Consider the following 72,089-nt stretch of genomic DNA (forward strand, 5'->3'; position numbering starts at 1 on the left):
ATCAGTATGTTGAATAGGTATCGATTAATACACTTCACATTCAAAGCAACAGAAATTTTATGTGAGTTTTCAATAGCTGCAATTAGAGTAACCTTTTCTGGAAAATGTCAGACACCACATCATAACACTGATGTCTGCTTCTGCCTTTGTCCTTCACTGTCTTCTTAACAGAGTGCAAGATCAACTAATACTCACAGTTCAGTGTTAAGACAGCCTTCCTCACCTCTCACTTGTGGGAACTAGAAAGAGAAAAAGAAACAAGACACAGCTAGAGTGAAATAAGCCTTTGTCATATGCAACTTTTATCTTTGTCACCTGGACTATTAGCAGTGTGAATCTCTTACAGTGTACTGTTATCTATCTTCCTCTGTTTCCATTTGTAAGGATTTGTTCCATTTTCCGCTGTTTCCATTTTTCCATTTCCGCTGTAGATTTGAAGTGATTGTGATACCAACTGCATTGTTTCATATCTTAACTTCCCATAGCCATTAAAATTCTGCTTAGCAATGTTCCCAGGACAGACCTCGACTTGCCTTCACCCTGAGCACAAGTTTCCCTTTCCCCACCATAAGCTATGTCATGCTACAGATGTAGATCTTTCTCCATGCTCCAATATTAAGAGCTTTTAGACATCCTGCTTCATATTATACCCACACTGACTTAAATTCTGCTCTGTCTCTCCAGCACTCCTACTCATCTCATTCCTTTGCCTTGGGTACGCCGACCTCTGTGATACCATCCCTGGAAGAGCAGCAAATATTCTTCTCTTCTGTGTGTCTGCCTTTTATATGCCAGTTCCTTCTGATATCAGGGAAATTCTTGTGACTGTCAATTGCTAATGCCCCTCCACCTTTCCAAGCTAACTCCACAACTGAGCAGAGACCCATAAAAAGGAATCTGAGATGTGACTTACCCTTAAGAAACACCCTAAAACAAAGCAGATCATGACTGGGCTGTGCATCCCTGTAGGGTGGTTCTGTGGCCTCTTGCTGTCTCAAGCTGCCTGATGTCTTCTTGTCCTTTCTAGTTTCAGTTCATCCTCACCAGTCCACTGACCAGGAGAAGGAGCAGATTCCTTGTTGTGTGTTGAATCCAGTCTCTTCTTCCTGCTCTACCTCTTTCTGTCCTCCTCCGGGTCTGTCCTTCTCCTCTGCCTTTCAAGTTTTTGCTTTGTCTCTTTCCCTCTTTGTCACTGACAACAACTGTTTGTTTCTGCCTGTCTCGTTTTGTTATTCTCTTGGCCTGCTTCTCTCCCTCATTTGAAGGGATCTCTAAAGCCTTCCAGTCAGATCAGGAGAAAAGCGGTGGCTACGAGTTCTTACTTTGGATGTTGAGCTAGTTCAGTAAAGGGCATCATGAGATCTCTGCAGACCTGACCCTTCCCTTCTGTGAGCAGAAAGGGTCTCTGAGTTTGTTCATTCCCAATTATTCCTCTCCCCGCCCCTACCCTGAGGGGATCGGGTTGAAGGTCATGGTATTGACCTGTTTAAATGGAGTTTAGATTCCTCTCCCTCCTCCAGTACCTTTTCTGTTCCTGCAGTCACGTTGTCCTACCTCTGTGGATCCAATCTATTGACTTTAGCTATATAATCAACATCCAGAGTATACGTTACAAGCGAGATGTTCCTGCTGAAGTGAAAGCGTTTGCAATATAATAATTATACACAGCATTTTATATATATAATTATATGTATGTCTGTTTGTGGATATGTATATGAATGCAACATATATATACACTTATATGCATGCATACACATGCAGATGCAACACCTATTGTAGCTCCCATTTTAAGGCTCTGCCACCATCCCTCTTACCTGGTAGTCTCCTGCTATGTCAGTCCCACAACTTACGGTCTGCTCACTCACAAGTCCCACTCTTGAACTTCTTGCATGACCAGCCAAGTCCCCCAGATACTTTGCATCACAGGAATACATGTTGATTCTCCTATCCTGGATACTATTTGTCCTGCAGCTGGTAAAGTTAGTAGGTTCCATTCAACAACCCATTAATTTTGTCTCTTTTGTAGAACTGCTTTAGATTTCTGTTACTGCTCTTGGCTATTCAGTGTGTTATTACATGCGTATAATTGTGTTCACCTTCTCTTTCTCTTTTGAATAGCTGAGAGAGAAAAAAATGCTTGGCAATAATGTGTTACTATTTGTGTTTGGGAACCACCTGGGACTGGTGCATAAATATATGTTAAGGGCAGGACAGCAACTAGAGAAACTTGTTGCCCCATGTTGCAATCACAATGCATTCACATTAAACTAGTGAATCATTAACCTTGGTGATGCATATTAGAGTTGCAGAGCAGAACCAATGGATTCATGAACATAATGTATTCTCCCAAAGCAGGCTAAAACCAATTTACCATTCTCTAATTATAAAAATAGGGTGCAGTATAAGCATGCCTTAGCATGCACTTCTTTATCAATCGATTGATCGATTGATCTGTCTATCTAACCAGTCTGCTACTGGAAGGTTTCTGAGTCATGGTGGACAAATAAGAAACATAGAAACATGAGCTATTGGCTTGGTATTTACATGGGAATTGCCCAATATTCTTTTTGTCTCTTTCTCCTTAAATTCTTTTGTGTATTATAGGAGTTTTAGAAGAAAAGACCTAGCAGAACTGTGAAATAGCCTTTCTTGTTTAAAACTGTCGGGATTCAATGTGGAAAAGAAGTGCAAATTACCAATGTTTTTCAGGGGTGTTTCCTTATCAGTGTGATAATTCAATAGATTATCACTTGATTTTTAACTGAAATTCAGTCTCATGACAATTTCAAATTCTAGAAGGATCAAACTGGAGAAATATCAGATGAAGTGATAAAAAATTTCTCTACAGAAAAAAACATCAATGTGACTCGAAACAGTGACCCCTTCAAAGGCATATCATAAGTCATTCTTGCTGAAACTTAGTAATCATTCTATTTCTATGGCATTGCCGACAATATTGTGCATCCAGTAATCCACCTATGGCCCTGCTGCAGTAAGCTATCATTCAATAATGATATAAATTTCTCCACATTCTCCTGGTATTTTGCCTCAGTTATCTCAATATTTGATTTTTCTTTGTTTTATGTTATATTTAAGTGACTTTTCTCTTCCATATTTCCCCCTTGTCACCTTTCAAAATGTTTTAAAAATGTGATCAGATTCTTACAGAACTGCTAAAACAAAGATATTCCATCATTGACTTTTTGCTGTTCTCTGCCATTGTTTAAAATCTAAGGGTCCGTTCCATAGTAAGCTATGTGATTTGAACATACCCTTCCTTGGGTGCCAGAGAAAGCAGACTGTGGTATGGACAGAAAATACTTCTGTCCTCTCTGCTTCCCTTTTCTGGTTGTATCAAGGGATGCATCTCAAGCCTGTTCTAACTTTTATTTCCTAGGTAGCATGATCTTACCTGGGAGTAAAGATTCTTAATGAGATGAAAAAATGCTGTTGTACAACTTAGAAGTTGCTGAGAAATTGCTGCTTGTTCCCTGCTACTCTTCAAAGGAGTATTCCACTAGAGCCAGCTTGATTAGTCATACTAATACAATACTTCCCCATGGGCATTTAGAAATGTAAAATATGGGAACACATTTGGGGCTCACAAGGACCCCTGATACTTTTACAGGTGTAGTAAGACATTATCAAAACTTTCATTTTTACATTTTACATTACATTCATTTACACTGAATGATGATAATCCAAAAGGGCTCCATTGCTTGTAAAACAAAACCAGATCATTTTTAACAAACCGCGCATAAAGCAGCGGGACACTTCCCTCCCATATTTCATGCTCTTTCCACTGAGGACATAAGGGCTGTTACTTCCCCTTGACAGAAAATGTGACAGGGGGTTCAAAAGCAGCAGCTCATCAGAAGCAGAGTAAGGCACTCCTGGAAATTAACATTTATTTGTCTATATGTTTCTGCCCAGATGCTGGTGTCTAAGTCACTGCGCTCAACCTTTCCGCGGTAAGACAGAAGTCTGGGAATGCCTCCTGCCCTCTACCCAGGGAGATTTGACCTCCAGCAGCCTGGGGTTGGCAAAGCCCCCGGTGAGACACGGTGCTGGGGGGGTCGTGTTCTGTGCTACCTGGTGCTCGTCCTTGTTCCTGAGTTAACAACTGGCGAGACCAGTAACTCCTGGGCTGCATGCCGCAGAGCCATAGGGAATAAAATGGAAAATTCGGATCTCATTCCTGTCGTTTTGCCAGCAGACCTTGAAACACCAAGGAATGTAGGACCAGTTAAGTTTCTCCACCTTATTCCTAGTGCTCAAAGTTTGAGAGAGCATGGCGCAGGTGCTCAGGCTGACAGGTGACCCCTCCTTGGATGCAGCCCTCCCCTTCCTTTTCCTTTTTTTCTACAGAAAGGATGTACCCCTAAATTGGATAACTCTATGCATCTGTTGCAGGAACTGAGAGATTTCTGTGCCCCCCATTGTATTTCTGCATACAAAGAAGATTTAAATACTATTCTGGGACTCTGCTGCATGTAAACAACCCCCAGTATCACTGTGTCATGAAATCCTTTAGTATGAGCCAAAAAACCCTTCTGACTTTTGCATGAATCACTCTGTTAGCTCCCCATGACACTGACCGTTCATTTGATCCCAGCCAAAACCTTATCCCTGTTTCTCCTGTGGCATCAACTACACTTTTTAATTCTCCTGTAACCTTGCCAGAAATGACAGGTGAAGAAGTGACATATGCAGACCTGAGATTCATGACACTGGAAAAATCCCAGGACCAGGAGCTCCAGACTGCCAGAGCAAAAGGTAGTGGTTGTGTTGGGGGGCTGTTCTCTCCAAGGCAAACTCTCACCTTGGAGAACATTTTTTATGCGGCACTCAGAGGAGGATGTCACCTACCAAAATGCATCTGGCTTCTGGGAGCCCTTTGGACTCAAATCTTCTAAGAAATTGTTGGGAGAAAAGAAAAAAGGCAGGAGATTAAAAAGAATGGAAGGGTGGAGAATGTGGAAAAACTATTGCAATTTGAGAGGAGAGATATAATAAAGATTGTGGGATGCAGTTAAGTAAAAATAAACATGTTCCAGTTAGACATTAAGTGTCAGCTCCTGGAAGTTAGTGAAGTAATCTGCCTAAGGAACCTTGCAAAAGTCTTTCAGCTTTACTTATTTAAATATGACTAAGTGAAGGAAGTAAATGTACTTAAAAATCATAAAAAATATGTTACATAGCTTCACAGAGGAAGGGAAGAATGTGACTGACCCCAAATCTATATTCTTTATGCTATGCATTAATGCTTTAGAATCACTCTGTATGAAAGGTAGTAACAAAGCAAAGAGTTGTTATGTTCCAGCCTGAGTAAAGATCTGGAGATGAATTTGATAAATTTGATAATAATCTAGTAGATTAAAGAGCTCTTTCTGAAGGAAATTGGCTAGTCAGTGATTATCTCATTCTCACTTTTTGAGGGGTCCTTGAGTTTTATACTTGGGAACTGAACTCCCAGTAATCTAGTAGGGTTCTTCTCAACTGTTCGGTTAAAGGGTTAGGGAACACAGGGAATAAAAGGCACAAATACCACAGGTTGTTATGCCAGTTATTTCTGTTGGTGACTCCAACATAGTATTAATATTCCCACTGGAATTTCATACTGGAGTCTACTAAAAGAACACAAAAGCTGTAAATTGGAAACGATCCTTTCCTCTGTGTTTTGGGACTGTGTAAATTCACAGGGATGTTTGTACTTGCCCACATTGCACGAATGGGTGTGTGCATTTCCAGTTGTGAGGCTGTTTCTGTGCAACTGCAGGTATGTGGGCTTGTTCACATCCGTACGCCCTAATTTCAGATTATTTTGCAGGGGCCTGGCGTTCATTGGTGTCTGTTTCTGAGGTTATTTTCTGAAAAGGTGAATTCATTCCCTATTTGGCAGGTTAGGTGCTCAAAAGTAAAAATATCCCAACACATATGAAAATTTCAGCCACGTTGTTAGCACAAATACTTCCTTGGTGTTCTTTCCCCCCATGTGAAATTCTGTGCTGTTCAGCTCTATTTGTCCAATTACTTTTCTCTTAAAAGTCCCTGGCTAAGCTAGTCTTCATGGCTTGCTTACTTCCCAGCCCCCAACTCCTAAGGAGGACTGGCCACGGCCAAACAACGGGACAGTTTTCATAATGTAATACCACACACTGGTCTGAAACTCAACAATTCACTGGGCAGACTACCGGTCATGTTGTCTTGTGCAATGTAGGAGCTGCAGATATGAAGATGAGCGATTCCTGTTCTTGCTGCTTTCCTTCTTTTTGTCTGTCCCAGATTCCCCCAGCCCATCTTCCTGTTGGCGACTGGCTACAGTGGCACTTGGCATCTTCTGCCTGAGTTCAGTGGCAGCTGCAGGAGTCTTGGCTGCCAGGTGTAAGTATGGTCACAGAAGGGGTGCTCAGAGTTCAGTATGAACAACTAAAAGTCTAGGAAGTTAGTTAAGAAAAAGGATTAGCCGAGGGGATTCATGTTGCAAAAAAATGTCCCTTGCTGGAAGAGTTTACCCACTCAAGAGGTCTCCCAGTCTTTGAAATTGAGACGTATTACGCCTTGCTCACAGGTGTGAACAAACGTATGTAGGTCAAGTACATTCAGTCACAGGGAGGTACGTGTGTCTTTGGTAAGTTTATTCAGGTTGCACTGAGCGGTTTAGTTTTAACATTAATGGAACAATTTCATTTTTGTTTCACTGTGATTCAAGTCATCCTGGTCTGCCACCTTGTGCATGAAAGGGATGAAAACTTCACCCTGCAAAAGGCAATTATGGAAAGACTCAACCAGCAGCTGGAGCTCCTCCAGGCTCAGAATTTGAACTTGACAGAGACTGTAAAGCAACTTGCCACCTCCAGAGGTACATAGTGGTGGGAAGATGGTGGTTCCATCGCATTATGGTAGCCACAGATTGATTTTTTTCTATCAAGCATATTGGAAAGAAAAATAAACCCCCCTCAATTATTTCATTTAAAAAACAACTTCAACTGAGTCAATCAAAAGGCTGCCATTCCATTTTGATAATTTTTTAAGTATCAGTCTTTTTGAAGTATGTCTATTGAATTTTTGTAATGGAGCTATTTTATAACCTAAACCAAACACTTTAATTCAGAAAATACCATGATGATGACGACACCTTTTTTTTTTTTAAAAAAAAGTGTTTCTAATACGTAAATTAATTGATGCTACCATTCCCTCTTTCACAGTTCCAGTGAATTATAGTAAAAAAATTTGTATGGAAAATTCCTACTGGCTTTAATTGTCTGGAATGCTTTGACTTGTCAACACAGCTTCATTCTGTTATGCAGTAGTGGATGCAGCAGTGGAAAAAATGCTGCTCTCTACCAAATGGGATTGTAATCATTGGTTTTCACAGTTGACAAACTATATGCTGAGGCATTTTTTTTCTTGTGTGAAATAGTGGTGTGAAACTTTAATGATAGGTGAGCTGAATGTGCTAGATTATCATAGAGCAAAGGGAAGAAAATCATAATAAATTAATGTCATGTGAGAGAGGGGCAAGTTTACTATCTTTGTAAATGTCTACATTTGAATTTAGCACAAACCAGAAGCTACTTCTAAAAGTCAAGTGCACTGTGCTGAGCTATCTATTGCCATCCAGCATCAAGTCCTGGCATTCCCAGCTGGCACTGGTTTGTTACAATATAGAATCATAGAATCATTAAGGTTGGAAAAGACCTTTAAGATCATCAAGTCCAACCGTCATATAAAATGGTCATGTGAACTATAGAGCAATTAATATGATTTGACCAATAGTTAGGATGCAGTTCCCAGAAATATCTAAAATATTTTCTGTCAGGTCTTTTTGCTGCTTGTGGTTGTTTCAGTTTACAGCTAGAAATGGAGTTCCCCAAATGGTGCAAAAATGAAAGAAAAATCCAACATTTTGGGTTCTTTCTGGCTTCAGTATTACCCAGGGTCCCAACAGGCAGCTAACAGAATAACGTGGCAGACAAGAGTCAAAGTGCAGCTGTCAGCAAGGTGATTTCTTTAACAGCAATGGGGTCATTATCTTTCACTTTGGCTGGCCATCACTATCTGACATCTGTGCACTGAATTCACAGCAAGTATGAAATGCTACCAGAAAAGTTGAAGTATAAATTGTGTTGTAAACCATATAGCGGGGAAGAGCTAGCCCTGATGTTAACAAGAAGTTGAAACGAAGTTCACAGGAATAGAGATGTGCCCATATGACTGAAAGTCCAGGTTTCCTTTCAGGTCCACCTAGATGCATGTCTCTGTGAACATGGCTCAACCTTCCAAAATTTCCTCTCTTTGTGTTTTACTAGCGCCTGCCAGGTTTGCTGGTCAGATTAAAAAAACACTCTATTATTTGTTTTTCTGATTTTCATGTACAAATGTTTTTTTGGATCTTCTGTTAACTGTGTTTATTAAGCCTCCAATGAAGACATGAAGGAGGAATTGTTGCTCCTCTGGGTGGCTGTGCACTGCTGTAGTGATCCTGCAGGGATCCACTGGACCACTAGAGACTGCCATCACTGACAAATCTGATCAGGTGCTGTTTTGTTTTCAAGGACGTAAATGTATTCCTTGTCCTGAGAACTGGCTACAGTATGGGGAGAACTGCTACCACTTTTCAAAGGAATGGAAAACTTGGCAAGAAAGCAAGGCTCAGTGCTCTTCTCTGGAGTCCAGACTTCTTAAGATAGAGAGTAAGGACGAGCTGGTAAAGAATATTTTTTTTTCTCTCTCTCTAAATTAGAGACTCTGCATTTTACTGTGGGCTGAACAACCACTCCGTCCTTCCACTGGTGCAGTATGCTATGGCATGCGTGTGCTGGACCAAGTGGCAAAAACTGTCCATGCCCCTTTGGATCCCCTCTACCCGGACTGTGGCTGTACCATCCCTGCCGCACCTCTGCTGACCTCAGGGGAGTTAACTGAGACACATCAGCTTGGGTCTGCATCTAGATCCTCATCCCACCTCAGGGCAAATATAACTGACCTACTACTGATTGGCAGCTCTTTTGTTGTCTTGCTGGAGCAAATTATTTAGCAATCATCAGAAGACTGGCCTTCAGCTTCTTGCTGTCCAAAACTAGAAATCTTGCTGTCCTGGCTTGCTCCCTGGCCTCTTCTCTCACATGAGCAGAAGAGGGTCCATATCTTTTCCTGACTCCTAAGTTGTAGATGTAGCAGCAGATAAAGCACAGACAGAAGAGCTCTTCCCCTGTGAAGGAATTTCTACCCAGACCCTTAATGGCAGTGGGATTATATCTTGAACACTGTGGTTTTATTGTCCGTATTTTGCATTTCCTGTGTACAATGATAGCAAATGATGCAAAGCCTTTTCCTGCCTGACTTATGCAACCAGAGTGTTGGAAGGAGGTCATTATCCAGTACCCTTTACCCAGCTAACATGTAGGCTTCGGTTATCTCAATTGTCATTTTAGCTGAGAGCTTCTCAGCAGGTTCATTTTCCTTATCTCCAAAAGAGCACTGACTGCCCGGAGTAGGAGGCACTGCCCAGATTCACTTGCGAAGCGAAGCCTGTTATGCACAGGCGTGAGCAGCACTTTCGTTTGCCTGTCTCCTTTTCCAAGCCATAGGCTGTTATGAGTGAAGCAGGGATGTGATTCACAGGCTTTGCATTTATTTCCGTACAGGACTTTGTAACGCGATCAGCGGAGTCTTACAGTTCTTACTCTTTCTGGATTGGGCTGTCTCGCAATGGAGCTGAGGGGCCCTGGCTGTGGGAGGATGGATCAGCTTTTTCCCCTGATCTGTAAGTCACTGCACAGGTAGGAGCAGACCACATCCATGCACGTTTGTTATAAGCCAGAAGCAGCAGCCTTTAACCGCCGCTTAGTAATTGCCTGTCCTGCTGCCTGTTTGCCAGAAGACAGTTCACCCATCACTCACTTGCTTATCAACCTAGGCAAGACCCCATCAGAGACCTCGTATGCTACTGTGCGTCAAATGGGTAGCGGTGGTTGGGAATTATTGTATCAGCCTGTGACTTTTTCCATGGGATGATGACTATCTCTGCTATTTTTTCACAGGTTTCAGATCCAGCGAGCCAGCTCAAGCCCTTTCCTAGATTGTGTGTGGCTTCAAGGTGCAAACATAGACACTGCACAGTGTGGCGAGTACAAATTTTACATTTGTGAGAAGGCGGTGGATCCTGCCGTGGCCAAGCAAGGGATCTATTTGGACGGGCACTAGTGTGCAGAGCTCTGCAGAGAGCCCTGTCCTGGCATACGCCATTGTGGGGGTGAGTTCTGCCCCAGGATTTGTGATAGAGAAAATGAGTCTGAGCTCAGGTCAATATAACATCAGGGATAATCTAAGCTTAATTTGCCCTCTGGTGATACACATCAGCCAGACTCCTTCTTGGGCTTTTTTAAAAACAACGTAATTCCTTCTTTCTTCTTTCAGCCCTTGTATTCTTGTGCAACCACTTCTATCCACTTCTCATACATTCCTTGATAAATGAAACATGATTAACCATATGATTCCAGAACTCTATTTTAAAGATTCATACCGATCTCACAGAAACAGGAATCAATGACCGTTTGTAAGAGCAACACATCATGTTTTCAAAATCTATCCATTGGGTATTCATAGATGTGGGCTCCCAGTTTACTATAAATTTCCAAATATTTGATTTAATTTCACTCCCCACCTGCTGATAACTAGACAGTGCAACAGAATCAGAGCCTGCATTAAAAGACAAATAAAAATATTTCTAGTTTTCCTGGTTAGAGGGAAAAGCTTTCAAATGGGATTGCATGCCCTATGGGCTCAAAAAACAGAAGACAAATACACAACACATCTTAATTGAGCAAAGTCAGCAATATTTAACGCCCAGGAATACTCAGGAATGCCAGTCCAGCTGCTAGTGGATTGCAGCAGGCATTGGGCATTAAGGGGGAAAGTGCATTCTTCTAAGACATCTGTCTTGATAATTATTCATGCCACATCTGATCCAGTTCTTTGATTTCTCAAATCCATTTTCCATTCTATCGCAGAATTTCAGAACTGGAATAAAATTGCTGCTACTGACCTTTTTGGTAGTGTGTCTTTTTAGGAAGTCACTGTGCACAGTAGGCTCAACAACCATCAAATATAGGGCCTTTAATGATGCAAAGCCTCCTGCCTCTTTGCTGCTGTTTAGGAGGCTGTTCATAGATAAGACTGTATCAGAGAGAGCATCTCTCTTCTATGGCACTAGCAAAGAATAGAGGACTTTAAAATCGGTGAGGAGCAGTCAAGTTTATGGTTGGGACTTTGGTTCCTGTGTGTATTTTGTACTAATTTGAGCTATTCAGTGAAAATTGAACTGTAAGTCAGGGAAGGTGAAGGTATTTAGGCAAGCCTCTAATTATATTTATTACAGACGTAAAGCTATGCATCAGAAGTGTGTGGTAGCAACAGCCAACAAGTGTGCTGCACCCCTCACTGAATGAGTGTTTAGCAATATGGCGATTATCTTAATTATGGATATGAAGACGTAATTTAGAAGAGCAGGGACAACAGAGAGTGCCTTGCTACACAGCTATCTCATAGTCTGAAAATGCTGCATTTTCTAAGTCTAAGCACGGGGCCTCAACAGCTGTGGAGATACTAGCTGGGATCCCAGCGCTGACTGGTCTACAGGGGATGCAGGTACAACGTGAATGATGGGAGGAGTGACCCACACAGGGCTGTTGTTCTAATGCATGCAGGGCATGGTGGGAGACCCCATCTTATAACCCTCGATAATGCAAGAGGGTGTTAAAGATCATATCACAAGGAAGCAGGAGAGCCCTCACTGAGGGGACTGGGGCTGGTATGAGGGGCAGGAGCCAGTGAAGGGCTGATGTAGTAAGAGAAACTGATGTAAGGGAACTGGTGTGATGGGCTTGAGGTCTGCGGACCAGTGAGGTGAGCAGCGGTTGGTTGTAGGGGCTATGGTATCATGGTTTTATTGTATATTTATGGTTGTATGATTGTATTACGGACTATTGCTGGGAGCAAAATGGTGCATAAAATGAAGGAAGGTAATGTTGAATGAAAGTCTACCATTCTGTACTGTGCTTGGGAGGAGAATCTATTAGCCTGTCTTCTCTCCCTGTCCGAGGCACGAAGCACTGGTCCCTGTGTCTGGCTGTTGAATAGTCACAGTCTCAGGAACTTATAAAACAAGGGATAAACTCTTGGTCCTCATTCCTGTCCGGACTTTTTAATTTTATACCACATCTTCATGCCTCAGAGACTCGTAATTAGAACCGCTACATGATGAACCAAGTTGCACGAGGCATCCAGTAACTGCCCTGAGGTGTGCAGTGTACAACCTGTTACTGTGTGTGAGTAATACCTAACCCTGAGTTTCCTTGATATGTAGCGTAAATCAGTTCTTGAATTTTTGCTTAAACCAGGAGAGAAAAATCTACCCTTATACGCAAGATGATCACTAAGTCACAGTACAATAATTATTTTGTACAGATGCCAAATCTTTCGTTATCTAAGGTTATAATGTTCAGAACTTTAAATAAATTCAGAACTAAGCAATTTCATGCACATTTCTTCTGCACTTTTCCCTTTCCCATAGCCACCTGCACCCATCGGACCACCTTCTAAATCACTCTGTGCATTCTTCATGCAATTCTTCTTAACTCCCTTTGAAATGTCCTCTTCAGAAATATTTCTCAGACTGCCCAGGGTCCATTAAACTAGTTGGCTCACAGGAGTCTGTTTTGTGCTGCTGAGTGAAGGGAATATTCTCAGTAAGCAATGAGTTAGATCAGTCTTTCCACTGTTAAAATAGTCTTTCCACTTAGATCTGCAAGTCATGCTAACCACTGCATTTTGCACAGCTACCTGTGAAGTCTGGTCCTTCAAAATTACTGGAACTTCAATTTAATTTGGCTTAAGCGTGATTTCAACTCTGCTTTCATTCAGCTGCAGCAAGAACTTAAAACTGACAAAGTTCAAAAGTCAGCATGCAATCATACCTTTAATTTAATGAACTGAATCATTTCAAGTCATACAATGCACAAGTCATACATAGGCAAATCTTTAGGTTTTGTTTCACACTGAAAAAAACAAAGGGTGAAAAATGGTTTTTGATAGCCACCACTAAAATAGTAATTACTTGCTGTCTGTTGTTGCCTTAAGGTTTTGTTAGCACAACCAGGGCCTCTAATTGTTCTGTATTCTTGATGTTATGTTGTTCATAGTGATAAAAAAACCTCTTAAGTCTATAATTAGCCTTTTCTGTTCAATACAACGTCTGCTCAAATCAGGATATAAGCATTGTACCCATGCCACGTTATTACAAAATGAATCTTCAGATCACAAGCCACCGTGAGTTCTTTTTGGCAAATAATTTCCTTACTGTCCCCAACATGAACATTTGTCTCAATAGATCTACCAACTCATGAGCGTTTTTCTTCATAGTACCTATGTGTTCTAAAGACAAATTGTTCTGTCAGTTTTCTTACATTGCTTTCAGTTGCTTCATGTTGACATACAGCTGCACAAGTATCTAATTTCTTGGCAAAGCTCAGAGATGCTACCTTAAATGGGGTGTCACAGCTTTACTTTTTAATGAGTTTTCTTCTCTGTGTTGTCATGCTCTTTACCCTTGGTGGCAGACAGTCAGTAAGCCACCTGCGTCATAAAAACTTAAACAAATCCAAGTGGGGAAAAATGTTCTTGCAGCAAGATCCCAGTACTCATAATTAGCAGAGAAAATAGAAGTGTCTCTGGTTTCATGTAGAGACAGAAGCTGCTGTCTTTAAACAACAGCCTTGCAAAATACACTGTTGTTTTTCAAGTTGCACAGTCAGATGATATATGGAAAATGCTGCTAAATCACCTCTGCTAAGGACTGCTGAGAGAACAAGGAAGCAAGGAGAGAAGCACAGTAATTTGTTGAATATATCACAGTAAACATAGCTATGTATTGGTTAAGTGAAATGTTTAGTTTTTCTCAGATTTTCAGTTCTGTTTAAAATGAGTGTTCATATCCTAGACCTAAAATCAAAGTCAGAGCCATGAGAGATGGTCAAGAGAGTTTTTTTCTGTGCATTTGGAATTCTGCACACAGAGTCATGATTTTGGGAATATCCATTTGAACATATACATTCGATCTTGTTTAGTCTAATCTTTTGCCCTCTCTCTAATCTTTGATTCTCTTTCCACCACCATCTCATTCCTAACCCTCTTGGATAAAAGAACTACTTTTAATGCTAAAAAAAGAAGTAAAAAAGGAAACATTACTCATCCTTCAGCTCTCTGGTTAGAGTCATGTGGGGATTTCTCCTATTGCAAAATTGAAATTCCCATCCTATAAATTTAGCAAAAAGAAGCTTGTGATTTTACATTTGAAAACCAAAATGCAGAGCTTGTCTAAATGCTTCCAGAGAAGTCTATTTCTATTTCCATTTCAGAAATTCAGAGTCAGTAGTTTGCAATCACACATATGTCTGCTATCCTCCCTGCTCCCCACCATTCTGGAGGCCTACCAGGAAACTGAGCAGGAAGAATGCTCATGCCTTCTGTAGAAGGGTTGTCCTTTTGTTCTGATTTGAAACAAAAATATTCAGAGTTGTGAAATATTCTTTGGCAGACAAAGACCACATAAATATGATGAAGCCATCAGCAGCAAAGCCAGTATTTTCTCCCTCTTCAGTGTTTCCTATATTTTATTCCTTTCTCATTCTTTAGCTTCATTGGGCTTTTTTCAGAAGAACATAGCTAATAACAGTGGGCATTTGAAACAAACAAACAGACTCAAGTGACATATGGAGTTGGAGCACTCAGTTGGAAAACACTTAAATGCACAGGTGGCCTTTGTGGGTAAAACATTTCCTGGAGATGGACAGTCAAATAACAATGCTGAAGTCATATTTGCTGCTATTTATAATGTCAAACTAAGTTGAAAGCTTGTCATAGCAGAAATTATGGTGGAGATATTTAACAAGAACTGTGTAGCTGGAAAGCAGTATTTTGTAGCAGCAAGTGAATAAATAATTAACATCGACTTGCCCATGTAATAATGGCAAAAGTCTTATGCACTTAAAAAATCTGCATTTTGAAGCATAGTGTTACAACCCAAGGAAAGGGAGCAGTTCCTTCTGCTGTATAGGTAAGACTGTATTATGAATATCACACATTTATAGACAAAGATATGTCATTGTTAAATGTGGTGCTTCCAGTCGCATCCCTATGCAAAATGCATATAGGAATAAGCATCAAATTTCTAGTGGACATAATGTATTAAGTGTCACAAAAGTACATCAACATACCTTTTCAAATTTGCCCACTCAACTCAATTTTCCAACATAAAGTGAAGATCTCGGAGTCACTTTCAAACTTGGAACAATAACAAACTGATTTTTGTAATCAGTGTTCCTACTAAAAAATGGCAAGCACTATTAAACTGAGCACCTCATTTGAACATGGCCAGGTTGGTATCACACAGAGATTTTATGAGACTATGTTCAGTAGTGTCTGTAAAATTTGAGCTCTTGAAAAAACACAGAATCACAGAATGGGTGAGGTTGGAAGGGACCTCGGATCAGAGGGCTGGAACAACTCTCCTATGAAGAAAGGCTGAGAGAGCTGGAACAACTCTCCTATGAAGAAAGGCTGAGAGAGCTGGGATTGTTCAATCCACCTCACTGTCTTCTCATCCAGCCTGTACATCTATGTAGAGATCCTTCTCTATGAGGAGACAGTGTTGAAAGCCTTTCTGAAATAGGTGTAGACAATATCCACTGCTCTCCCCCCGTCTACCAAGCCAATCATCTGGTCAAGCATGACTTCCCTTTGGTGAATCCATGCTGGCTACTCCCAATCACCTTCTTGTCCTTCATGTGCCTGGAAATGGTTTCCAGAATTAGTTGCTCCATCAACTTCCCAGGGATTGAGGTGAGGCTGATCGACCTGTAGTTCCCTGTTTGCATAAGTATTCCCTGATTTGATCTTATTGCACCATGGATACATCTCCCCTACTCCAGACTTTTCTGTGGCCTCTGGGACCTGGGATTCCTGAAGGCAGGTCTTGCTGGTAAAGACTGAGTCAAAGAAGGCATTCAGTACCTCAGCTTTTTCCATGTCCTATGTCACCAGGTCCCTGGTCTCATTCAGCAGTAAGCCCACATTTTGCCTAGTCTTCCTTTTGTTACCCATGTACTTGTAGAAGCCCTCCTTTGTTGCCTTTGACACCCCTCACCAGATTCAATTCCTTTTCGGCTTTGACTTTCCTAACCTCACTCTGCATGATCAGACAGTGTCTCTGTGTTCCTTCCAGGTTACCTGTCCCTGCTTCCACCCTCTGTATGCTTCCTATTTGTGTTTGAGTTTTGCCAAGATCAGCTTGTTCATCCATGTAGGCCTCCTGGCATTCTTGCCTGGCTTCTTACTCATTGGGATGGACTGGTCTGGAGCTTGGAGGAGGTAATCCTTGAATATTAACCAGCTTTCTTTGATCCCTCTTCCCTCCAGGGCCTTATCCCATGGGACTCTTCTGAGCAGATCTTTGAAAACGCCAAAGTCATCTCTCCCAAAGCCCAGGGCTGTGAGCTTGCTTTTTACCTGCCTCCCTTCCCTCAGGATCCTGAACAAGATACACCAGATACAGTTACTTAGATTTAGAAAATCATCCATTCCAAAATACGATTATATAACAATATAATACATGATACAATACAATACCAAAAATATGTACGGTTTCCCATACATTGGAAAATTCCGTTCCCCATTCAGCAATTAATAGTTTTCTGAATACCGTCACAGCATTCCAGCTATCAGTGCAGCCATTCATGCCACATATCCATCCTTTCATATTATGAGATGCATTAGGATGGACATATTCTATGTTGGCTGAAGACTAATGGCTCTCAGATGGCATTCTTGGAAAAATACAATCATTATTCCATTCTCCCTGCATAACTGCAATGGTGATTATGATAATAGCATACTGTTTATTAAAACTTATTTAACACTGACTTCTGGGCATTCTTGGAAGATCATATTATCGCATGTAAAGGAAGAACATTATTATCTGGAAGTAAAATTTGAACATATCCAAAATTCATATACTATATCCAGTCAAGAAGAGAACAAGGATGCCGAGTGATGCTTCACTGCTAAGCAGTGCACAAGGGAGCCACATGTCTTTGAGGAGTAAAGGAGAGGAGGGCTTGCCTTGGAGTTTTAGAGGAATATAGAATAACTGAAAGTGAGTGTGCTGAAGAGAGGGCTGGAAATAGTTAAGCGTTATTGGAGGTTAGCATATCTTTACAAATAGAAGTGAAAGAAGACTCATCATCTGAGCAAGGTCAAAAGGACTAACAAGAGAGCCTTGGTAGAAATGGATATACATGACATTCTAATCAGAGCTACGAGAAGTGGTCCCACAGGCCCTTACACTTCTGGTTTCTTTGGCTGTAAGTAATGCTTAAGATTGTCAGCATCACTAAGGTGGAGGTTTCTGAACTAGAACAATGAGACTAATATCTTGTCTCTGATTTGAAGGTATTTGTTAATGCTGGTTCTTTTTATCTGCAAAGGCTTTCTGTCTCTTTTCCATTTTTGCGTTTGTGTGAACACACTAGAAAGAAAGGATGGACTCGGCTCTGAGTTTGTAGTAAACATTATTTTATAGCCCTTCTTTGAACAATCTGAATATAAAAACCGTCTTCATACTCTTCCAGTTCTTTTTCTGATGATAACCTTTTTAGATCAGCTGGACTGCTGCCTTCTCACAGATCCAGGGATATTTCTCGTAACAATTCTCACTGTAAACTCTTGACTTACGATAAAACAGGTATGCACAGTTTTGCTTAGAGGACAAATCAATCCTAGGAAAAAAAGCACACCACCATCTTGTTAAAAACTGTCATGTACAAACTTAACAAAAAACCGTAAAGACCTTTCAGACAATCATACATTATTTCAGAAGTTTCTTAGTCATTTTAAGATTTATAAAGTTTTATATAAAATATTGAAGAACATGACAGCTCATATAATTCAAATCTGAATGACCATTCTCCCATCTGCCTTCAGTTCAAACATGTAAAAAAGAAAGCTTATATATGGAGCATTATCAAGGCAGAAAATAACACTAGTTCCTCACCACCTCCAACCATTGCTTTATGTAGTGATAATTTGGGTCTGGAAACTGAAAGGATCTGTCTGCCCAAACAGATCATTCTGCCTGATGTCTACTAGCGATGGGAAGTGTAAGAGTTTGCAAGACAAAATGAGCACGTGCTTCCAAGGAGGCTCTGGAGAATCTTCACTTGAAGAAGGTTCTCCAGATCCTGAAAAGGACACTCATATTACTGCATACAGTGACCACTTCACACAGAACAGAATGGGAATTTGATTTTTTTCCCCACGGTTAGTAAAGGAGAAATACACCAAGTAAGCAGATCACATTTTACAATAAAAAGCAAACAGGTTGTCTCCACATAATTTTGACTAATTTTGTGAAATAAAGTTTTCAAAATGTTTATGGAAGAGAGAAGTGAATTTGGGATAATTGTGGCTGAGTAGAAGAGGCAGGTGCAGGAAGGCTTTGCAGGAGGTAGGTTGAAGGAAGTGTGGGTTTCTTGGTATAGAGTTGTGGTATGTTTCATAAAGTAAATGGGTTTAAATAGTAAGAGCAGTCACTGATTGCTCTGGTTTATTGATTCCTTCTCCTGCTCACACTTCTCACTTTTCTGAGACTATTTATTTCAAGAACTCCACACCTAAAAGAGTATTTTAACTCCAAATACCTCTGTGGCTATATTCTGCCTTGAAGCTTTGCCATTGTCCTGATTTCATCTGGGATACAGTTAACTTTCGTCCTAGTAGCTGGTATAGTGCTGTGTTTTGGATTTAGTATGAGAATAATGTTGATAACACACTGTTTTGGTTGTTGCTAAGTAGTGCTTATATGAAATCAAGGACTTTTCAGCTTCCCATGCCCTGCCAGTGAGGAGGTGCACAAGAAGCTGGGAGGGAGCACGGCCAGGACAGCTGACCCGGGCTGGCCAAAAGGATGTTCCCTACCATATAACATCATGCTCTGTATATAAACTGGGGTGAGTTGGCTGAGGAGGGGTGGTGACTGTGGCTTAGTAACTGGCTGGGCATCGGTCAATGGGTGGTGAGCAATTGTATTGTGCATCACTTGTTTTGTATATTGTGTTATTATTATTGTTGTTGTTATTATTACTCCCTTCCTTTTCTGTCCTATTAAACTGTCTTTATCTCAACCCATAAGTTTTACCTTTTTTTGCTCAATTTCTCTCCCCTATCCTCCTTGGGGAGGGGGGGTGGGGGGCAGGGGGCAGTGAGCAAGTGGCTGTGTGGTGCTTAGTTGCCAGCTGGGATTTTGGTTTCCTCCTAATTTAATGCAGAGAGAGGATATTGTACAAGAAGAGCTTAAAAACCACCAACTCTTTGAGTACAGAAAACTTACCACTCCATTCTCTTTGTAGAAAGTTTTGTATCATCTATCCAAGACCAGCCATCAACTCCATATGATAATCCAATCCAATAAGATCTTTTTTGTGATATTTGAGATATGCTAATCTATAAAAAAAGCAAAACTTTCATCACCAAGGAGCTTGTGGGTATTTTTTTTGCTGTACCTAAAGAGCTACTGCTGAGATAGGAGGTGATCAAGAAAGAACCAAAGGAGGTAATTTAACAATGACTCTCTGAACTCCTCATCAGGCCCTCATAACATTTTCCAAGAGAAAATTTGTCTATCTCTATTTGTCATGCAAACAGGAATATTTTGTGTCTGGAATCTCTACTAAATGTAAGACCAGGGTAACAATTCTCTTCAAAGCCCTAGCTCTCAGGGTATTCAAAGAGATTTCCTGAATGAAAGACTCTCTGCTTATAACTTTCAAGGGATCCATGACACTCATGCCCACTGTTAGGCTGAATAATATCCTGTGTTGCTAGCTACCTCATCATTACACATTTGTGGTTAAATGCTCTGCCGTCTGCATTGCCTCAGACCTTGAGAACAGTACGTCTATTACTCTGTAACATGAAGAGGTACTTGCTGACCGGTGAGGAGTTTTGAACAGTTGATACCAATGCAAAGAAATACCAGTATGATTGGAACCATACCAACTTGCTTTTCCTTTTCAGTATAAGAAGGGTGGCGTTCTGTGAGACGCAAAAGTCTTCACTTTCCTGCCATGTGGCCTCCTCTTCTGAAAAGTAGAAACAAGTGTCCCCTCCAACCCATTTCCAGTTTACAGGGCAGAGTGAACATGAGGGTCCTAGAACAGAAAGAAACCATCAGTCTCTTATAAACAGCCAAAGGGAGTGTAGAGGAGTCTAAAATGACAGACCTGGAAAGTCAAAGTTATGCAGAGCTGAAATGCATATGGCACTCTTTGGGGTCACATCTATACTATTTTATTTTTTTTTAAATATAAATTAATTATGTAATCTAATATAGCATATAATACCCTTGTTTAATCTAATATAAGGCCTAACACATAGACTTCAGGCTATGTGAACAGTAGTTCTACTTACTATCATTCTTACTGTCCATGTCACCCATCAGGCACAATTTCTCTTTTAGTCCTTGCAAGCTTTCATTATGTTCCGCAGGTGCCTTAGAACCTCTGAGACCTGGAGTTTATAAAGATATTATTCAGTGAGACAAAAAGGTTGTGACGATGCTACTGCATGATAATGTGCTTCATCATATGTTGCAAATTCAGGTTTTGCAACAGCGTGCTAACATGTAAGTCTGATGCTACAGTGTCACATACTGTGAGGAAATTAGCAGATGAGAAAATGATGACTAGAAAGATTTCCAAATTTTAAGTGCAGTTTAATCACAGTACCATTTCAGGCCACTTGTTAACCTAATAAAACAGTAAAATAATGCAAAAGAATATGTTTAGGAAGGACTATCTTGAACTAATTGTGTTGATCTTAAAGGAAGTTTTATAAGCCTTTGAAAAAAGATAAAATTCTAAACATATTTCAGGTTGAAACAACCATTTATTCTTAAGGGCTGGTAAAACTTCCCTGAAGAAAGTGGGGACGGATGTTTTATGTATCTTCCTCAACAGTATTTAGATACTGGCTTTTGGCAGCAATGGCTCAGAATGACTATGTCCAGGCACTGTGATAGAAAGTACAGGTACAGTCATGTCACACGTGATAAAAGCTAATAAAAATATAAGAGTCTTCAGTTCCCTTGCACGTTTCAGCTAAACTGGAATGACTGAGTGCAACAGACAGAAAAAATGAGATTTCCTCATGAATCTGAGTGCTAGAAGTATGTCCACTTTTAACATATTAGTATGAACAAATTTAAGACAACAGTCTACGAACATGAAACGTTTATCAAAGGAATGAGACAAGAACTGTTATTCCAGTAGAGAGACTTGAACAACAAGGAGAAGAGTAGAAGGGAAACAACAAACTGATTTATGAAAGTCAACATTAGACTTTTATAATTGAATTTTAATTAACAAATAAACGAGGAATAGATGGATGAGGATATAATCCATTTCTCCCAGTCTTTCCAAAATGTATCATCTTGACTTCTATATCTTTGCTCTGGGCACAGGTCCAGACTTAAAAAAATTGCTTGCCCCAAAGCTTTCCGTGCACCAAGCTGCAGAGTGTTCATCACAGGCAATTAGGAGGAGAGGGAAGGAGAGCATGTGTGGGGAGGATGAGCTATGACCGTCCTTCTTGCAGTCAGTCTGCCACCTTTCTTCAATGCAGCTATTCCCACGGTGTTAATATGAATAAAGGAACACAGTGTATTTCAGCACTTACCTAGGACTATCGTTCCTATGGTGAGGGCCAGGCACAGTGCAAACAAAGTGAAGATAGCTGGCCACCATACAGCAAAGGGAAGAGAGTGCCCTGGGAGAAACCAACCACTTATCTGAGAGCAGGCACATGGTTCAGCAGCACTCCCAACCCTCCACGCCCCCATGAAGAGCCATCTGGTGACTCCATAAAGAGTTCTTCTTCCCATCTGCATTATATTTTAAGGATGAACCAAAATGCGAGTTGAGAAGATGTGGTGCCTCTGTTAAAGGGGTCTGTTTGAAAGGAGTCACTGGACATGGTTTGAATGGAACAGGTAGAGGATTCCTTGCCTTTGACACATGATGAAACTACAAAACACTGTAGTGATCCTTTGACTTAGAAGTAGGTGATCCTCCCGCTCCCCTTTGGCAGTACTGTAGTACTCTGCTCCGCCAGAACAGACTAAGGAAGTGCTTGCATACCATCCTACCCTTCGCACAAATCCTTCCCGCTCTCAGGGCACACAGTGCTCAGGCTGCGTGCCAGCTCCAGGCTGAAGCCCAGCTCAGGAAAATTCTGGAGTCCAAAATGCAGTTTCCCTGGATTCAAAAGTTCCTGAGAGTTACCATCACCAAACGGTCATGGCAAGGCAGTATGATGGACCTTTCAGATGAGAAATATTTAACTTAAGATTGGAAGCCCTCTTGAAGTACATGGTTTAGCCCAACCCGAGCTATGGGACTTGACAAGGGAAATAACATGACATATGCACTCAGGCCTGGTGCTGCCTCATCCCTTCTGGCCTTAAATGCCATGCATCTTAAGCATTTTCTGAAAAATTGGGTTCCAGAGGGGAAAACATGAAAGGTTTTTTCCTATTAAAGTCATTTTTTCCTGTCTCTATAGCTGTTTCCTGTAATAATAAATAAACAATAAATAAAACTAATCACATTAAGGCTGATTCCTACATTACAGAGTTTGATCCTGAAGTCTTTTCCTACAGAAGTTTAGGGCAAGTAATGATACAGTTCCGCTCTATGCGTTTTCACATTTATGCATGCTGGTTTTTGTCAGACAAAACAATACATATAGTGCATAGAAATAAACATTAAACATGTAAGTACATATTTTTCTTATTTACTGAGCTGAACAAGAGATACTGTTCCTATTGCTATAACGCAGAAAGTTCAAAGAGCAAGTGTCAGTCGTACCTTGGTTGATGTTCAGGGACATGTAGTGTCTGGCTGGGTGCTGTGGCAGGTGATTTAAATTAGAGTATCCATCCTCTTCCTCTGTATTTGTATGCATTATCTGAGAACTCATTCGTGGTTCATTAATGATCCTCTTAAAAGACAGACTGAACGCTTTGTAAAGGAGAAGCAAAAAGAAGGGCAGAAGGAGGGAGGGGGTAGGAGGATGACTCACACTTCAAATGCCCTAAGGCAAGATATTCGTATTCAAGTATTATGTGCAACTCCTCCTTTTCCTCCCTCAGGGGAAGAACTCCTCTCTTCCCACCCATCACATCTCAGCTTGGGTCTGAGATGCATAGGGATGACATGAGTCTCAGTAAGTGGGTGGCCTGGTAGTTCCCCTCTTTTCCATTTAACCTTCCTATGACCTTCATCTTCTTTGAACTTTCCACATTTTAAAATAGAACAAACACCTTTGATTCATCTCAGAGGCAGACTAACTTCAGCTCTGTGCCTTTTTCATTATTCAGTTTTAAGGGCTAAAAATCTAGGTGTCTGTATTCAACTGAGAGAAAAGCTGACAGCTGCAAATAGCTAAATATTAAAAAATATTTAATCACACAGAGGAGGCAGAAGTGCTGTCCAGAGTCTAATGTCATCTTCTCAGAGGGAGAAGTGGGAAATCAGAGCATGGGTGTTCTGGTTTCATCTGGGATAGAGTTAATTTTCTTCCTAGTGGCTGGTATAGTGCTGTGTTTTAGATTTAGTATGAGCATAACGCTGATAACACACTGGTGTTTTAGTTGTTGATAAGTAGTGCTTATACGAACTCAAGGACTTGTCAGCTTCCTGAAAAACTTCTACTTCCTTCTACTTTCATGCCCTGCCAGTGAGGAGGTGCACAAGAAGCTGGGAGGGAGCACGGCCAGGACAGCTGATCCAGGCTGGCCAAAGTCATATTCCATACCATATAATGTTATGCTCAGTATATAAACTGGGGGGAGTGGGATGAGGGGTGGTGACTGTGGCTTGGGAACTGGCTGGGCATCGGTCAGTGGGTGGTGAGCAATTGTATTGTGCATCACTTGTTTTGTATATTATATTTTTATTATGTTTTTATTATTATTATTCTATTCCTTTTCTGTCCTATTAATCTGTCTTTATCTCAACCCATGAGTTTTACCTTTTTTTTTTTTTTTCAATTCTCCCCATCTCACTGAGGAGGTGAGTGAGTGGCTGCATGGTGCTCAGTTGCCAGCTGGGGTTAAACCACTACAGTGGGAAAAAAGGCACAGACAGGATTTAACAAATAAGAGAAGTGAGCCTTTGTGGCAAAGGCTGACTGCATACCAGATTGACCTAGCAAGAGTGTATTTAATAGGGTGAAGGAGGTGATGATTGTCTTCTCTCCATCACTTCTGAGTATGCAGCTGGAGTACTGTGTCCAGCTTTGGGCTCCCCAGTAAAAACAATACAGAAAACAAAAACCCCATAAACCACATAAATACTAAAACTGGTCAAGGGGAGAGCCACCAAGATGCTTAGGAGATGGAGCACTTGATTTACAGGGACAGACTCTGACAACTAGGTTTGTTCAGACTGGAGAAGAGAAAGCTAAGGAGAATTCATCTGCAGTCTCTCACTGCATGAAGGGTCTTTGGAGAAGGTGGAGTCAGACTCTCAGAGGTACACAGTGAAAGGACAAGAAGCAATAGTCATAAGTTACAAGTAGGGTGGTCAAATATTGGAAGAGGAGCCCAGAGAGGGTGTGTCATCTCCATCCATGGAGATTTTCTGAATTTGACTTGACAGGGACCAGACTGATCTGATCTAGCTTTGAAATTAGACCTGCTGAGCAGGAGTTTGGACCAGATGTTCTCAGAGGTCCATTCCAAACCAAATCTTCCTACGACTCTGTAATCTATGAGTATGAAGGGAAGACTGACTACAATTTTTAGGGGAGAATGCCCAAGGGAACAATAGTAGAACACCTGACATAGCATCATCTGTTTTCCTTTTTTGTAACTTGGAGAGAAAAATTCAGAAAGTGAGAAACAGACTGGATACTACTTTCTTTAGTAACTGGAATTCTCTGCACCACCCAAGTACAGTAGTAGCCCCTTTTTGTTTTTGCAAAGCCTGGCTCACGGGTCGCTGGGCCTTCTGCACAGTGCTGTGCACTGCTGCTTTTTTTCTCTGGAAGTTCCCAAACAGGAGGACATAGGATGTATTAAAGTCATGATGTTAAGAGAGAAGGTTCTGAAAGGTTGACACCTCACGTGCTGCCTCAGATGTTTCAGATGAGTAGAGGTTTATTTAATTTATCACAAAACAAATTAAAAAACTGACCAAGTGAAGGCAGGGACAGAGTGAAGGACCATGTTCCATGAACAAAATTATACCAGTTGAATCACAGAATCATGGAATGGTTTGGGTTGGAAGGGACCTAAAAGATCATTTAGTTCCAACCCCCCTGCCATAGGCAGGGACACCTTCCACTAGACCAGGTTGCTCAAAGCCCCTCCAGCCTGGCCTTGAACACTTTCAGGATGGGTCATCTACAATTTCTCTGGGCAACCTTTTCCACTGTCTCACCACCCTCATAGTGAAGAATTCCTTCCTTATATCGAATCTAAATTTGCCCTCTTTTAGTTTAAAACCATTACCCCTTGTCCTATCACTACATGCCCTTGTAAAAAGTCCCTCTCCAGCTTCCTTGTAGCCCCCTTTCAGGTACTGGAAGGCTGCTATAAGGTCTTCCTGGAGCCTCCTCTTCTCCAGGCTGAGCAGCCCCAACTCTCTCAGCCTGTCCTCATAGAAGAGGTGATCCAGCCCTTTGATCATCTTTGTGGTCCTCCTCTGGACTCGCTCCAACAGGTCCATGTCCTTCGTATGTTGGGCTCCCCAGAGCTGAGCACAGTACTCCAGGTGGGGTCTCACGAGAGCAGAGTAGAGGGGGAGAATCACCTCCCTTGTGTCTAACTGTGATTTCCTTTCCTACAGTTTCTGTTAGTTGCCTCTAGTAATGCTCTAATCAGCCCCGGCAGAGCGTAAGTATGAATATGGGGACAAGATAGAGGCCTCCGAGGGAGCACTGGCTGATAAAGAGATGGCTCCATGTCTGCTGTTGTAGCTGTGGTCCTAGGCACCTTCCTGTAGTCTTTTAGTCACCTTTCACTGATTTAAAAGCGTATCAGTGAAAGATGTTATAATTGCTAAATGTTTTAAGATTCTGACTTGAAATAGAAAGAACAGAGATGGAAGATCTGGGGACAGATAAGCATAAAATTCCTTAGTAAATTGGCTGACCTTCACAGGGAAGGAGAATTTTTCTTTGTTGCTTTCTACAGACAGTGTCTGTGAACACAGATAGGCACCATATTATTTAGCATCTTGCTGACAGTGTGTTTCAGCCTATGAGCACTGGCACCTACTGGTAAGCCTGAACACCCTCCAGGGCAACAGGTGTGCTCATAACGATGATGATGGAGGCCATTGGGAATGAGAGAGGATGCCCAACAGTGCAGGGCCTGGAGCAGAGAGTGTAGTGGAGGATGTGAAGAGGCATTATACAGCCAGGGTGTTTGGTTCAACTCTTTCATTTCTGAACCAGCCTTCCTGACACCCATGAACTCTGCTTTTTCCTACCCAGAAGCTGATATTTAGACTGCTCCCATTTCACTGTCTTGGTTATCTCATTGTAGATGGGCAAATGTGAAGCTCCTTCCACTTCAGAATGGCACTGCAGGGCTCATTCCCCCAGTGCACCCCTTCACTCACTTCACCCCTGTCTTCTTCACTGTCCATGTCCTGTTTGAAGGGATGTTGAAGCCATCGACTTCTCTTTATTTCCCAAACCTTTCAAGATTTATGATGTCACAGGCTGTACCAATGGCTTTACTCTCACTCTTAGTATACTATACTAGGTTTTATTTTTGATACAAAATGTGCTTCAAATGAGTTGCTTCTCTGAACTTGCTAGTGCCATGGAAAGACTGGACCTCCCTGAGTAGCTTGTGTCTTGGGCTCCATGCATGTGTAGTCAGGAGAAATTTGACAGCCTCTGAGATAGAAGGCAGACTGGATGAAATAATGGATTTGCTTGAATTTAAAATACTAGATACTATAAATTCTTCCCTCTGAAATACACCACTGTTAACAAGGGAAGAGCTCTTTCCAAGCTGTTGGGGCCAAGATTTGGGCTGAGACCAAATAGAGTTTACTACATGAAGATATGGAAATAGTTTATAAAGATCATCCAGCCATAGAAATGAAAGAAATATACTGGGCAAGTTATCACCATTGATCCGGTCTTCCTGCAGTGAATGCTCCCTAAAAAGTCCACTGGACAGTCAGTAGGAAACCCAGCTACCAAACAAAGGTGTATAGCAGATTGCTAGAAAAAAATAGTTTATGGGGAGAAAAAGGGGTAAAAAGTGGCAGCTTCAATGCCTGCTGTGAATTATTTTTTTCAAGTTGAATGGGTTGAAACAGATGAAACATTGTACCTTACTTGCATTGTATCTTACACTTCCTACTGCAATAGTAAGGAATTCTAGATAGTTCAACTGGCACTTGTGCCCATAAATTAGGACTTGGTTCTAGCGACTATAGTGAATTTATTCAGTTCACAAACATCTTTCAGCACATTAGGAAAAGGGGTTCATTTTTTTACCAAGGAACTCCTTCAGTCTTTGATACTATTTTCCAAGGAAATATCAAATATTAATAAACATATATTATTTTTTTTCATTTATTTTAAGGAAAGTCTCCAAATACTAAGGCATATACACATAGGTACAAGGTATATATATATAAGGAATATTTGCATATGTAATACAAAACAGATTTTGACATACAAAACTTCAAAGAACTCATGCAGTGAAACTCCACCCAGAAAAGTGGAGGCATAATTTTCTTTCAAGAAGTATGACAAGTGCTTTAATAACATATGATACATGGTGTGTACCTTGGGCTCCAGAGATCCCAAACAATGTGGATATAATACAAGAGATCAAGTAAGATTTGTGGTAATGGATTCTGCATCAGTTTGAGTACTGAGTGTGTGTAGCTGTGAATGGAGCACGTAATTTTCATCCTTCCTGTTATTTGCATAGCAGTTAATGTTATGGTAGCACTGAAGTTATTCAGGTAATGTTTTAATCCAACCATGACTTTTGACTCTACATTTCACAGAGATTGCTTCCAGGGCTTCCCTGTAGACTTCTAAAAAAATGTCCTTTTGTTTCTATAAATATTAATGCATATGTGAAAATAATTTTATGGATGAATAGAGCCCTGTGTTCTTTCTGCATCTCTATACCTCAAACAGGGGAACAGCTGGAAGAACAGATTTAAGGAAAGAAGGCATGCCTAGGCAGACTGGTCTAGAAGAGGATTATGGATGGACAGTAGTTAGCATGTACAGTAAATAATTCAGTGAATGAAATAATCAAGGATGTAGATGGACTGGTTTATGACTGACAGGTGTTAGTGCAAAATGCTGACTAAAGCTCAGGAAATATAGAGATCTGTGAGAATGTGTGGTTGTCAAACTAGAGTCACACAAGAATCATTGCTTGACTATAGCAGTTATTTCAAGTTGCTTCCTATGCCTGTAGATTTTAGCTTTGTATTTTTTTTTCCTCTCTCTCATTTGTGAGTCTGGAAGAGAAAATGCACGCAAAGAGGAAGATTTAGTCTCTAATGACCTGTCCATTTGAATCACATCATGATAAACAAACAAACAAACAAACCAAAAAATATTTTTAAAACTTCCAGTTCCTAAAGTTGGTATCTCACAGTGGCAGATCCTACATACCTTCTTGCAGTGCTTCTTCAGGTGACATGAACAGCCACTTTCTCACAGATCCAGAATTGCTTTGTTGAACAAGGCTGGCTGGCATAAATATTATGTCCATATAAGGAGGCACAGAAGATGTTGTCATATAACACAACCCTAGGAAATGAAAAGATATGGCTTAATGATATCCTGGTGAAATCATGTGATCTTTATTTGGACCATTTGTAATCATACTGACTTGTCACTGGAATGTAGAGTTTTTTTGCCCTTGGAGCTATTTAATTTGTGCTAGGTGGTCCTTTTGAGTCTGGTGCATGTGATCGAGCTATATTTTACCGCCTTGTTCCTTATACAGGACACAAATTCGAAGCTCCATAGCAGATAGATACTATGATCTCCATGCTCCTTCATCATTGCACATGTGACAAACATGGGAAAGTAAGAGGAAGCACAAGTTTCATATAATTTACTGGGGCCCATTGGATAGAACCACACTGGTCCTAAGTTATGGAAGCTTACCAGTTTGTCGCTTCTTTTGAAAAAGCTGTTCCATCCTCCCAGTACCAGCTGTTCCTTTCAGATACGTATGATAATCCAACCCAGTAAAACTGTGGATCCTGGGGCAGATAAACCTGTAGGTATGGGAAATTCATAAGAACAATACTTCAAAACTAAGACCCAAGTTCCTCTGTCTTCCAGCTGCAGTTCTGCAAGCAAAGGAGATAGCTCATACTCAGTAGGAGAGTAACATGTTGTCCATGCTTGTTTTCCATGAAGTGGTGCTGACTGCTCTGATTATAGGATCATTCAAATACTGTTGTTTATTGAATTACCACAAGACAAAGGCACCCTGGATCTGTAAAAAAAACTGCTTTAAAAAAAGTTTCCTTTTAAAAGTTTTATGTAGGAAAAAGAAAAAAAGGATATTTGGGCTTTGTCCAAGATTGATAGCTGTTGAATAAGAAGTTCCCAGTTATGTGTGTACAAAAAGGGAAAATATGGTCTTGACAGCAAATTACAGATTTTTCATTAGTCAGCAAAAAAATCTTGAATTAGTAAGACTACTTAAAATTATTAATTCCCTAGACCTTTTTCAGTCATCTTAATATAACCCTCTGCCGTCTCACCTTTGTGCCATCATTAACATCACTCTGTGAGGGTATAACACAAGGTCAGAAAACCACCTTTTATAGCCACTTTGCACTGCAGTTTGCAGATGGCAGTACCATGGTGAATCGGCCACTCTCTACATTTCGCGTAGATGTGAGTTTGATGCTGGGACCCATCAGTAATACAACTTGTGGAAAGAGATAATGAAAACATGTTCTGTGTGCTGGGTCCCTCCTCCATGCTGATAATATGCAATTTGTTTTCTCTATGAAAACCTAAGTATTAACTAAGTAAGGTATTTTATACAACGGTTTATTCTATTTCTCATAATACACAATTTCACTATTTCTCACAACACACAATTTAAAAAGTGTTGCAATTTGTGACAATCTTGTGACGTGACCCAGAGAAAATTAAAAACATGCATTGTAAAGGACCAAACTATTTTCTGCCTCCAAGATTGCTGGACATTAAAAAACTTGACATAAAGGAATGCACGAGGTTAAGACTGTACCATCTTTGCTTTGTCTTTTAGCACAAGGAGAGTGGAGTTTCTCGAGGAACAGAACTCTTGGCTTTGCTTCCATGTTTTCTTTTGCTTTGAAATGTAGAAGCAGTTGTCAGTTCCACCGTTTTGCCAGCTTGCTGGACAGAGAGCACAATCTGTTTCTGGAAATCAGAGAGAGAATTATGCAGACCTGTGAGGAATAGAGGGACTTTAGCTACTGGCTTGACTGAGAAAAAAAGATTAAGGGTAGCCATGAATGATCTGAGCTCTTGAGGGGTGAGTGACAAGTTGTTTTGCATGTTAGTGTACACATATCCACATCTCAAATACTACCACAGTTAAAAACAGACACTAACCAATCAGATCTTTTTCCTGTGATTTTATAGTCTCTCAGTCAAAAGGGGTAATTTATATTTATTTACATAATAACCACATTTACCATTGTTCTCCTTCCCTTCAAAACACAGTGCTTCCTTAATTTCCTGCAGCTTCTTTCCTTCCTCTGGATTCTTGGAAACCTGAAAAACTTGAAGGGCATGAAAGTGTTTATCAAAAATTGTTTTTAAAATGTGTGGCTTTACTTTGTAGCTTTTGGCATTCTTTTATTTTTTGTCTACTTCATTTTTATGCCCACCATTGTGTGTATATCGTCTGCATTTTCTTCACCAGGAGGGTTGTGCAGCACTGGAAAAGGTCACCTGGGAAGGTGGGGGCATCTCCGCCTTTGAAGATTTGCAACAGTCATTGGACAAAGCTACAGATGCATTTATCTGGGGTTGGTGATAGTCCAGCTTTGAATGGTGGGGAGGAAAGGGTGGGTGTCAGACTAGAAACCTGAAGAATTGCCTCCAAGCTAGCATCTCTGTGATGCTGCGGACCACCCTGAGTGTTCATCCTGGGCACTTGCAACTGCTTCCCTCCTGCCAAAAAGAAACTGGGGACTCTCTGTCTCTGCTAACAGATGTAATGTGTCATCACCTTTTGTTGTTAATTGAAAAGTTTCTGTGGAAAATCTGCTGTAATCATTGGACAAATGCACCAGTCACAATGCTTTGATGCCAGGAGTGCCCTCCCTGCAAAAACCTTGCAATCCAAGGAAAAGAGGGAAGTTAACTGTGAAATATTCCAGTAACAGTCGCAGGGAGGCACCATTATCCAGGGAGTGTGACTAACGAGATGAGCTTCTAGCTGTGAAAACTAAGCATTTCAGAAATGGGTAAGGGTTAGGCTTATGCGTATAGGTCAGGCATTAGGCGTTAGGGTTATGTTTAGGGTTATGGGTTAGGATTAGGGTTGGGGTTAGGTTTAGAGGTCAGGTTTATGCTTAGGGGAAGGAATAGGTTTAGGGAGTAGCGTTAGTGTTAGGGTTAGTGTCATTAAAGTTAGGATTAAGGTTAGAGTTAGGATTAAGGTTAGAGTTAGGATTAAGGTTAGAGTCAGGGTTAGGGTTAAGGTCAGGGGTTAGTTAGGCTAGGATTGTCTAATCAGGCTAGGATTAGCTAGGTTTCGGTCTTGCATTAGGATTAGCATAACCCTTAGGGTTAAGGTAACTGTAAGTGCAGATATTAGTGATCCTGAGTGACCTGTGCAGACACTCGGCCGCGGGGGTGCTTCTGTGGGAGAACTGTACTTTTGCCCTTCCGGCTGTGTTATATCCTTTGGGGGAACAGGGACCCCAGGGACAGTCCGCAGGGGCAGAAGCAGCAGACGTACGTCTGGAATGCGCTCCCACAGCAGCAGCTGGGGACACCACAGTACTTACACAGGCCCAGCAGGGCTACCAGCCCCGTCAGCAGCACCAGGCACAAAGCGAGGAAAGCAAAGGCCACGGGCCGCCATACAGAAGATGAGGCAGAGGCTCCTGGGACAAACAAAAAACCCATTTAGCCACAACAACAGCAGCTCTCCTCATGATGCAGGTATTACCTCCTCTCTGACAATGCCAGTTCACCTTTATTCCTTCTGCAGAACCGCTTTTTTTCTTACTGCAGTTTTTGAATTCCCTGGAGTAATTTTGAGAAAATATCTATTTATCTACTGAGAATATTTATTAACTGAGGCTGTCGTGTTTTAGAGTAAAACTTCTTCTCAGGAGACAGGTAAACAGATTAGATTTTACAGTTGCCACAGTCCTGGAAATAATAATCTCTAAGACTTCTACAACTTGAAAAGGAAAAATTATGATCTAGTTTTAGATAATCACCTCTGGAACCTGTGATTGGAATTTCTAAATGATTGCAATGTTTGAACATTAAACTGTGCACCTTTCTTCAGGCCCTTTCTCCTAATTTCCATTGTGGTTCAAAGTCTAATCAGGAATATATTTCTTCAGAATTTTACAGTGACTATCCCCTGTTTAAAATATTTTCTTTTCTTTTATATATATATATATATATATATATATATATATATATATATATATGCATTTTTCCCTTTTGGGAAGCAGTGCTCTGCAGTTTTCTGTAATACTCTTTTATATCTATTCTAGAATGTTCAGGTTAATTGAAAATTATTACACACATCAAGTATTATGCTGGAGTCCAGTGCATCAGAGCAAGCACCTCCAGGGAACTAACCTTTTGTTAGATGAGAAGAAACACCCTCCAGAGGTGCCCAGAAGTCCAGATGGACTTGGCAACTAAAACTTACATAGCCAAAGTTAAGGGAGATGATGCTAATCCTCACCAGTTAAGGTAATTTGAAGAGACTGCAGATGACACTACATTGGGTTGGTGACTAGTATGCCAGAGGGTAGGGCTTCCTTTTAAAGGGACCTAAAAATCTGAGGAATGAGCTGTAAGTGCAACAGTTCAACAAAGGCAAATGTGAAGTCCAGCACCTGTAACAATACAACTCCATGCACGCGTATAGGTAGGGGACTGTGTGTCTAGAAAGCAGCTATGCTTCGGGGTCCTGGTGGACAAGTTGAACGTGAGTACTCACGTGTGCCCTTGCGGCAGTGAAAGCTGACTGGGCTGCATTGGCAAGACTGCAGCCAGCAGGTCGAGAGAAGTGATTAGTCCACTCTACGTGACAGTCGTGAAGCTCTCTCTGGGGTATTCTGATGAGTGCTGAGCTTCCCAGTTCAAGAGAGATATCAGCTAACTGCAGCAAGTCCAGCAGAGGAACACTGAGTTGGTCCAGGACCTACAGAGAGGCTGAAGGACCTAGGTTTGTTCAGCCTGGAGAAGAGGAGGCTAAGAGAGGACCTAATTTCCTCCACTACCTAAAAGGGCTTTATAGATGGAGCCAGTCTCTTCTCAAAGAGGCACAGCGAAAGGACGCAATATAACAGTCACGAGTTGCATCAGGAAAACTTCCTGACGTGAGGAAAAAATTCCTTCCCCTTCAGCACTGGAACAAGTGTTCACAGAGTTTGTGAGACGTCCATCCCTGGAGGTTTCCAAAATTCAAGTGGACAAGGCCCTGAGCAACTTGATCAGACTTTAGAACTAGCCCTTTTGAGGAAAAGATTGGAAAGGATGAACTATAGAGGTCCCTCCCAAACTAATTTTGTCGTAAGTCTACCTACTTCACATGTTCTCTGTGCATATCAAAAGGCCAAGTTTTAAGTTTTAAGAGTTTTCTGAGCTTGCCAACTTGTTTATTTCCTGGAAGCTCTGCCCCTAGATCACATTCCCTATTATTTTATCCTTGGTTTTCTGGCTGCTACTTCTCAATAACACTTCTCCTCTAGCCTCCTTGTCAAGGGGTCATTCTCAATGGATAGCCCTAGATCTTTTCCAGACAGCACCAGACTGATGTTAATTTAGTCTTTGTCTACTCTACCCAACCTGCAAACAGCAGCAATGATATTTATTTCACACATAAGCCACGTGGTGAATTTATCAGCAGTAACAGTAGTCAAGTCATCATTTTATGGTCTCAGGCATTCCATGGGCACAATCCACTACCTTAGTTAACACTGAGCTTGCTTATAGAAAAACTTTGAGTATAAACAAATAAAAATATATACTCCTATCAGGCCTTACATTCACTATTCAGACTGATAAACAGGGCACCTTTCTAGTCGCCATAGCTGAGGAAATTGCTTCCATTTCCAAGGCCTGCATTATCTGATAAAACTATAGTGCCCTCCTGCCTTGTAGTGCCCCGCTGTAATAAATGAGTCTTACCAAAATGAAAAAAAATCCATAGAAAGGTGGAATTTGTCTTCTGTGTTGAAGTAAATGCAAAAAATCATTGAAGTGAAGATAGGCTTCAGAAAAAATATCATCTGTGGTCATAAACAATAGCACACAAGACTCTATTATGATTATTCTTTCTGCTGTTTCTATGAGCATTTATCTAAGAATATACTATAGAGTTTAGAAGGACTCTAAAGCAATCAACATGAACATGCGAATTTAAGCTATGCCCTGATTTAGATAGAAAAGCTAATTTCCATCCATACTTACTGTCTACTGTAACACAACTGGCTGGAGCCTTAAATGCAGAACATTTGTTGATGCTCAAGTATCCAGGAGTAGTAACTGAAGCTGAGGGTCGTAAATTTAAAGTGGTGTAGCCTTCCTCATCCTCCATCTCCAGCTTGTCACACTTCTTTCCTGCAACAGCAGTACTTTGGGAGTAGGGGCACACTGCAGTGAGACCAGTGCCGGCACGATGAGAATAGTTCATGTTTTGGCATTTCCAGTGAAACCGCGGAGGAAACTGGCTCTGTTCTGATTACTGTGTCATAATAAAAGTGTAACATACTGAAAGCGCATTAAGGAGTTAAAGTGGCACTGTCAAAAATGTGTATTGAAACAAGGATCTAAAACAATTAAGGTCAATTTCTCAATATATATCTACTTTTTGGAAGGTTATTGATTAGATGATTAGTTTAACTTTGGAAGGTTATTGATTAGGTGATTAGTTTAACTTTTATATAGATTTTGGTCAGGCATTGGAACAGGCTGCCCAGGGAGGTGGTGGAGTCGCCATCTCTGGAAGTGTTCAAAAAATGTGTGGATGTGGTGCTTCAGGACATGGTTTAGGGGACATGGTGGCGCTGGATTAATGGTTGGACTTGATGATCTTAAAGGTCCTTTCCAACCTAGTGATTCTGTGATTCTGTGATTCTGTGATTCTTTAGCCTAACAACTGTGTGATTATGTTTAACGGCCTGCTCTCATAGTCCTTAGGCTAACATTGTAACTATGTGTGAACAGTTAATCACGAGGAAAGCAGGCTGCATGAAAGTTAAAACAAAGAAGAGTTAAGAGCAAAGACTGAGAGATTAAAGAGAACAGAGAAGATGTCTTAACCTTGAGCATAGAGACAAACTGGCAGGAGTGCTCAAACAAGGATGATAAGAAGGAACCGCTTGGTTGGACAACAGAAGGGGCCAAGGATAAGAAACTATCAATCCAAGGAGAAGAAACTACCCTCAAGAGACCCGTGACCATAAGAGGGAGAAAGGACTAGGGGGCTAACTCCCCAAACGACCACCGATGACCACCTGAGATCCCCGCGAGTGCGTAGTGTAGTTTTGCAACGCCAGCATTATGTAAATGTAGTAGATAAGCAAGGAGGCTGTGATTTCTTGGAAAATGTATGAATATCCATGTCTTTAAGGTATATAAAGGATGAACTTTTGCTTCAGCACACACATGTTAGGAGGAGATATCCCCCATGAGTCCAGCACTGCAATAAAGATGTCTGCTAAATAACACTTTGATGCTATTGAGTTTAAATTTCCTTAACTTCTGTGAATCAGTATTTTTTTCCTGAATGTGAAGATGGGGAGTCTTGGTTCCTGTCTGGAACCTAACACTGTTTCATTTAACTGTCCACCTGATCTGAGCCCATAAATACAGCAAAGTCAGGATCTTCTACCTCCTTAAAATAAGATGCTCTAGAAATAGTTGCTATTTTGAGTTAAGGTGTGAAAGATACCTGTTCGTGTATCAGGGCACAAATACAACACAACAGCTGCACGGAAAGCAATAGGCTGCATTTCAATACACTGTTATGAAATAAGTGAAAAATTAAATTATTTTACAAAAAAATCACTGAAATAAATGCTAGAAGGGGAAAAGCTGAGCTGGAAGGATGGTGGGGCCAGGAGCTTGGCATGATTCACGTGACTGCTCAGCCTGTGTCAGAGGACAACCAGAATACACTGAGGACCTCTTTGCTGTTGCACTGTACACAGAAGTCACCACGCAGAAGTGTTTATCCATCCTCGCTCTCCATCTCTATCTCTGCGCAGTGCCTTGGTCCAGTGCTGAGCTGTGGTTCTTAAACATCTTCAGTGACCAACTCTCCTTCACAGAGCACTTGCCCAGATGTGATGAGTCACGTCATGGTGACAGGGTGACTCAGAAGGAAACTGCAGGACAGGAATTTCCGTGGTGGATGTTCCTGCTCTTGTGTGTAAAGTTCAGAGTGTCCCATTTTCAAAATAATACCAACAGACTGGAAATACACTGTGATGACTGGGCTATTCTTCTTGCCTTGCTGTGCAGATGGTAGATTTTTTTCAGAGCAGAAATATCTCTGACTGCATGTGTTTCTTGCATTACATCCTACCTGTATGCAAAGGTACGAAATAATGGAAAAGTTGGGAGTAAAGGGTGCTTACAGTCAGTTTTCTTACACAGAGAGGCACACAAGAAGCAGCAGTCACTGTGTATCCATGTGTATTCCTGGTGTATCCATAATATCTTCATAAAAACCTCATGCTAAATATGGTGCAAAAATACTTGTGTATTGGGCCTGAAAACTGTATGTGGGCACCTCAGTGTAAAAAGGATTTTTCTGCAGATAACTGGGAGTCAAGTGTATCTATGCTACTGAATTTTGTTGCAAGTTTTCGTGACAGTAACCTCTTCAGTCTTAGCAACAACTTCTCAAGCAGATAATGAATGGACTTTGGGGAAACTTTTCTGCAACCTGATTTTACTTCTGGAGAGAAAACAGGAGGTAAAGTAATTTTCTTGTATTATTTTGGTAGCTCTGAGTTCAAGAAGCAGTCTGTTACTTATGTCACTTTTTTTTTTTTTGAGGCACCTTTCAAAACAGATCCTGCTACAAGAGCAGAAGTAACAAAAGCGGTAAGATGGGGCTTCATCATCACGCTCTCTGTCCTTGTAAGGATCCATGGCGAGCAAAATTTCCGGTTTCTTCAGACTAAAATGAAAAGAAAGGTAAACTAAAGCAGGAAGCTTGGGCCTGCATTTGAACACAGCCCATGTATGAATATTGTCAGCAGGCTGGGCAAAACAGCTGTGTTTATTCACCAGAATGTGACCTTGCGAATTGCATTAGTCTGCGACTGAGGGGAGAGCGCAGGAGAGACAGACATAAGAAACACACTGTGGTATGGAACTGTGATTCAAAAATGCCGTCTCAGACAATACACGAACAGTACATTTCTATGTCTCTTCCCATGTAAGGAAAAGCTCCTTTCAATGGAAAAGGGAATGCAGTCAGGCAGCGCATCCTTAAGCACCACCAGCGTATGTCCTTTGCCCGTTTCAACCTTGCTGGATGCGGTTGTTCCCTGCAGCACTCCGAAGGTAGGACACTGCCTCCTGTCTTTCTTCTCTGGGGTGATTTTTTCTTTTTTTGTTGTTTGTTTGTTTGTTTTGGTTTTTTTGGTGTTTCAGTCATTGTTTTTTGAGGAGAGGAAGCTAGCTCTTTCTTTTTCAGTAGCATGGCGCACTGTAAAACTGTACTCTAACCCCACCTGCCTTTACAGTTACAAATACACCAGAGACTGCTTTTGGGCTAGCAGTAAATTGACCCAAAATATCAAAGCCACAGCGAGATATGAGGTAGCTTTGTGGCTGCCTGTCAGCATAGGGAGCTGTCAATCTCAGCTCACGTTTGTCTTCAACAAACTGCAGAAACACCTAGGATTTGCCCATTTGCTCTTAATTGACTCATTAATGAAAAAGCATCCTGGAAACATCTTTCCTGTTTCCTCACAGTCACTCTAATACTCTAATGTAAGAGAAAACAAGATCAGACTTTTTTTTTTTTTTTTCTGACAAATTACAGCAAATCCCTTCATCATCAAGGAAGGATGCAACATGAATACTGTTCAGGATACCTTTCACATGGTATTTCTTATATCAGTGTGGCTGGTATGAATGCTGAGAGGCACTCTGGGAAGTCACCAGGGCTGTGTCTGCAGTGCAGGATGGAAGTACTCTGCATTTTCACCCCCAAAGTCAGGAACAGGAGAGAAACTGAGAGGAACAGCTAGGAGAGGGTACGTTAAGAGATGCGAGTGCTGAGTGCAAACAGCAAAGAGGAAGAGAAATCCACTAAGGTTTCTGGAGCGTGAAATTGGTATTTTAAAATAGCACCAGAAATGTTCATGTTGGTGATCAGAAACCGCTGTGTGGTGCTGAGATCAGTGAGACACTAGAACAGCGTCTTGAAGGGATTGACTAATGCTTTAGCAGCCCAGCTGCTACACCAGTGGTAAAGGATCCACAGTAAATAATTTGGGATGCAATCCAGAAGGAAAAGTCTCCAGAGGGGACCAAGCTAGGAAATGGTATACTTTTTGCTCAAATCAAAACACTGTTATGGTACCTAGATTTCTTATTTACACCTGACTCTCATTGTTCTACGCAGATACGGAGGGAGATATTTTGTTCATCAACACTGGTTGGGTTTGTAGACCCTTGCTCAGCACATTAAGTTAGTAGTATTGCATTCCAGGACATATCCTAAAAATACACGAAAGGAGGTTCTGTTCATGCCTCTGACTGAACCCTAGCACAACTCCTGTAGTAGAGTTAACAACAAAATTAAAGTGTCACTTTTTATCCTATATTTCCATGGTGTATCTTTCTCATATCGGTTTTCAGGCTTTTTTCCTAAAAATGTGAACTTCAGCTCTGGATCACAGTGGAATTGTTGCGGATGGGAGGTAGTGGGCCCAACCTGTTTGCCATGACACAAAGCTTTTCCCTTCCCTTCAGATCCAGCATTATCAAAGAGGAATTCACTCCATCATTAGTCAGTATGACAGGAATCTAGATGCAGTTTTTAGGAGACCAGACTATGGCAGCCAGAGCAAGCAGTGAATCTCCTCCTCTACCCCTTTCTAGCTCCCCTCCATGTTGCTCATTTCTAGCCTCACCATGTCAAGAAGAGGACAAAGATGCTGCGGCAAGGGGAAGTATCTGGTTTGCCTGATTGCCTGTTCTCAGCTGAAGCAGAAATTGAACCTGAAGGAGATGTCAGTCTGATGTTATTCAGCGGCTTCAGGCCCCCAGCAAACAGAAATGCATTAGTACTTACATACTTCCAGGGTCACCAGAGCCATCAGCAATGCCAGGCACAGCATGAACAAAATCAGGACTATTGGCCAGCAAGAGCGGGACAAAGTGGGAGGCCCTGGGATGAATTCAGTCATGAAATGGAGGTTTGATACTAAGGGAAGGGTGGACATATTAGCCTCATTAAATTGTAGCCATCTTTGTGGTGCACTGGTTAATAAATAATTGCTTTTACTTTACCGTTGTATATTCTTGCTGCAGAGTCTCTGCACACAGCAAAAGATGCCCAAACAAAGTAAGACAGTGGGAGATCATAACAGCTCAGTGGAGAATGTGGGCAGCCTTGGTCCTTTCAAAGACCATAGGCTGTGGCAAGAAAGATATTGAGAAATCAAGACATTGCTGCTTGCTCAAAGCTGAAAACAAATGCACTGTATGGTTGTGGGAGTTTGTGATGCATGGCATATCTCTGTGGTAATCTGGTTAATCTGAGTGCTACAGGAAACTCCTCTGGTACTTCATGGTAGTTTGAGATTTCTAGCTAGGAATTCATGGAGAATTTTTCTGTAATAAGGGTTACAGCTTATGTATATAATATGAGTGCTCAATGAGGAAAAAAAGGAACAATCTTTTCCTGAGCAAAGGAAATGTTAAGCATGTGAGTCATCCAAAAGAGACCCTGTTTACAGGAGCTGGAAGATTTCATGGGTTAAGGAAGGAAAAAAAGCATTCAGTTTGTCAGGGAAGCACTAAATCTAAGGCAGATACTAAAGTTGCCACTATATGAACTTTGTGGAGAGCTGCAACCAGCTAAACTTAATCCAATAAAGGCAGTAGAATTGGAATGTGGAGAGGAAATTTCTAGTCTAGAAAAAGGAAAGAGATATTTAAAATTGTGGAGTGAATTGCTGAAGGAGTAGGAATTGAAATTTAGGGTGTCAGGCTGAAGCAACTGGAATGGAAACTATGCAGTGTGCTTCATCTACAAGTAACCTGTGGCCAGCTTCTGTGCTGAAGCAATCCTGGGCAGAATGTTGTACAAGACCTCTCTCTAAAGAAACTGAAGTTGATGAATATTCAGGTGAAAGAGGATTAAGCAATGGATGTTGTCTTGAACTGGGACACAGATCACTGCTGGCTTATATCCAACCTCCTATTCACCATAAACCCCAGGTCCTTTCCAGCCTCCACAGCCAACCCGGTCCCAGTCTATACCACTGCCTGGAATTAGTCCAGCCTCAGTGCACAACAACTTGTGGAACTTCATGGGGTTTCTGTTCACCCAGTCCTCAAGTTTCTCAAGGTTCCTGTTCTGAAGCTCTACCACTTGGTAGCATCAGTCATTTCCCCTAGTTTAGTATCATTATAAATTTGCTGAACACACACTCTGTGTCATTTTTCAAGTCGTTGATGATCTTAAACAATATGGGCTCAGTATCAAACTTCTGAGGGTTCCCTGAGGGATTCTACCACCAAACAGAGGTTCAGCCATTAGTACTCCCCTTTGAGCCTGGTAGTCCAGCCAGTTTTCAATCAATCTAACAGTCCACCATCCAGCCCCTAACTTCCTCAGTTTAAAATAACAAAAATTTAAGAGAAACTGACAAAAGGCTTGCTAAATCTGCCCTTCTCCTTGCACCCACATTTCATCACAGAATGCAACCCCAGCCTAAGGAAGTGCTCTAACTGCTTGGTATTGCATAAAAGAGAAATACCCAGGTCCTTCACAAAGAGAAAGAACATCTTCCTTCTGCATTATTTTCTGAAGTCTGATCTCACAGGCATGTGACAGATATGCACTCAGAGGTAAAGCCTGCATGGGAGAATCACATACCTTATAGCTCCTAACGAGACTTAAGGATGCATTGACTGCTGGGACATATGGATATTTTTAAGGTCAAAGTGCTTCTGTACATGCTCTGAAGCTGCGTAGTAGGTGCCTGGAGAACTTCAGCAATAGAAATTTGACTCCCTAAGGTAGGCTGCTAAATAGATTCATATGAATTGGAGCTGAAGGGCAAAAATAAATTTTTCCTAGCCCTACAAAGTCACAGCCCCGAGCTGAAGACTGAAAGCATTATAGCCCATGCTTCCTGTAGCTTTTAGATGAGAAGAGACAAAGATTTTGTGGCTTGAAAGTGAGATTTCATAAACAAAGTGTTTTCTGGGCAGCAATATAAATCAAGACCAAGCAGTAGTTTTAGCTTTGGCTGTTTTAATTAAAGTATTGCCTCAAGAGTTTCTTTAAGTAATGGTGCCCTGTACTGTACTTTGTAACCTCCAACTGCTTCTGCTACATCTAGCACAGCTGAAGGGTTGGGTTCCTGGGGCTGGGTCCTTCTTTCTGTACAGTACTCCCATTGTCCTAGAATGGATGTATTTATTCATTGTGATTGTTTCAGTTTGATGTTTGTGACATAATGCACAGACTGTGCTATGCCCTCTCAGAACGGTGTTTTTTCCTTGCAAAATATGTATTGTCTACCCTGGGACATAGAAGCAGGACATCTGGAGTCATATGAGGATACTGGTGTCATTGGACATGAAAGGAAAAGAAGCCCAGAGCTTAACACAAAGACAGTTCAGATTTTTTGTTCTTTTTTTAGCCCCTTTGGTAATGCTCAAAAACATAACTTAACAATGTTCAAAAGACGTAACATGTTAAAAAACCCCCATAACATATGTTCAAAATGTTCAAAAAGCATAACAGCATTTGAAACCACTGCTCTTTGATACAGAATTCCCCAGAGAATTCCTTCTGAATCATAGGCAAGTTGTCATCTTGTTTGTAAACCTCTGCTCCAGAACCTGACCCCACAAACAGCTAGCACTTTCTACGTTCTTCGTTCACATGAGTTGCACCACTCAAATCTAGAGCTCACCTTTACAATTTAACACAAATTAAGCAAAATTAATTTAAAACTATTATTTAAAATATAGTAATTATAATGTATTCAGCCCTTTAACAGATATAGCCATTTCAAAGACCAGTGCCTTAATTCAGGCTGGAACTTCAGAAGTGAAATAAAATGAGTCAGTTAAAGCTAATTCAGTTCTAAACTTGAGTGCAAATACATGGAGGAATTAAATGGAAGTGAAACACTTTGAAAAATATTTCAAGTTAACTTTTTTTGAGGTTTAGACGATTAGGACGATTTGTGGAGCTTAGGATAACTCTCTGTAATATGCTTTTCTGTGAAATAATGAGATCACTATTTCAGGTATACCTTCCAAACTCCAAAAAGTTCAGGCAGAAGTGACAGCAACAAAAACCAGGATACATTTACAACTAGTATAACTTTTCTGATAGTAACAAAATTAACAAAGGCCCTTTGGGCATATAATAAAAAGTATTTCCCTTCCCATCTACTTTAGCAAGGATAAATCATAAAAACTTCATAGATACTACACCTTTTTCCTTAGTATCTTCAGGCTCTGTAATATTATCCAGTTCATGGTTGTTTTCAAATTTCAGATTAGCATATGTTACTTCTTCTGTCATAGCTGGTAAAATGAAAAGCGTCAGAACAAAAAGGTAGAAAAAGATCTAGCATTTGCAGCTGGTAAACTAGGAAGAAAATCTGCTGCTTTGTGGGGTTTCCTTATATTGGCAGACACAAATGAGGCAGCAGAAACATCGAGATACAGCTGAGCTTCCTCAATCACAGTACTGCCAAGAAAATGTTTCTGTCTCACTCGTTGCTATATTCTCTTTCTTCCTCTTTACTTCATTTCTACCCTCCCTGATTAACATATCTTTCTTTCTGCCATTGTGGAAGAAAACACAGCCACTTTTGTAGAACTCTTCTCTTTTCATTAGAGCTCTTATTCTTTTGGATATACAACATTTGATTCCTGATTACATCAGGTTCATGGTTGAAACACAGAACTGAATAAACTGTTGTAGAGTTTTGAGGCTGTCTTTTGGTTTGGCCAGCTGTGTTCAGCAGCAGATTTGTGATCACACCTTAGTTTCTGTTTCCTATCGGCATGTGCTGAAAACAAACCAGAAGATGGAGTTGCATCTTAAAGCTGGCAAATTGTGCTCTCATCCAAAAGAAGTAAGCACTTGTGCTCAAGGTTGGCACCTCATCTAGGATATGTCAGGGTGTTGGCTCTTGCCTTCCAATGCCACCTTCCCAAAGTGATTGCATGGCCTGGGAGCTCTAAGTCACCAAACTAGAAGGACCTCTTGACAAAGGCTACATCTTAGAAGCTATTTTCTTCCACTCAGTTTTCTGGCATTAACGTTTATTTCCGTTTCTGGAATAATTTTCTTTATTCTTCATTTCTTCCCCAGATCTATGGCATGAGGAAAAGCATACACTAACACTCAGATTTTGAGACTGCACAGTAAAGTGAGTCTTCAAGAAAATACATGTCATATATCTCCCTTGCAGAGATGGACACATCTGTAGAAACTACCTTTCTCTGAAGTGAACAAACAATCCTACAGAGGAAAAGACATTATAGGGAGCCCTGGTTAGCCAAGGAGGGAGTACATGTTTCATTGCCTGAGAAACTGGCCACCTGCTCTACTGCTGTGTGCCTCCCTTGCATCAATCAGTCATTGCATTTCTATGCAGAACCACAACTCTCTGTTATCCCGGCAGGGCAGTGCTTTGCTGGACTATTGCTATTATCCAAAGAATTGTCTAGTTTTGTAACATGTAAAAAACTTTGTAAATGACATAACTGAAACCATGAGACAGGATCTTCTAAAACAAGAGCAAAATATGCAGTTGATGCCGAAATATCAGTGATTCTACCTGAAGTAGCAAGGCAGACAGACACACTCCTTAATGAAAACAGAAGCAGGAGAACAGGTAATCTGAGAAGTTTTATGCCCCTCTTCTTGATGTTTTTTAAAACTTCCACAGTTGTGAAACCTTAAATGTACATGACAAAAGCAGGATGCCTGGAGTTTCCGGTACCATTTTTGCCATTTAGCAAAAATGATGAACAGAACAGAAATAGATTATGCACACACATTGCCACCTAAGTGATTAGCGTGAGGTTTACATACACTATTCTACTCTGTGTTAGGAGTGTAAAAGCATTCTAAAAATGAGCAGGAGGTTAAACTAATCCTCCTTTGTACTTCTGGACCTGCATAACTGAGACTTAGGCTTTCATTTTTTGTTTCACTGAGAAAATTAACCAAACATTATTCTTTATGTCAATGCTAAAATAAAAATTACTAGTCTAAATTAAGAAAAGAAATTTAGGTTGTTAAAATACTGAACCATCTATATAGATGGAACATTAAAAAAAATACATTTAATACAAAATACAAAAAAACCAGCCAAGGTTTCCAGAACCCAAATTCTACTAAAAATCAACCTGACCTGTTTTTTTGGGGAGGTGGGAGGGGTGCTTTGGGTTTTTTTGTTGTTCCCCCGCCACAACAGGTGTGTTTATTTAGGGAAGTGTTATTGGTAAAACATGTTTATTTGTAAATACTTGTTGTGGTTTAACCCCAGCCAGCAGCTAAGCACCACACAGCTGCTTGCTCACGGCCCCCTCCAGTGGGATGGAGGAGAGAACCAGAAGGGTAAAAGTAAGAAAACTCATGGGTTGAGATAAAGACAGTTTAATAGGGAAAGAAAAAGCCGTGCACGCAAGCAAAGCAAAACAAGGAATTAATTCACCACTTCCCATCAGCAGGCAGGTGTTCAGCCATCTCCATGAAAACAGGGCTCCATCACACCTAACTATTACTTGGGAAGACAGATGCCATAGCTCTGAACGTCCCCACACCTCCTTCTTCCCCCAGCTTTATATGCTGAGGATGATGTCCTATGGTATGGAATATCTCTTTGGCCAGTTTGGGTCAGCTGTCCTGGTTGTGTCCACTCCCAACTTTTTGTGCACCCCGAGCCTACTTGTTGGCGGGGCAGTGTGAGGAGCAGCAAAGGCCTTGACTCTGTGTAAGCACTGCTCAGCAATAACGAAAACATCCTGGTGTTATCAACCCTGTTTTCAACACAAATCCAAAGCATAGCCCCATACTAACTAATCTGAAGAAAATTAACTCTATCCCAGACAAAACCAGCACAAGACCTAAAATGATCCATCAGCTTTGTGTATGAAAATAAATCTGGAGCTTTTGAAAATTCCAATCTACCTCCTCTCCTAGGCACCAAGTTAAAGAATTTCAACTTTCAGAGGAACTTCATTGACTTAAAGGAAACAAGCCAGCACTCAGCACCTCTGAACACCATCATGTTTTAATGTAGGCATTAAGAAAAATAAGCATCTGTATAATTATATCCTTTTTATTTAATTATTACATATTATAATTTAATATTTGACTGTTGCTCCAGACAATCAGAACTTATAGCTATTTAAGAGAATCCATACGTAAGGTCTAAAATGAAGAAAGTATGATAAGGCTGTAACAGAAAAACTATATAATCATTCTATTGTAGTATGACTACTGAGAAATGCTGTCTCTTCTCCATTTCCTAACTGACCCTTGTAAAGAGTGGGGAAACTTCTGACTGCTTGAAGTATTAAGAAATGACATAAATGTGAGAATTTCAACATCTGTTTGAACTAGTTAGCTGACTCAAACAAAATTCTGGGCTTAGAGGAAGAAGCTCTTGCTCTTTATTGAGTTGATACATAATTTGTTGTGCTGCATCTCAAAATGTGTTGTGAAGATCTGGAAGTCTACAAACATCGTTTGCTAGTTGATAGTGCTGAAGGTAAATAGGAGAAATATTTCTTGACTGAATGTAAAATACAAAGTATTTCTAATTTGTTTTAAGCAAATATGGCTACAGTTCATTCTCCTGAAATTCTTAAGGAACAGAAAAATCAAAATGGGGAGAAATTCAATAATGCAAATGGCAAGGCCACATATATGGAAATTGGTAGTCAGAACTTTCTGAATCAGAAAGTTTTCAAAAAGAGACGGACCTGAGTATAATAATATTTCCTATGAAGGCGAGTAAGAACTAGGAATATGCTGTGGCTGTGAAGATCTCATACAAGTTCCATCAGAGGAAGTATCTAGAGCAAAGGTAGTGAAATTTAAGTGCTGGTACATAAAGCAGTAATGACACCACATACAGAATACTCTGCAGCATTGTTCTGATCACCAGACTTTAAGAAGGATATGATCTGTTTGTAACAGGTGAAGAGCTATCTGTAAAAAAAAGTCAGATATAGTTTCACTCACACTTCAGGAGACTAAATGATCTCGGATTGTTTATCCTTGCTAGCTAAAGACAAGGTTATTGTAGGAGAGTGCTGAAGAATGTCTGCCCAAGGGTAAAGGATTATAACCTAGTTTATGAATATTTTAAAGCTGTAAACTAGAAGAAAAATGTCTTACACAGAATAAGTGAAATTTTGTAATAGCTTTCAGATAGGAGTATCCATTATAATTCAACCGACCATGTAAGCTGATCTTACACTTTCATCTTCCCCTTTGGAAAAATAGGTCTTTCCCAAAATTCAGGTTGATAGTCATACATATGTACTCATAAAAACCCATGCAAAGTCAGATCCATGTAAGGATCCATGTAAGGTTCTTTTTTTTTAAACTAAAACCACAAACTCACTATTACGAAAGTAAAAACAAGCAAACAAGTGAACCAAAAGAATCCTCAACCCCCCCAAAACAATAGAAGAATTAGCTGCATCTCTAAATCTCACAGCTGCTCATCTAGGCATGTAATACACCACAACTGAGGCAACATGTGCCTTCAGAAGTGCTAGGGAAGTGAAATAAATGTATCATCAGACCTGCTGGAATATACTCAGGCCAGCAAGCTAGGGTGAATAAGATCAACTAGCTGACTGTGCACGAGCACTTCTAAAACTCAACAGAACAGAAAATTTCATTAGCACAAAGCAGAAGGCCGTAAGCTTGGAAGACTAATAGCTAAAAGGACTGCTTGGAAAAATGTTTATATGTTGGAAATGACTGTGAAAGCTGGTCACAGGATGTATATGGACCATTTACATCCTGTGAGCATGATAAACTTTGGGAAATATGTTCCTAACAGAAGAAACAGAGACAAGCTGGTACTCAGTCTCTGCTTCATCTGGAATCCCCTTATGGTTAAAGCATGCCTGGTCAGAAAAGACAAACCAAAACTAGAGTGCAGAAAAAGGCTATGCTGATGACTGGAATGTGAGGCCTCTCTCAAGGAGAAAGACTGAAAAACTTGTCTCATTTAGTTTGACAGAATGCTGTCTGGAAGGGGAAATGGTTGGCCTCATATAGATAAAGAGGGGCTAAACATTGGTGGGAATTTAGTTGTTTAGAGCTGTGTGATCTGACGTCTTCTACAAAGGCAGTGACTGCAGCTGGAGGAGCAGGAGAAGGTGCCCTCAGCTCTTCTGCTTCACACTCCTCATAAGGGAACCACAATGTGACATGAGCAATTTATTAAAGAGAGCCACCATTATTTCTGGTTTATTCTATCGCATGGAAAAGAACCAATGGTAGAAAGAGAGAATTTCAGTCCTTTCTGCTAAGGCTGGCCCTGTACTTCTGAACACTGCTGAATACCAAGAATATGTTTCCTGCTGCTCTTCAGTTCAAGCGGACAGCTCAGCTAGCACCAGACCCTGGTGCAAATTATGAAATCACATTATGACTTTCCAAGGTTCTAAAAGCTTGAAGCACAGCTCTAATGATTCCCGAGTCTGAGAAACCAACACTAACAATCAAAGGCTGGGTCTTAATGGCTGGAAAGTTTGAGGGCTTCCAGCTCTGATGATGGACCTGTTGATTAACTAGTTCAGGTAATACATCTTCTCTATTTTATAATGTTGGCCTGTTTAATTTTTTTTTTTCTCTTTCCCCCTTTTTTTTTTTCTCTTTCCCCCTTTTTTTTTTCTTTTATCTTTTGCTGCTTCTTAGTCTGGAATTCTGCTTCCCTTTGACATCTCAAGACGACTTCTTTCTCCAAACAAGTTACCACACCTCCTAGTGTACAAGTATTTATAATGTGTCATATTTTGATAGAAATTTCTTCTATGTAATTCAGTTCAAAGAACAAAATAACTACAGAAGTGGTATTTGATGCATGTTTCAGAGAAACAGGATAGGATAAATTTCTGATTGTCTGAGCATTGAGTAATTTAAGTCAAGAAATTGGTTCAGGAAGTTACACTTCTCAAAGGAACAATGAGTTTCTGCAGCCCCTAAGATCTCTTCTTTGGGAAATGAGTTTTTCTACTGTAAATTCACTTTTCCCTCATTTAAAGGGAAAAAAAAAACAAATTGGGGGAGACAAAGATCACAGCCAACATTATTAGAACATGTTCTATTAATTAACAGTTATTATTGGCAGAGACAAGCTGTTATTACTAAAACCAGATGGGTCTTTACAAAACACATTCTCTTGATCCCCTCATGCAGTTCACACACTCGTTCATACCCAATGGGAGCAGCAGCGGCAAGGCCAAGTGCAGCAGGACACTCAGCAGCAAAAGGGCGTATTGACACACTGGTGCTTTTAGGCAGATGTTCAGAAAGTCCTTTAGGGGCCCTGAGTTCCATCAGATGTATGCACAACCCTGTAGCCTTTGCTGGAAACAGCAGCCACTTCTCGACAGCAGTCTGGGTTACTCTGCATGTTGTAGGTGCTGGTGTGTGCTGGTGGTATATATCTGGCAGGCTGTTGGTATTCTGGGATGGCCAGTTCTTGCAGCTCCAGCAGAACTCCTGGGCTCCAGAGTTTATCAGTCCTTGGGAGGTTTTTGCATAGCACCTCTCTACATACTCTCCTTCTCCTTGTCTTGCTGTTTTCTGGTAGCTTTTTCTCCATCAACAGCAACCAGTACCTATGGGATCCATTCATACAAACTCCCACAAAAGACCACTTACAGCCATCCATTGAATTTGTGTCTCTTGCTTTATTCTTCACCACTCTTTAAATTAAAAATTGTATTATGCAAGACTAGTGTGGGTTACTAGGTAATGTTCTTAGCAAACCTATAAAAGAATTTTACTTCCCTGAACCATGTGAATCAGAGAATTACACAGCAGAGTGTGTGTCAACGCCAATGATGCTATAAAAGGATGAGCAGCCTCCTGTGCTTGAGTAATGAAAGCTACAGCTTCCCATTGGTTCCTTTCCACCCAGTCAAAAGGGACATTTATTCCCTTAATTAAAGACAGAGTCATAGCATCATAGAATCATAGAATCATTAAGGTTGAAAAGACCTCTTCAAATCATCAAATCCAACCGTCAACCCAACACCACCCTGCCCATTAACCATGTCCAGAAGTGCCATGTCTACATGTTTTTTGAACTCCTCCAGTGATGGTGACTCCACCACTTCCCTGGGCAGCCTGTTCCAATGCTTGACCACTCTTCCAGTAAAGAAATTTTTCCTAATATCCAGTCTAAACCTCCCCTGGTGCAACTTGAGGACATTTCCTCTCTTCCTATCACTTCAGCCTCTACTCAAACAAAATAGCCCAGAATCATAGAGTCATAGAACAATTTAGGTTGGAAAAGACCTTTAAGATCATTGAGTCCAACTGTTAACCTAGCACTGCCAAGTCCACCACTAAACCACGTCCCTAAGCACCACATCTACACGTCTTTTAAATACCTCAGGAATGGTGACTCAACCACTTCTGTGGGCAGCCTGCCCCAATGCTTGATGACCCTTTTGGTGAAGAAATATTTCCTAATATCCCGTCTAAATGTCCCCTGGCACAACTTGAGGCCATTTATGCTTCCCTTGCACTAGCGCTTGCATTTGTATAGCACAGATTAGGGAGTTGATCCATGGTAAATCCAAACCCCATAAAAAAATAGAGAGAAACACCAATTAAAGATGAGTTTGCAGTGCAATGAGCTGCCTGAACTACACCACTGTAGATGCCCGAGCAGCTGCTGGGCAGGCACATGAGCCCCAAACCAATCACAAAAGAAGTCTCCAGTGCCCAAGAGTTGCTTACACCTATTTTACAAGTCTGAGACAGAAAGTAAATGAAGAAAGCAATTGACAGATAGGTAAGAATGCCAGAGAGAACTGAGCTACCTCTAAAAAGAAAAATGTTTAAGTAAATTAGTCATGCCAGAAAAAAAAGACAAAAAACCCACAAAGAAACATCAATACAAGCTAGAGAAATTAAGATCACAGAGTACTATCTTGCAAAATTCCTGAAAAGGAGACAGGACATGAAACTGCTTTTTGCAGGTCATTTGGAAAAGAAGTGAAGACCAAAATGAGCTACTCCTCCAGGGCTGGGTTGGCCTTCTCTGTGAGCCACAGACAGGCAGCTCAGCAAAGAGAAACAGGCAGCATGTATTGGGGTTGGAACCCCTGTCTGTCTGGTTCCTGTGCTCGAGTACTTGACATATGATGAGACTGTAGATATGGACAAGGAAATCTCAGAGCAGCACATTTATCCACTGCATATTCTCCAGACTGCCAAAAGATACTCTGAACTTAAGAAACTCCTGGCAGGCATCACCATCTGCAAGGGAGGGACACACCAAATAAATAAGTCAATTGGCTCACCTCTCAAGAAGAGGAATATTAAACAATCAGCCATAAGAAGGATTGCACATAGGAATGTCACCTTCAAGTGTGAAGGAAACAGAAACTCTTGCCCCACATGGGCAAGGCAAGGGCTGTCCCATGTGCAAGGCTCTTGCCAAATCCAGCACTATGGTCTAAGGGTACTATAAAAACCCTTGCAATGCCATGCTGTGCCTGAGGCATGCCTCGCAGGTTTTAGGCAGAAAAGCATGAAGAGGGAGGTCAGGAGACAGCAACTGCCTCTCGACCAGTGGGAGGGAGCACCCCATGAGACAAGTTTAGTTTAAACAGCAACACCCAGCACTGCCCCGGTGGGGAAGAGTCTGTGGAGGCATTGCTCAGGGTCTCTGGCTGCTTTTTGGTATTTGAAGACTTGAACCCCAGAGCTGAAGCAAACCTCTTTTGCCTTTGGACTCCTGCAGCCTGTTTTTCCAGCTGGAACATCCTCCTTAGAGTCGTCCAAGTTGAAGTCCGTCTGCACCCCATAGCTGCCCTGGGGGACAGACAGGAGGAAGAAAGGCAGGATGGGACATGTGGGTAGGAAACATCCTGCCAGACCAAAGATGAATGTTCGCTTCGGTCAGTCAAGCTTGCCAGCCCTCCTTGGACCCTGGCTAGAGAGCGTTATAAAGAGACAATGACATCTTATTGTTGTGGCCAGGCCATGGGGTCTTTTGTGCTGTGTGTTGGACAAGCATCCCCTGCCTGGACAAGGCCGCAGCTGGACATGGGGATAAAGCTCTGCAAAGGGAGGCTGTAGAGCAGACCCTGCTGAGAGGGAGGGCAGCAACCTGCTTGGAGGGCTACTGGCCCTGATGGGCAGCACCTGCCTCCAGGTCAGGTTTGCACTTGGTCTGAAAGCAGCTGAGAGGGGAAGAAGGGATGCGCCCCCCAGAAGATGGGCACAGGCTGTGAGGGATGGTGATGGAAGAGGAAAGGGACCTTCATTTCCTTCTTGCACAGTCCCAAGGGGGAATATGAGACCGTATCTGAAAGCAAATTAGTTTTTCCAATGTTATGTTGATGCAGGCAGGCCCTGGCAGCCGTTACCATATGGGTGTTACAATAAGGGGAATGCAAGTGGGAGCACCTTGGAAAGAGTCTGCTCAAAGCAGGATCTCAAGAACCTTTTGAGACCCTGTGCTCTCCTTGAGCAAACCAGAAGTAGCAAGAAGCAGCACTGGGAGACCTGAGGAACACAGAAAGGAGAAGGGAGGCACCACTTCAAAGCTGTGAGGAGAACCCAACTTCAGCTGCCTCATTGGAAGATACCCTTGAAAGTTCCTTGTTTTCTGACAAACTCTTCGTAGAAACCTCACATTTTTCTACTCTGCAGTTTGGTGAGTGCCTGGCCAGCTGAGCACATCAATTTCAGATAGAAAAAACTTGGTGATATGGCTTCTCATTGACATGACAGCCTTTTGCCCCATCTCAACCTGCCTGTGAGCCCCATTGATCCAAGCCAGGACACTGACCGACATAGTGCCTTCCTGGTCTGACCTCAGACCTACCTCATCACTGTGGACTTGCCTGATGATCACCAGTGTCTGAACCTGGTTACTGCCTCTGGACATGCCCTGCTCACCTTGGTTGGATACTGCAGGACTGAGTCCTCACTGGCATGGCCATCGCCTCTGCCAGCCACATTACTGCTCTTGGCTCCCAGCACCCTGTCCCCTGCAGAGAACCTGGCCCTTGCTGCTCCCTGACAATTTGCACCTGCTGGGGCAGCAGGTCAGAATCTATTGTGATTTCAACACTGGGGTTGCTGAATCTTGCAGCCCAATAGAGGATAGGCTGCTGCAGCTCTGTGTTCCCAGGTCTAAGTAGTAGAGAAGCTGAGCATGTATTATCAATAGGAAGACGTGCACACGTACATGTGATACATACATACCTGTATGCACAGGTGACCATAGATTACCTCAAACAGAAAACAACAGTCACATAAACATGAGCAGCACCTACGGCCTCATCCTGTTCCCCTCTCTACCTGGTCAGGATGAAAGCCTGTTAGTGGAAATATATATGTGTGTGTAAAATTTTTATATTTATAACATTTACATATTTTCATATATGTTAATATATAAATATGTTCATATGTGTGTGTATATATATATATGAAATTATTGATCCCTTCAGTAGCTGATCTTACACAGCCAGTCTAGTGACCAAGCTGGCCCTTGGATCCTCTGGTCTGCCCAGTATCTAGACAGACAAGACACCATGAGCTGCAGTCCCACTCCAGCTGCTGGTTCTCAGCCCTACACACATGCATGCACAGACACCCTATGGACCCCTCTAGTAACTGGCCTTAGATGCTTAATGTATTTGGTAACTGGCTCCTGGATCATCCGGTCTCGTGGTTTTACGCACACTCACACACACACAAACAACAGGTCTCTCCATTAGCTAGTCCAGACCTACTGGCCTTCCCAGTAGCTGACCAGTCTCCCCAGTAGCTGGCTTGAGCCTATTGGTTCCTCCAATATCCGACTCTCAGACCCTCTGGCTTGTCCAATATCCAGTCCAGACTTACAGCTGCTCCAGTATCTGGCTGTCAAATCTCTTATCCTACTTGATGGCTAGTCCAGCTCAATATTTGTTAGTGACTACACACTGACATGTACACACCCACACCCACACAGCAGGCATGCTCTCCAGTCTCCCAGCTTTCTGGCACCTCAGACTCATGGCCCCATTTGACCCACGAGCCCCTCACCAGTGTCTGGCCACCAGACCTCCACACACACATGCACACACAGAGTACAGAGCCCCTCACCCAGGAAAAGAGATGACAGGAGAGACTGCAGTGACCAGGCACAAGGCATGGCCAGAAAAGTGTACTGACCAACAACCTGTTTACAAGCAACCAGCCACTTTTATCCCCTTTTCCCTTGCTTTTCCCACTGTTGTTCCCCAATCCCTAAAGGACCTTGATCCCTCCCTGTCCCCCTTCACCTAAATATCCTGTAAAAAGTCTCACACAGTCTCAAAATGCTCTTCCTATGATCCCGTAATGAGTCCCATACCCCTAGGTAGTCTGTGAGTCCCTCCCATTGACTCACCTGGTGGGTCTCACTCCCCCACAATGGGGCTGGGTCAAGGTGTTGTGGTGGCTCTGCTCAGGTTACTGAGGTTTCCAAACCTCCCCTTGTTTCTTCTGCTTAATTCTGTTCCTTTGCGTTTGTGGGGATGAGCCTTTAATCACACAACCTCACCATTTCTAGGAGGCTATGCCTTATATTCCAACGTAAGGAACACAGGAGTAGTACAATGCCTGCCTGGCTGCACTGCCCACCAGTCATGCAGGATGCCTATCTGTGAGACATGAATTAGCCTCTAAACATGCCTGAACAGCTCTGCTTTACCCGTTCGCTGTGTCTCAGGCCATGTGGAAACAGGAGCTGACACCTCCCCTCCTTCTCCAGATACTCTGCAGATGGAAACTGCCCACTGCTACTTCTGACCCACACTGTGAAGTCCACCGTGGGTCTGTGCTGCCCATTTCCACTACACTGTTTCTCTGCCATCCCCATGCAGCTTCTTCCTTTTTTTTGTCTTTGCCTTACTTATCACACCTCTTGGCTAGCTGAAATACAGGTCGTCCATCTGTACAGGTTTTTTGACTTCACTCCCTGATAAATTTCATAGACTCCAAAAATTTGTTTTTCACAAGAAAGTTTTCTTTGAGAGATACTTCCACATCTTTGTTCCACAGGCTGTACACCAGTGGTTTCAGCAGGGCAGTTACCACTGTGTAGGTGATGAAAGTCAGAACATCCTCATTCAGGATGTACCCTGGATTTGAGCTGCAAGTAGATCCAAAGTACATAATAAGTACAGAAAAGTGGGATGCACGAATGAAGAAAGCTTTCCACCTTCTCTCATTGAAGAAGGGATCTTCAGGACGGTGTTGAGAATTAGAATGGAAGAGACAAGAATCAAGCAGAAGGAGCAAAATGCAGCCAAATCACAAATGATAAAAATGACCATTTCATCTAGACAGTTCCTGGCACACACAACCTTAAGAAGTGGTGCCAGATCATAGAGGAAGTGGTTAGTTTTATTCTACTTGCAAAAAGAGAAATAACGCATGTCTTTGTTACTGAGAACAGAAACCCAGTCCACGCTGAAAAGGTTGCCAGCAGAAGGCAGAACCTGTGGCTTATGATGACATGGTAATTGCAAGGGCCTACAGACATAACGATCATATCCCATTGATGTTAGGAGCATGCAATTGATGCATCAAAAGCCAAGGAAAAAGAACACATCTGGATAGCATGTCCCATGAAGGAAAGGACCTTTTGCTTTCTTACTAAATTTACCAGCATGCTGAGGACCATGACAAAAGTATACTATGTCTCTGAGAAGAGATTATAATAATAATAATCTGAGATTAGAGGGGAAGTACATGGAGAAATGGAGAGAAAACCCAACTCTTATTATCACCACTCTACGGCCATTGCTGGTGAGAGCAGACAAGTACTTGAAGAAGAATAGCAAAACCAGCAAATTTTGTGCAATGGAGAAATGGGGAAATCCAGTTTTCAGGAAGAAATCAGGAAGAATTCAGTGATGTTGGTTTGGGAGGAGGCTAAGAGATCCTTCCCTCAGCCCCAGAGCTGTGCTGCCTCTTCTAAGAGTGGTTCTTTGGGTCTGTGTTTGTGTTTGAAATACCCTAATGACAACGGCTAGGGCTGCAGGCACATGTAGACTGCTGACTGTGCCCTGCCCTGAGGTTAAACTAACCAACCAAGGCATAGGAAACGACTGGCCATGGCATGCGAAATCGCCCAACGTGGCAAGTAACAGTGTGAGAGGTTGATAAAAGTTACAGAGAACACTATGATGAATGGCTGGATTTCTCAGGTGGTTAAGGGGCAGTTTATGTGAGAAATCATTATTCACAGATAATTGGAGGGAGGTATTGGTGGCAAGAATTTTGCAAGGCCAATCATAGTTAGGTTATATGAGTAATACCATACAGGGCCAAAATTGCCTACATAACTGTATCATAAATCTCAAATTAGGTAACAGATGTAGAAAGACTGGGATCAGTGAGAAAAAGGGGTCAGGTTGTTTATGTGGGAGGAGATTGCAGTGGAGGGACAAGGAATGGGATAATAAAGTATGCAAATCATGATCTGGGCTGTTCAAGAGCATCTGCTGGGCATCCCTGCCCTTCATTACCACAAACTAACCAGGACCGTAAAGCAAACATGTTGTTCTGACCATAGAACACATGTCAAAGCCACTTTTTCAGTCAGGAAGATTTGGAGAGAGCAGGATGCTTTCAGGGGTTAGCAGGGGAACATCTGAGACAGATGGACCAAGCATACTGGTATCACCATACTGAATGCTTTTTGCAGGTCTGATGGTATTGGCATCTTCACAATCACTTCCTAAAAACAACCATAAGGAGATGGACATCCTAGGAAGACTTCATTCTAGACGGGACAAAAATGGCCCAGTGGAAAGAAAACTAAGAGTGTGTTCAAGCAGATGCCTAGGAAGGAGAGTTGCAAATGCTGCTATCCTGCACGTATCTGTACAAAGATAAAAATGAGGAACCTTACAGGAAAATCAAAGGGAATAAGAACAAAACCAAGGCTGATACCTTCTGGGAAGAGAAGGTATTGTTCCCTTTACCCAAAGGGTTCTTTTTAAACATCCTTCATCACAGATCTTTGAAAACTTGTATCACATACGTGCAACGTCTCAGGTGCGATGTCATTAACTCACATGGGGAGTCCCTGCATTTCCCTCTCACACACCTGACGCAAATATCGGGTATTTTGTCCAGCTAAAGGGCAAAGGAGCAGGGGAGAATGGATGCTGGCACTGAAACGTTCATACTCCGGGTGTTGTCAATCCTTAATAAGTCTCTGCTAATGGCCCTTCTGGTCTTGAAAGGCAGGACCCGATGGGACCCGTGTCTGGGGACCCTGTGGCTCTGGGATGCCGTGACAGGGGGAAGGAGGGGGGAAGGAGGTCCTCTCCCCAAGAGTGGCAATGTGGGTTTGGGTTGGAGGGGAGAGGCAAGGGCTGAAGGCAGAGCTGTCGCAGGGCAGGGCCAGGGAGGAGGACGCAGAGGAGAGCGCCCGGTCTTGTAGCAGCTCCCCCCGTGCCAAGCGCTGGGAAAGCCTCTGCTGTGGAAAACAGGAACAGAGCTGGGGAGCAGAGCTGCTCCCTGAGCTCCCCCACAAAGGGCGGACCCAGCAGGGATGATGTCACAAGCAGGGAGGTGAGGTCACAGAGGAAGTCCTTTCCTATTGGTCCCCGCCACCCAAGTAGAGCCCTTGCCCCCACTGCCCAGGTGAGCACAGGGCCGGAGCCTGCACAGGAGAGGCCTGAGCCTGAACCCTTCTTCCGAGGGGCTCGGCCAAAGCGGGGGTGTTCCTGGCCAGAGCACGTGGGGACACCCTGCCCGGACAAGGCTCGGCCAGGCCCAGGCAAGCCGAGCCCAGAGACAGGAACCGCCAGCGAGGGCCAGCAAGGAAGGCAAGGACAGGCGGGCCAGGCAGGCAGGGCACACGGGAAGGCGCAGCGTGGAGGGACCTGCGAAAGCAAGCTGCGAGCAACATGTCCGGAGCAGAGGAGGTCTGCACGGTGCCTGAGCAGGAGAGCGAGCTCGAAGCAACATCCTTTGGGGGCCCCTCTGAAGGCAGCGAAGCAAAGGCCGGAAAGAGCCGCTCTTCCCGGTCCTCCCGGGCCGGGCTGCTCTTCCCCGTCAGCCGCGTAGACAGGCAGCTGCGCAGAGGCCATTTTTCTGGGCGCATTGGAGCCAAGGCCCCCGTCTACCTGGCTGCAGTGCTCCAGTGGCTAACGCACAGAACCATGGACGTGGCTGGCAAGATTTCCAAGAAGAGCAAGCAGCAGCGCATTTCTCCATCGCACTTGCAGAGAGCGGTGCAAAAGAGCTCTGTGCTCAAGCAGCTCCTGCGAGGCGATGTGCCCAGGAGCCACAGCAGAGCTGTCCCCCACAGACGGCGCGTGGCCTCACCCTCCAAAAAGGCAACAACCAAGGGTAAGAAGAGGTGCCCCAGGCAAAGGGCTGCACCTGCCCGTGCCACTGCTGCTGTCGAGTGAGAAGAAAGCAGAAGCTCTTGCCCACCCACACTGGCAGGGCAAGGGCTGCTACCTGTGCAAGGCTCTTGACACCTCCAGCGCTATGGTCTAAGGGTACAATAAAAGCTTTTGTAATGTTGTGTGGGACATCGAGCCTTTTGTGCTGTGTGTTGGATGAGCGTCTCGTGCCTGGACAAGGGCACGCAGCTGGACATGGGGATAAAGCTCTGCAAAGGGAAGCTGTAGCGCAGCCCCTGCTGAGAAGGAGGGCAGCAACCTGCCTGGAGGGCAACTGACCCTGATGGGCAGCACTTGCCTCCAGATCAGGTTTGCACTTGGTCTGAAAGCAGCTGAGAGGGGAAGAAGGGATGCGCCCCCCAGAAGATGGGTACAGGCTGTGAGGGATGGTGAGGGTGAATGTTTCTGGAAGAGCAAAGCGTCCTGCAGGTTCCTCTTGCGCTGTCCCTCGGGGGAATATCGGAGGACAGCAAGTGGCCCACAGTCCAGCTGTCTTTGCCCTTCCTGGGTGGGGAGGCCAGGAAAGCGCTTGGGCTCATCACAGCCAGCACCCCGATTCCCACAGCTGTCTGCCCATGCAGAGACCGATGGCCAGTGTCTTTCACACTTTTCCTTCCATCGCTCATTTTCCCTAGAAAACGCGCTAGTTTTCCCTGGAAATGCATGGGAAGAGAGGCAAGAGAAAGGAAGGGCACACACCCCATAGAGAAGTGTGTTGTCTGGTTTCCATAGGCAAATGCATTCCACTCAGAACTGCTGCAAACCGGCGACCCAGATCATTGCAGGATTTCATGGAAACTCAGGGCATGAAGCACTTTGGCTCAAGAACAGTTAAAAACCCCTCTTCTTTCAAACTCATTCTACTAACACGTTTCAGAAGTGGTTTCTGGTGGAGACAAGGGGGTGACACATCCATCTCCCATTGTCTTTAGGCCTCAGAGACAACTCGTAGCACATAAACATATCCCTAGGACACTTGGGAAATTGTCTCAGTGGCACCACAAACTTCTTGTTGCTGATGTAAATGATACTGATATAAATACTGATACTGTGGGGAATTGATAAAATCAGCAGGTATTCCTGACTAATGATCGGTGCTCCAGATGCAACAAAGTGACCGACTGCAATACGAGGACGTTTAAAATACTTTCAGTATATTAGGGCAACCAAAAAACAGCCCGCGTCTGGAAATTGGAAAATAAGCCAAGGATAACCAGTGTTGCAGTTCTCTCCTTTCCTGGTGTTGAGGTGTGTGGCACAAGATACCCTGCATGACAAAGAGGTACAGGAGAGCATGTCCTTAAGTTTGACCTATACTGAGGTGTGTAAAACAACTGCACTCGATTTTCTGCCTATAAAATTAATTTTCAAATTTTTCGAGGGTGAGGATCTCCCTGGCCGTTTATTTCCAACAAGGATTTGCTTTCTCCTTTTCTTTATAACGATATTCCTTGTTTAATCGTAAGGTATTTTTCTTAGCTACGGGGCAAGACTGGAGTGGAGAAGGAGAGAACGGATGCTGACTCTGAAACTTGCAGACTCCAGGCCTTGTCACTGCTTACCACCCCTCTGCTAATGGCCCTGTTGGCTCAGTGGCTTCCAGCCCCCTCTGCAAGTTTTTTTCCCTATTCTGCATGACGTGGGAAGAACTGTGCTCTTGCTCAAACGTGGGGGTGACGGAAGGAAGCAGGCATCTCCCAGCGAGAGGGGCTGTTTCCACTCCACGGGGCACTGCGGGAGAAACCTTCACAGGGCAGGGGACAGGGCAATGGATGGGGGGGGTTGTGGGCACAGGCAAGCTTTGGCAGAGCAGAGGGACTCAGATGGGGCACATTCAGACCTACATAGCCTCCGAGGCACAGGAAAGGAGAGAAAGCGGATGCAAAGGAAGAAAGGAAATGAATGCAGATAGGAAAAGGGGTCAGCAATGGCTCACAGGTGCAGATTCAATATTTGGGACAAAAGGGGATCCTGGCACTACAGACAGATCCCTGGCGCCCACCACGAGGGGCAACATGGGGAAGTCAGAGTGGACAAAGTCATGTATTTGCTGGGGCAAGACAGGGGAAGTCCTAGAGGTAGTGACTGGGAAAAGCCCTCTGAGTTACGCCTGTCATGCATAAAGAAATGAAATGGGGCAGGTTTGGTCTCCTAAAAAGAGCAACCCTTGCTTCTTGATCCCGATGGCAGTTTAGCAATCCCACCCACAGTAACACATCTTTGGGTTCAGCGTAACGCCAGCACGAGCTGAGCTTTTATCCTCAACAAACTGCCATTGCAATAAATGTGCCAAAGCATTTGTGCGCGTGCCTGCTAACAGAAGAAGGGTCATATTTATTATGGGCATGAGCGTGGACAAGGCAAGTGATGAGCTGTGTTCCGCATATGCACGGGCGGTACGAGCCTGCTGAGGGTCCCTGGGTGGGTAGGCAGGTGGGAGTCACAGGTAAAGCCTGGAGCCGCCTTCAGCTGTGCCAGACGGGTAGAGCTGCAGACCGGGCGATGCTGGCTGCCCGTGGCCAAGGAAGGCAGAGGAGCAGAGGTCGTCACCCATCCTTGTCCTGGGGAGGACTGTCTGTTGTGGCACTGGCTTTGCTCACAGCCCCAAGGAGCTCCACCAAGTATTGTCCAGGGAGCCTGCGCAGCCAGCCCCTCCCATCCTCACCAGCAGACATGAAAATGGTTTGCAAAAGAAGAACTCTTAACTTTTAACAACTCCCCCCATGGCCTGTGTTGCAGCACAACAACAGCACTGGGAATCACCCGTGCCACTTGCAGAAGCCCCGTTAGACTTGTTATCATTGAAACACTGACTCCTTAATGATGCCTTGTGCGGCTCCTCTCCGGGCGCCATGGGACACTCCCCTGTGCCGCTTGGGCAGGCAGAGCCTCGGCCCGCAAGCTCCGTTACCCGTAGTACTGAGCAGGGCCATGAGACCCACACGCCCCGTTCAGGCTCTGGCACCGTATCGCCTGCACGGCAGGTCAGGCACAGCCACCACTGCTGCTGTAGCATTTGCTGCCCAATCGCTGTCAGATGAAAGTTGGGATTTCACCCTTTGCTTAGGTCAGGTTCAGTTCCCTTCTCAGCCATTTCCTTACACCTTCTTCCATCCGCTGCTCCATCTACAGCTGCTCCCCGGAAGAGCCATTTGCTCCTGCTCCTGCCTTCCCTCTTGTGCTCTTCAGAGGTGCTTCCCTTGCCGTCTTAGGGATGAAGTGACTCCTGTCGGGTACCCCCTGTGAAACCCCTCCACAAGCTCCAAGTCCCAAACCCCAGAGGCTATCCCCAGGAACCAAAACAAACAGAGATTCCTGCGGAGAAAACCTCAGTCAGCTGTGGAGAGGAGGAAGTGGGGAAAAGGCACCTGATGGCATACCAAAAACTAGCTGCAATTTATGTGCTTAGATGCCCTTGTGGGCCCGGCCTTTGTTGAACTGAGAAAGGTGAAGCTCCTGCGGTGCTGGCCTGTGATGGCAATCATGCCCTGTGATTTGCAGGAAGGTCTGGAAAGAAAGGCATGCACATCTTGTGTGCTTGTCTTGGGTCAGCCACGGGGAGTCCAGGGGAATAAAGCAGTGGGGTAGTGCACATTTTCTGGCCAAAGGGAGACATATTGTCAAGGACTTAAGCTCAGGAAGGCCTTAAGCTCACAGGTAATTTCAGAAGCAAAATGTGTTAAACTCCCTCGTAGTTATCCCTGTCACTGTCCTAATGAGTCGGGGCTAGGTTGTGCATCAGTCTTTAAAAAGGAATGGGAAAAATCTTGAGGGGTGCTTGGTGGTGTTAGTGAAGGTGCGCGCTCGAAGCGCGTTATTCTAAGGTGGTTTGCGGCGTGGTTAGCAAGAAGGTGATTCTAGCAGGGCTTAGGTTGCGTGCGTGCAGGAAGGAAGAACACGAGATTCAAACAGCACCATTCTCAGATGGGAAAGAGGTGCTTGCATGGGCACTGAGTGACCTGGTGTTGCTGCTAACCTTGCTGGATCTGACCAGGGAGGAAGGACTTGAGGGAGGAAGGTGGAAGTAAGCCTTGGACATGAGCAGAAAAAGCCCCAGATGCTGACCGAGGTGTGGGATCCCCATCGCTGATATATATATACTGCTCCCTCAAAGTCACAATGGGTGTGCGCAGCCAGCCCAACCTTTAGGTATGACGGTGTTTTGCTGTGTGGTGTAACTGGAGCAGGTGCTTTCTGACAGAGGAGAATCAGAGGCAGATGAGCTCCCTGGCTGGAATTAACAACAGCTTTGTCTGTCTCCCATCAAGACAGCGGGCGCCGGTCGCGATAGGAAGAAGAAGTCACAGTCACTGCTGTCCTTTTCCCCGGCCGTCCTTCAGGTTTATTGACTGTAACCTTGCGACATGGAGTGGAAGGGCGCAAGAGAGCCAGTCCGTTTCCCTGTGTTCAGAGAACAGTTACGCTCCAGATGAACAAGGCATTCCTCAGTCTCACACCAAGTGGCCAAGAGGAGAAGCGTCACAAGCCCAGCTGTGCTCTCCGACTTTCTCAGCTTGAATGGAGCATAAAAGGGCATGGAGATTACAGCCATCAGCTCGGAGGCCCAGGGCCACGCTGTGCCATAGGTCTGATGAAACTCCAGGAGCTTTGTTCCTGGAGGAGAAGCCATCATTGGCTGGGCTGGTGGAGGCTCGTACTTCATTGAACAGCTCTACGCCCACCTGGGTCATAAGACAAGACCATTCTTCTTCTTCCCTCTACAGGGTGGTACTGAATGAGGAACCAAATAATGTTGTTCCGTACAGCAATGGTGATCTCAGGGCCTGGCAAGAATCATGCAGTCGTACAAAGGAACATGTGTCAGGACGTACCCTGCTTCAGAAATGGGGTGCTGGGCCAGGTGTCCCCCAGACGTCCCTTCCAGTGTAACTTCTTCTGTGAGTCTGCGTGTGCATGAATTATCTCTGCCTCTGAACTGAAAGCCAACATGGGGATAAGAAAGCATAATAAATGCCATGCAGCTCTCTTACAGACCCAGTTATCCAAACGTTGCAGGTACCATGCTAAAGCTGATGCTTTTCATGCTGAAATCAGGAATGATCCACTTCAGGGCAGAGATATTTCTTTATTACCACCTCTTTTTCACTTTTAACATTCTGTCAGATTTTTAATAAATCGTAGGGCTTTTTATGGCACGGGTGCCTTGGAAAAGGGATGTTGGGCCCTCTGTTATCCCAGTTTTCCAGAAACAGCTACAATGAGTGTCTAGCTTGAGAAATGTAACTCTGAATGTTGTGGTTTGATTTTCAGGTGCTTTTTCTGCGTTTCCATTATGCTTTATTAGAGTCATGTCTGCAGTTCAGCTTTTAATATTGCAATTTCTGCTACTGTGCATTATCATAGGATTATCCAGGTTGACATCCAGCATTATTCCAAATTGCATTGTACCGTGCTTTTTCAGTGCCAAAGTACCGAAAAAGCCATCCACCTAAGGCAAGAGCCCATTCACACCAGAACTTCAAGGAGGTCTCTTCACCTCATCCATGTGCACAATTTTCTTTCCAGGCCTTCCTGAATGACCAAGTGCACACGCTTGTTCCTGAGGGTATAAACCACAGGGTTAAGCAAGGGAGTCACCACAGTGTAAGTGACAGAAATTAGAGTGTCCTCCTCTAGGGAGTAGGTGGATTTGGGCCTTAAATAGATGATGGAGGCGCACCCAAAGTGCACAACAACCACAATGAGATGGGAGGCACAAGTGGAAAAGGCTTTACATTTCCCCTCAGTAGAGGGGATCTTGAGGATCGTGTTGAAGATCAAAATGTACGACAGAAGAATCAACACGAATGAACCAAACACAACCACAATACAAAAAATAAAAATTACTATCTCAATTCCTTTATTTTCTGTGCAAGCTGCCTGAATGACAGGAGCCATGTCACAGAAGAAGTGATTAATTTCCTTCTCTCCACAGAAAGGCAATGTGAATATAAAGTAGGTATCTATCAGGGACAAGGTAAAGCCAGTCACCATTGCGAAAGCCACTATCTGACTACAGACTCTGTCGTTCATGAGGACTTTGTAATGTAAAGGTTTACATATAGCCACACAACGGTCATACCCCATTGCTGTCAGAAGCACACAGTTAGTGCCTCCAAAGCCAAAGAAAAAAAACATCTGAACAGCACATCCAATGAAAGAAATGGACTTTTCTTCTGTTATTAGATTTACCAGCATCTTGGGAATGACAGCAAATGTGTAGCAAGTTTCTGAAAAAGAGAGAATGGAAAGGAAGAAATACATGGGGATGTGAAGATGACGATGAAGCCTGATAATTGTCATTAGCAGGACATTTCCAGTGAGGGTGACCAGGTAAGCCAGGAAGAAAAAGACAAATAACGGAATCTGCAGATCTGGAAAATCGGAAAATCCTGTCAAGACGAACTCCATCACTTTGGTTTCATTCATCATAAAGTTTCTGATCTAGAAAGTGGTCATTAACAAAAAGAAATCTGACATGAATGGTGAGAAAAGTAACAAAACCATTTCCCCTTCATAATCCCCAAAGCACAGTATAACAGCAGGGAGTAGTTCTCTGACACAAATGGACAGTATTTCTACAGTGAAGCAATAATAACAGTAAGCAAGAGAACTTTGTTTTCTTTTGCGTTCCCTGCTCCTTTGAAAACTCTCAGTTTAGAAATATTATTAAATGTAGTATTATAAAATGTTTCTTTACTGTTCCTTCAGTATGAATTAAAACAGTAAGAAAACCACGTTTGGTGTCTTACTCGAAATTCAGAATAGCAGCTCAGTCTAACAGCACTGAACATACAGAGTAAAAATCACTTGGGCCTTTTTTGAGGCTGAATTCCCAATGGTTTATCTCACTACATAATGAAATTTGGTATTGTGAGACTAGAGGGTCTAGAAGTGCAACAGTATTCAAAAACAGAGACTTCAAATACAGGGGAAATAAAAGATGTTTTTATGCTTGGACAACATCTTCACTGTTCATCTAGCATTGAAAAATAAAATCCAGCAAGCCTTTCAACACAGGAGACATTTCTTTCTATGGTTCAATATTCAAAAGCTAGTAATGTCAGATAAAAAAAGCCACTGATTCATACAGTTTCAGTACTAGTGTCAATAGTGCCATATATTAACACATTTAAATCCATTTTAATGTTTTAAGTAAAACCTGGCTATAACTAAGAGCTTCATCACAATGCAGAGTGAAATGAGGAAAGGCAAAATCAGGGAACTGATTCTTTCAAACCAGTAGTGGTATAAAAGAGAGAAACAGGGCTAAATCCTTCATCACTGACACTAGTCACACTGCTCTAGAAATCACTGGGAACTTTGTAGTTCTCAGGACCCTACAGTTCAGCTTACCTACCTGTGTAATATTGGAAACCAAATGCGGACTTGCAGAAGCTGCTGGAATTTCATACCTAAAGAAACATACCTTTGATGACAACTCTAAAATCACAGGTTGATGCAAGCTTTGCGCAGTCTTGCCACTAACGTCTTTCCTGAGATGTCAGTAGCAGTCTTTCCTGTCTCCCTGACAAGGACTGGAAAAAAAGGGGAATAGACATCATAACTACATTCCTATTAGGAGAAAAGCTAGTTGTTAGAAATGCAGGGTATAGAACAAGTCTTATGAATATCTGCAATTCAAACAAGTCACGCCTTCATACATCCTGTGAGACCTCTGGGGCATAGTCTGTGGTAAATCAAAACCTAGGACTAATTGGTAACAGTATCATCAATGGGACATAATAAAATACTATGAACTTCACAGTTGTAATTAATAAATTGAAGAAATAAATTAAGGAAAGCTTCAATGCAATTATAATTAAAAGCTCTTCCCCTAAAAAAGGGGAAGTTTTGTTCAAAATTATCAAAGTGTCTTTTTTAATGTTACGACTGGAAAACTGTTTCATTTTCAAGTGGGGGCTGAGGAAAATTCCTTCCACACAGTCTAATGCACAAACCCAAATAAATGCATGTTTTTCAAGAATACAGTAACAATTCTTTGGAATTATTTGTAAATAGCAAAGTACATTAACATGGTAAATTCTTGTTAGCACAACTGGAATTGTGAGTCACAAGGCAAACTTCTAGGCCAGGAAATCAATGAGTCAACAAAATGCAATCCGCATTTTATGACATAAAATGGAAACGCATGAGTTAACTCTGTCAGAATTGTCATTGAAGAGTTCAGAATATAAACAAATGCCATGTCTCAGACCTTGCTACATAGATTTGTTTGATAGTTCATGATCTCAACGTTCCCTGTAAACTTAGACCTGGTTTCATTAGTAACATCTTTGTTACATTTTTAGCAAATTATATTTTTAGCAAATTACGTTTTTCCTTATTTTTCATATTCCAAAACTGAACAGACTTGAAATGGAAAAAAAATCAGCATAAAATGTCCAGCATTGTTCTCTGGGTTAATATAACTCAATAGCAAGAAATATAAGGTTATGCATTACTTCAGCACTCCTACAACTGGGGAGCATTCCACAGGCTTTAGTGGCACAAAGTGGGAAGGCACTGAGAAAGGTAACTAAGAAGTTTATTCTGAACTGAGAAGGTGATATGGCAAGTGGGGAATGGCAAAAGACAGTAGACAATCTAAATCTCCTATAGTGCCCAAAGCAGAAGAGTAAGTGGGTCAAGGATTTCTAAGAGGCTGGAAGTGAAAACAAATCTTTCCTATGAGCTTAGTGGAAACAGGACTTGGATTCCAGCCCTGCAACCAGATATGCAAAGGGTTAAAATCACTCCCATGAGAAAAAGTATGGACCAGATGTAAAGTTCCACATGTGTAGTGTGCCCAGGAGTAACAGGTTTAGGACTTAGTAGAATGCCTTTCACAACATGTAAAACTTCAGTAAAAATGTGTTTTGTTACAGAATAAGATGATGAGATTCAGTAACCTCCCCTGCCACCAGTTGAGTTTTCTTGATATGAGGATAATCATTCGATGTGCATTGGTACAACTGTGAATGTTGATTTGTGTTTAATCCAGAAGGCTGATCTAGCACCAGACCACAGTGTTACAGTCCTAAAACTCCTGCTGTGCTTTTAGGTTTTAACTTTCTAAAAACTATTGTGCAGTATTGCTACACTCTGACAGACTGTAGTCCAGAAGAGGCTCCTGAACAGGGTGGGTGCAGGATCAGGCTCCAGTCATTATCTCCAACGCCCCATGTCATGACTTTACTTTCCTTTCCCAAACATAAGGAGATTGTTTTAAAACCATGAGGTGCATTTTTCAATAAACTTGGAAGAGTTTAGCAGCCTTTCAGAAAGACTTGCATCATGTTTGCAAGCTCTTCTGTGGAACCATGAGCTCAAGAAATTTCAATACAGCTAAGATTGGTAGGAAATCCAGTTATGTCATAAGCTTTAAGAGAACCATGAATGTCAGAAGACTTTCAAGAGAAAATAAACACTCACAACCCTGATTATCACCACAACAGTTACGAGCTGAGGTCTGAGGCACAGTTGAACCTTGCCTGTCTCATGGGTTCTTCCAAAGTACACGTTAGGCCTAGAAAGGTATACATCTCTTTCACCTCACCTCTCTCCCCAGCCCTGGCTCTAGGCACTTGGAAATCCTTCCAAGGTAGCTCAGCTTGCAATCACCACACCAGCTCATGTGGCTGCATTGACGGTCAGAGGGGCCTTGTAGGGCCTTGGTCAATCTTTGACTGTAACAGGACGCATTCTTGATGGGGCCATGCTCATTGGAGTGGTGTGAGCCTCACTGCTGGTCCCTTTTAAGAGGGTGAGAGCTACACTGAGTAGGTTGCATCAGTGGCAAGGCAACTGAGGTGTCAGCAGTTAAGTGGGAGTCTAGGGCATGAATAAGTCAGTGGAAGTTTCAGGTGACATTGTGTGCCTGGGCGTAGAGGAGCTGTAAAGCTCAGCACATTGTCAATAATTGAGCAATAGGGTCACTGTTTGATTGCAGGGCAGAATAAGGCCAGGATACTTTAAAAGTGGCGTTAAATTGTATTATGGGCATGCTCCAGCATACTGAAGGAGGACAGAAGGGGACTAAATATCCTGGAAGGTGACATAGTATCCTAGACAACAACCTAGACAACAAAATCACAGGTACTTTTTCCATCACTGAATTAGAGGCTTTGTAACAGCAAGAAGGATGGTTTTCCATGAATCTAGCATCAGTCTTCACCTCTGCACAATGAGCTGGTGATGTCTTGTTCTGCTTAGCATGTGTGTGTGAAATATCATCCTCCTGCTCATGACAACATTGCAATGACAAGTGGGAGCTGGTGAGAGCTTTGAAATCAAACCTTCTCCCCTCCCACCCTGCAGAGAGCATCCCAAAAGTTACCCTTGGTAGGTTTCTCTAGAACACACATGTTCAGCACTAGGGAGGAGGATGAGGTGAGAGAGGGAAATGGGTGCGAGCTTCTTTCTGGTTCTCAGTAAGAATGACTTAATAAATTACTTAATAAAAATACTGTTTTAATAAGGTAGAATAAGAAGAGACATACAGCTAGCAAGTAAATCTTATGTCCCTTCAGATGCTGAGAACCCTGTATTCATGCAGCATCAGACAGACCCCAGATGGATTTTCTCTTGGCACACTGTACAGAACCTGCCTGTGGATAAGTTCCTCCTTTTTAGTCATTCAAGATACACAATTTTTCTTAGAAGAAAACAACTCTATTCTTAAAGGATGTTCACAAGAAGTTTCTTGCTGCACTTTAGATAAAGGCAGGGCCACGCAGGTGGCGTAATTGCTGGTACCCAGCAGGAACTGCCTGTAGGCTCCTCTGTTACAACCAACTAGCTAAGTTTATCCTGCAGCCAAGGGTCATGTGTAGGGACATAACCTGAAGGCCACGCTGTACGTACAGCACAGCACAGACCTGCACCTACTCAGGTTAACTGTTATGTGGATCACTAATTCCTCAATGTACAATGATCTCCCAGTCAGGGTTGCTACAGCAGGGTGTCAAACTGCAAGGTAACTCAGTAACTAGAGAAGATTCAGATCTTGACAGGGTGGTTAACCAAAAGGCCTCAAATCGAATCTCCTCTAAGCTCTTCCAGTGCTTATGGAGTTCTTGATCCTCTCAGGCATCTCCAGTCTGCCCTCTTACTCCCAGCTCACTCATTCCTGCCTGCCCCAATCTGTCCCCTGCAGCAGCACTCAGCTGAGCATCCTCTGTTGCTCACAGGGAAGAAGCATCCTCCTTGCTCTCCATGGGTTTCTCCCAGCATAGGGTACTGTAGCCAGAACAAGGCAGTCGGACAGAGACACAGCCTGTTGAACAGAGCATACTGCACACAGTGCTTCTTACGGAGCAGCTCAGGAACAAGCAGGTGAGCTGGGTCTCCTGCCTTTCACAAACAGGATTTTGCATTAATGACCTTCAACATTGAACCTTCTCCAGCCTCTCATTTTTCCAGTGTGTTAGATGTTAGGTTGTGTGGTTAAAGGTTCATCTCCACAAACATAAAGGAGTACAAAGGAGAAATGACAGGCAGAGGAACCTCAGTAACCTAGGAAGAGGCAATGGAGCACCCTGATGTGTCTTTTCTCAGAGTTGTTACAGGAGAGGGATTGACGGGATTGACCACATAGTCTGGGTATGAGACCCGCCAGACAAGTATTGACTCTCCTCTGCTCACCTGACAGACTGAAGGAGGGAATGCACTTCTTTGGCCATGCCCTGCATCTGAATGTCTGTCAAAGACAAAAAAATAGTTTAAACTGTGAGCGTTAACAGGCAACACATGACTGGGTGCATGTGCATAGCAAGGTCTGTGTGTGTGAATGTCTGAAACTGAATTCTGAACTGTCAAGCAGAAGCCTGCTGCTTGCTAACTGCAAACAGTAGGGACTGGTTGTAAATTTTGGTAACACCTGGAATAAGAAAAAGTGGCATGCCCTGAATCCTACAATTAATAAACAGATAGGGGACAGAACCATTAACTAGGAGGCTGATCACGTACTGATTGTACTACTCACCTAGACAATTTAGATTGGGAAAACTGGGGGCATGGGGTACCAGAAAGAAGAGGTGATGCCAGAAAGAAGGGTACCCAAAAAGAGTCACAGAATCACAGAATCATTAAGGTTGGAAAGGACCTTCAAGATCATCAAGTCCAACCGTTAACCCAACACCACCATGCCCCCTAAACCATATCCTGAAGTGCCATGTCCACACGTCTTTTGAGCACTTCCAGTGATGGTGACTCCAACACCTCCCTGGGCAGCCTGTTCCAATGCTTGACCACTCTCTCGGTGAAGAAATTTTTCCTAATATCCAATCTAAACCTCCCCTGGCACAATTTGAGGCCATTTCCTCTCATCCTATCACTAGTTACTTGGGAGAAGAGACCAACACCCTCGTCACCACAACCCCCTTTCAGGTAGTTGTAGAGAGCGATAAGGTCTCCCCTCAGCCTCCTCTTCTCCAGACTAACTGGTTCTCCAGGAACCCCAGTTCCTTCAGCCGCTCCTCATAAGACCTGTTCTCCAGACCCCTCACCAGCTTTGTTGCCCTTCTTTGGATACGCAAATTTGTTTGCATTTGTGTGGTTTTGTACATGAGGCAGCTGGGTAGCCATGGGAACTGGGGACTAAGTACTAGATAGGCTGTCTAAGGTCAGCTACTGATGGGACCTGTATGGCTTCTGTGTGTACATATGTATATATTTTCCACTGAGTGTCTTTTATCCTGATTAGCCTGACAGGGAACAGGATCAACGCTGTTTGTGCTGTTTGTATTTGGGCAAGGGCTTTGTTTTCAATCAATGTGGGTCTATGTGACATGCATATGTATGCATGTGTAGGTGTGCCATTTGGAAAACATGCTCAGCCTCACTACTTGGCTGAACATGGGGACATGGTGCTGCAGCAGTGTTGTACTGCATCGAGATATTGGACTGGGCAACTCCTAACAGTGTTAGTATCCTATGCTAGTATCTCAGAAACAAAAAGCTCTGTATGCTGTTGGAGGCAGGGAAATTCTGGGACACGGTGAAGGCATAAAGTGGAAAGTGAGGGAGAAGACTGTGATTAACAGAAAAGAAACCCATATGAATGAAGGACCAGTAAGTAGAATGTCATCTAAGTACAATACCACGTCCATTTCAGAATCAAGTGGTGTTTACTTTCTGGAAGGATCCCCAGAGTTCAGGTATGGAAGTCTGGGGATTTATACTTGAGATTAATTTTTGTACTGCCTGTTGGCAATCAAAACAATGTCCCTTCAGACACATTACACAGAAAATTTTGGCTTTAAAAACAAATGAATGTAGGGAACTGAACAGAGTGGAACAGCTCTTTGTTTTGCCTGTTGTCTGAGAAAGTACACAGAACTTTCTAATAAGGTTTCCCTAATCAAAAACACGGAGCTGAACAAATCACATTTATCCAGATGCTACAGGTAAGGAAACGTTTGTGTATAAATGTTAGTAACATTCTTTTAGCAATAATTATCTGCTGTACATCTACATGTAGCTCTCAGTTTGTCCAGCAATCTGAAGTGAAGTTAGATATACAATAATGGAACAAGCAACTGCAGGATTCAATATGAATGCATTTCACTAAGGTAAAGAGGACATAGCAATGGATTAGAAATGCTAGTTGGTTTAATGGTAAAACTGGAATTATTCTGTGCACTGTGCATTCATTTTAATATGGACTTAATTTAAACTAGTTGCTTTGAATATGTTCTGACTTCACCTTAATCGACACCTGCAATCTTCATCATGATAGAGAGCTGTTACTTTCTCCAGCAGAGAAACCCCAGCCCTCCCTCCGCAACAATCCAGAAAAAGAGACATCAAAGGCAAGCTAGGCAGTAAAGTCATGCAAGATTGGTCAA

At 42.7% G+C, this 72,089-nt stretch overlaps 5 protein-coding genes across 5 annotated transcripts in view; 2 read left to right on the forward strand and 3 right to left on the reverse strand.

Annotated features, from left to right (window-relative positions):
• The window catches only part of TMEM52B (transmembrane protein 52B), a gene marked incomplete at its 5' end in the record, with an annotated part of 2,735 nt that extends 1,774 nt beyond the window's left edge, over positions 1-961 (reverse strand). The window contains 2 exons of the mRNA XM_082014366.1: positions 196-239; positions 914-961. Of these exons, the coding sequence (XP_081870492.1) occupies positions 196-239; positions 914-961 (92 nt within the window). The remainder of the gene's footprint in view (positions 1-195; positions 240-913) is intronic.
• A 3,724-nt stretch (positions 962-4,685) lies between these two features.
• LOC309413418 (oxidized low-density lipoprotein receptor 1-like) lies at positions 4,686-10,346 on the forward strand (the record flags this gene model as incomplete). The annotated part of the gene is made up of 6 exons (XM_082010538.1): positions 4,686-4,776; positions 6,286-6,384; positions 6,713-6,862; positions 8,559-8,710; positions 9,651-9,769; positions 10,047-10,346. The coding sequence occupies 6 exons, from the start codon at positions 4,686-4,688 to the stop codon at positions 10,207-10,209; spliced, it is 774 nt and encodes a 257-aa protein (XP_081866664.1). The 3' UTR covers positions 10,210-10,346.
• Positions 10,347-28,802: 18,456 nt separating this feature from the next.
• LOC309408293 (natural killer cells antigen CD94-like) lies at positions 28,803-34,930 on the reverse strand (the record flags this gene model as incomplete). The annotated part of the gene is made up of 6 exons (XM_082004088.1): positions 28,803-28,923; positions 29,287-29,399; positions 30,392-30,546; positions 30,825-30,911; positions 32,148-32,246; positions 34,804-34,930. 6 exons carry the CDS (start codon positions 34,928-34,930, stop codon positions 28,803-28,805), a joined length of 702 nt encoding a protein of 233 aa, XP_081860214.1.
• A 22,718-nt stretch (positions 34,931-57,648) lies between these two features.
• On the forward strand, positions 57,649-58,242 carry LOC309406417 (histone H2A-like; the record flags this gene model as incomplete). The annotated part of the gene is made up of 1 exon (XM_082001580.1): positions 57,649-58,242. Exon 1 carries the CDS (start codon positions 57,736-57,738, stop codon positions 58,240-58,242), a length of 507 nt encoding a protein of 168 aa, XP_081857706.1. The 5' UTR covers positions 57,649-57,735.
• Positions 58,243-63,732: 5,490 nt separating this feature from the next.
• LOC309406479 (olfactory receptor 10T2-like) lies at positions 63,733-64,668 on the reverse strand (the record flags this gene model as incomplete). Its single annotated transcript, XM_082001719.1, has 1 exon — positions 63,733-64,668. The coding sequence occupies one exon, from the start codon at positions 64,666-64,668 to the stop codon at positions 63,733-63,735; it is 936 nt and encodes a 311-aa protein (XP_081857845.1).
• Between the last annotated feature and the right edge of the window lie 7,421 nt (positions 64,669-72,089).

The sequence above is a fragment of the Phaethon aethereus genome (assembly GCF_964289735.1).
Source record: "Phaethon aethereus genome assembly, chromosome: 1".
NCBI lineage: Eukaryota > Metazoa > Chordata > Aves > Phaethontiformes > Phaethontidae > Phaethon > Phaethon aethereus.